A 72,089-nucleotide genomic window follows, 5' to 3' on the forward strand; every position below is an offset into this window, starting at 1 on the left:
TAGCCAGGATCTCTAGCCAGGATCTCCAGCCAAGTTCTGGTCTGGATCTCCAGCGAAGTTCTGGCTAGGATCTGCAGCCAGGGTCTGTGTCCATGTTCTCTTGCTAGGTTCTCCAGGTTCTCCAGCCAGGTTCTGTAGCCATGTTCCCTCGCTAGGTTCTCCAGCCAGGTTCTGTCCAGGTTCTCCAGCCAGGTTCAGTCACCAGGTTCTAGTCAGGTTCTCTTGCCTAGAGGGTCTTAAGTACCCTGGTGGAGTCCTATCCGTCCCGAATGTGGGGTTCTCAATGGGGGGGGAGCTTACCTAGGGGAATCCTGTTCCAGGGGTTCCCAAAGGTGTGGACGGAGTCGGCGAAGACTATCCACCCTCTTCCTATGGTGGAGTCCTATCCATCCCGAGAGTGGGGCTTACCTAGGGGTCCCTGTTCGGGCGCCAGATGCCGGGGTCCAACCCCAGCAGGTCCAGGGGTCCCCAAAGGTGTGGACGGAGTCGGCAAAGAAGGAATGACATGGAGGCAGCGTTCAGTTGATCAGCAGGCTAGCCAGGATCTCCAGCCGGGATCTCCAGCCAAGTTCTGGTCTGGATCTCCAGCGAAGTTCTGCTTAGGATCTCCAGCCAGGTTCTGTTCAGGTTCTCCAGCCAGGTTCAGTCACCAGGTTCTAGTCAGGTTCTCTTGCCTATTTCTGTAGTCAGGTTCAGTCCAGGATCTTTTGCCATGTTCTCTCCAGCGAAGTTCTTCTGTCTGTAGGTTCTGTGTAGGTTCTGTCTTCTTAGTTCTGTGTTCTAAGCTCTGTATTCTAAGTTCTGTGTCTTGCTGTTTTATTACATCTGTATTTATACCAGTTGATTCAATCCTATCAATCTCTATTACAAAGGTTAGGGCGTTTCTTATCTCCATTCCAGGGAGTAAAGATTATGTAGCTTAAGCATGATTGTTCGTAGTTAAAGTGATTAATTACCCACCTGGCACTAGTTAAGAGGTTTTATTCCCTCCCTAACTTCAGGGGAAAATCCCTACCTGGGGAAACAACCTTTCTCAGAGACCTTGGTTAAAACACATAGTGCCAAGAAGGTGAGCAAACATATTAAGAACAGTATGCCATATATGCCAGGTCCCTTGAAACAGCAAGCATGGACTGGCTCCCGGCAGATTACAAAGATCGAAAGAGGTAAAAAATCTAAAAATAGTTTGTAGAGTTCCTAGAAAAAAATGCATATATGTATATCTATCTATCTATCTATCTATCTATCTATCTATCTATCTATCATCTATCTATCTATATGATTTCTCAATGCAGTGTGCAGATCATGTTTTATTGAGTTGTACACTTGAAACCTGTATCCCAATAAATTCAATAAAAAGAAAAAATAGGTAATTTTCTAGATACACATTATTCTATCTCACTCATCAATTTTATATTTTAGATTTTCCACTTAGAGCTTTCCTCAATTTAGAATGACTTAGTCTTATTTTTTAATATAAATGTGCTTTATGTAGAGGATTTTATTGTGCTACATGATGCACAGAAATACAATATTTAATAACCACTGTAGAGAATAACATGAAAAACTCCAAGAAATATTGCACACTAGGAAGTTCAACTAAAAACTAAATTATTTTTAAAATACTTTTATAATATGAAAGTTGAATTTTAATACACACCATATTCCAGGAAACAATAATTAAGGTGTAGTGAGCTTATCTTAAATCCTTTTCAAGTAAATTTAGTTACTAACATGAAGAGAGGCTTTCTTCTGAAGACAGTTTCAGTTTCTGAAATTTGGCTTCTCCACATTCTTGCTCTGATGAGTGTCTAGCATATCCTTAATACAATGAAGACTTTAAAAGACAATCATCTGATATAATGCAATGTAAACACTTCAGATATTAATGTGCAAATAAAACTGTAAGCTGGTTTGGGGGTCTGGAATTACGTTTAGCCCTTTAATATAGTAATTTAAACACTCTCAATTTAAAATAAAACACCTTTTAAAATTAACACACATCTTAGCATATTCTAAAATTTAAATATATAATGAAAAGAGACAACCTGCACTATTGAAATGGTAATTTTTAAATCTCTCTTCAGAATACACATCATAACACAATAGCAGTGAGAGAAATTATAATACCCATTTTAAAGTACAAAGAAAGTAAAAAAAAATCAAAATTTAAATATAGCAGTTTAAAGTGTAAAATCAAAGTATTGGTATACAGAAAATCAAAAATTATTTGTGGTAATATAAAAAAATCTGTTTTTCCTTAATCTGGGATTAAGTTTCATTACAGTATGCCATTCGACCAATTGTACACAGACCCTGATAATTCCACATTATATCTTCTGTGATTGGTGAAGGTTTATGGAAAACACATGGAAAGTACAAAGAGATCAACACTGATTGGCCACTGACCACTTGCTTTATGCTTCTCACTGCTCACGATGCATGAACCCAGGCCCACAGGCCATCACAATGACTCATGTTTAAAGCCTGTTCCGGCTGTGATTGCTCACAGTGTTTGATGACTCCTATGTGACTCCTGGCTCTGACTTCAGTTCTGAGCTGGCTTCTGACCTGCTGGCAGGGATGCTGATGGCACTTGAATCCTGCAAGTGCCAATATATTTGACATGTTCAGAGCCAGTTTTTGGCTGGTAAATTTGCCATTCAAATAGCAGGCTTTTGTATACATTATGATGTTAAACACTGGACTTGACAGCAGTGTTCCTTCATTTAAAACAAAATATGAAAATAAAAAGCATATGTGAAATTTGGGTAGATCCAAGTGGGTAGAAGACCTTGTCTGAATGGTAATTTCTTCTAAGCAAATAGATATGCATTTATTTTATTTATATTCTCTATAATAAATTCTCTGGGCTCTAAGTTTAAAATATATTCATAATGAATGGCATTAACTTTCAAAACACTACTAAGAATTTTTTTTTAATTCATGTCACTAGCTTCTAAAATGTCTATGGGTAATTTGTCAAGCAATTGTTAAAAGTGATGGTCATCTTATTAATTGTGCTGGTAGAGAGATAGCAAGTGACAAAAAATAGCAAGTAGTTAAACTAACAACTATATTTGTGAAATACTTCACCATAAAATTTTTTTCTTTGAATACCATGTTCTTTAATTTTTTCATCCTTCTTAATCTGGGGTATTTTATCATATGTGCTTATTTTCAATCTTTGTGCATGTAAGATTATCCTATATAATAAAACCCTAATATGGAACAACTGGTCACTATGACGTGCACTGACCACCAGGGGGGCAGACACTCAATGCAAGAGTTGCCCCCTGGTGGTCAGTGTGCTCGCATAGGGGGAGTACTGCTCAGCCAGAAGCTGGGCTCACGATTGGCAAGCGCAGCAGCAGTGGCGGGAGGCTCTCCCACCTTCATGTCAGCGCTAAGGACCCCCTGGGGGTCCTGGATACAAGAGGGCTCAGGCCAGGCTGAGTGGACTCCTCCCTCCCCCAGTGCACAAATGTCATGCACCAGGCCTCTAGTAAATATATATATACTCTTAGTCAATTCTGATCTGTATAGTAATATGCAAATTAGACCGGGATGCCATACGGGTCAAAACGGGACAGGAGGAGATTGCACACACAGGTGAGGCCCAGAGCGGAGACAGAGAGAGAGACAGGGGGGCCTGCCCAAGCTGGCACAGCAGCTCTGGTGACCTGGAGCAGACAGGCAGGGGGGCCAGGAGGGCCTGGGGCGGAGGTCAGGCGCAGGTCCCAGTCGCCCATGGTGCCAGTCAGGCCTGACCCCCGTGGTGGCCAGTGCTGCGTGAGTCAGGTGCAGGTCCTGGCCAATCCAGCCTGACTCCCACAGTGGCCCGTGGGGTGCCTCCTCACATGGCGAGAGGCAAGGCGCCTCCTCGCGCAATTTCAATCACACACTGGCCCTGTAGTATATAATATTTACTTAAGACTTATAGGCAAATATAAATTATAACATAGTTTACCTATGTACAAAATGTGATGCTTGACTAAAATTATTTTTAAACGAAAATATTTGCCATTCTTTCCTGAACCTAAAGGTGACATTAAAACATTTACATATGTTAATAGAAAAATATAGAATAAGGTTTAAAGTGCATAGGTATTATCTAAAGTAGTTAAAAGGTTTCAAGTAAGCTTTAGAGATTACTGTATATATTTACAATTTCTTCGTTTTAAGAATAGGAACTTTATTTAATTTGGTTGAATGAACACCAGGCCTCAGGTATATCATTTTATTGTCGCTTCATGTCCATCCAATGTATTAAAACCAGTGCTCTAAATATTCTAGCCCACTCAAGCAAAAAGTGTTCACTACAGTAAAAGGCAATGTAGTTGTACTGTAGTTTCAAAGTAACAACTATCCTGTGGTTAGCCATGTGAGGATCTAGAATAAATGAAAAAGTAATGAAATGGAAACATGTAGAGAAATAGAACTCTGAATATGCTTAAATGTGTACATATAATAGTCAGTTTTAAATAGCACAGACTCATCTCAGTCAACAACAGAAATGTTAGTTGGTACAAAAAGATACTTGAGTCCTATTATAAAAATCATTTTTTTCTTTTGTTTTAAATTTCTTCCCTAGACCTGTTTTTTTTTTTTTTTTTGTGGAAAGAAGATGAGTGACTCAACTGAACATCTGTAATACCCAGCTGCACACTGGCATTTGGGTAAGATTTGATTGATGGCGTACTTGAATGTAGATTTACAAATGTGGCCCAAGGCCAGTTTCCCCTTATTTCGACAATGAAACACTGTAAGTCCTAATATTAAGTGTTTACTGGAATGGGGAAGAAGAAAACAATTTCTAGCAACATGCAGAGAATGAGAAGTGGTAAATTAATCAGTGTTACTACTCACCCAAAGCTTATAACAGATACTCCACCCATGAAATGGTAGCTATTCATTAATGTGGAAAAAATTGCCTTAACACAGCCCACTGGTGCCATTGCACTGGTGCTGCCAGTTGGATGCTCCCAAAAGCTCTGTTTTACCTATTAATGCCATGTGTGTGTATTTTCCCCTTTGGAAGTTTGGGTCCCTCTTTGTTAAATTTAAAAACACACGTTAAGGTATAAGAATATAAAATGGTATGATTAGACACTCTGAAAACAGCAAAACTTTATGGTCTGGAAAACATTTATGAGCCAAAGAAATGCTACAGAATAATAAACAGATTGTTTAACATTGCCTAAAATATGTGCATTTGTCTACATTAGAAAAGGATAGGAAATCTTGTGAATTCTATTTTTAGGCCTGTTTAGAATTAATTGTAGAGATGATAACGAATATTTTGTAGTTTTTCACAGGCCTGAAAGGATGGTTAAACTTTATGATGAGGTCTTACACACTGTAGTTGTCATGGACAGATGTGGAAAAGGGAAGCCCAAGTTAACGTCCTGGAATCACTGGAATTTGCAGAAAATTTCCTTTACTTTAGTCATGAAGAGCCTTTCTTGTCTATCTAGGCAGCAAAATCCTCATTACACAATGTTTTTTTAAAAGATCACCTTACCAGGACGGTTATTTATTTCACAGGAAAGAAAAGATTTTGTTAATTTTCAACTATACTTGCATTAAAAATGGCCCATATTTTACATCATTGTTTTGATTTGTATCCTAATAGTGTCAGGGATACCTCTTAGTCCCTCTCATAAACAAGTAACTCACTTTATTCCTGTGTGTTCTTATTACCAGTTTATTTTATTGAACGTATTTCACTATTCTTACTTTTACCTTTCTTTTTTTTCCGGTTTAATAATATAAATTACAATAATAATACATGTCATAATTACATAGTTATTTTGGTTGAACAAAGCATTTTCTTAGAGATTATTTAAAATCATCGTCGTAGTAATTATATAAAATATACAAGCTTAGAATGTGCATCCAAATTAGCTCCAAATGGATTAAGTATACCTGCTCCATAATTGGTAATAACAGAGCTGGAGTTGCTATCCTAAAGTCATAACTCCAAGCTTACATATTTTTTCATGCTCACTTTTATTATCGCTTACTTTCAGGCGTGCTTCAGTAATATTCTTTTTCCATTCGCAGTATGTTACATAGCTTCACTGAATATAGCCTGAAAATTATATTACATCATCAAATCTGAGCAGAGAAATCAAATGATGAAAACTTTGATAACATTAGAATCTGTCTAAAAACCTGTGTCCAGAAATATAAATATACATAAACTCCTAAGACCTACAACATAATTATTATTGCTGTTATTAAAAAGTGGGGAATAAGGGCCCTGGCCCATGTGGCTCAGTGGTTGAGTGTTGTCCTATGCAATGAAGGATCACACACATACCCAGGCTGTGTGTGCAGGAGGAAACCAGTTGATGTTTCTCTCTCACATTGATGTTTTTCTTTCTGTTTCCTGTCCTTTTGTTCTTAAAAATCAATAAAAACATATTTAAACAAATAGGAAGAAAGTCCGGGGTTATTAATTTATTTTCAAATTCTAATTACTAGTATGAATAACTTTCAGATTTTAAAGGGGAAGACATAAAATGCCAACAATTATTTAGGGAAATTAAAGCTAACTTGCAAAATCCCGGTATACTTTATCAAATAAAGGTACTAAACAAAGTAATAATAAATATAATATGTATTCATAAATGCAGAAAGACACTTCATAAACCATATTTCTTAGAGTCTCTAAAAGCATATAGAATAAAAGTGAACGATGCTAATGCAGGTACTATTTATTCTATTTGATAGTCCAATAAAACATTGACTTTTAAAATCAACAATAATTACTAATTAAGGTGAATAAAATCAAGTAAAATAAGTAAGCCAACTAGTATTTACTGAATTTATTATGAAGTTATTCTAACTTGTTCTCACAGAGAAAGGAAAACAGAAATTTATCTAGAATAATATAATTGTGTATGGACCTTAAATTTTAAAAAATCTGATTAATAGTAAAAACAAATTGATGTGTTAAGTAAAATATATATATAATTAAATGCTGAGATAGAATATTTTCCACTCCTGCACTTGAGAAATGCCAGGATTATTTTATTGCAATTACATTTTTGTAGGCCCATTACTTTCACATTTCAGTTGTCATGATAATGTTAGTTGTATAGCATCCATCATAAATTTAAAAGGGCAAAAACCATGGTCCATTTGAAAAGGAAAGTTTGATAATTTATAGGGTTAAAACCAATAACCAAAACTTAACATCTATGCAAGGCCTATGCAGAATTCTTAACTCTTTTAATAAAAAAACCATCTTGTTCATTCCCTCAACTTGAGAAAATAAGAATACAAAATTTTATAGTTTCCAATTAAGCTTTTAAAATTCTGAAATGCAGGTTAATTTTTTAAAAAAACATTAAGTAATGGCTAGTGCCTGAGATGTTCTACATTTGCACTATTAACTCTATATGTTTTACAATTATCTATAGTAAAATTTTACTTCTCGCTTAAAAAATGCTTCTAAAATTTTAAGCTTGAATTGTAGCCTACATCAACCAAGACAACCAGGAAAGATTATTTGTTAATTATATAAATTCATAACTTTCGTTTTCTGTTTTTATATTAACCCTCTTTAAACTGTAAAGATTTACTATTAGATTGAATAACAATGAGCCATTGACAAGTGTTTGCAGTGGTATACTGGTATTTTACATGTGCAAAGCCATAAGAATCTAAAACAAGTCAGAGGAGAAAGAGGAATAAAAGGAGAAGAAAGAATAAGAGAAAAAGAAGGAGGAAAATAACAACAGTTAAATGATGACAGAAAAAATATAGTCAAATTTGGGAAGAAAATACAACCAGTTTAATGCTATTGATTCATTCATTTATAAAAATAATTATAAAGTATGCTTAAATTTTGGCAAGAATGTAACTATAATGAACAACAAAATATTTTACCATTATTAATGAAATTTATCCAATTACCAATCTTTCAAATTTGAGTTAATTTTATTAATAAAATAAATAGCAAAACTTTTTTTGTATTTTATTAGTAGCACATAAAAGGCAAACTTAAGTGTGTTTTAAAATGTTAATCTCAACAGGAGTATTAACATTTGAATGAATGACCTGCATTCTTTTTTCTTTTTGATTTTCAATCCTTATAGAATATATCATTCAGTTTCAGTGCTGAACTATTAACTCCTCTGGTTTAGAGTTTTGGCTCCTTTCCACAGTGCACAGAAAAAAAAAAATGCTAGAGAAAATGATGCTATGAAAAAAGTCAACGAGAGTCAGCATCAAGAGATCTTTTACAATTTAAAAAAAATAAGTATCTTGGATATTTGGGTCATGTTCTAAACTTAGCTCAGAGAGGCAATGCTCTTCTAGTAGGGGCCTGTTTTGAGTTTCAGTGTAGTTTTGTTAGGGCCTCACATTCACAATTCCTAAGTCAATTACAGATATAATTTAGGTTTTCTGGAAGCATAACTATCAACCCTTTGTAACGTTTAACTTGCATCATATTCACCTAGAAAAATATGGACCTTGTCATAGAGAGCTGGTACATAGCATCATAACTTGATTTTTTTTTCTCCATGGAAAATGTCTACTCCATGGTCTTTTAACATGATAGTAATAATAGTAGTCAATAGAAACATAACTGAACTAGGTAGTTATTATTTTCTTTTGAAATGTATTATCAATAACACTCTTCCTTAAATTTCTTTTTCTTATTCTCAAAAGAATCAAGAACATAACTATTTCTAAATGTATTATCAGACATTTAAATTGAAAATATCTTGTCAAGTTCCAAATAATGTACACATTTTGTACACATTTGTTTCAATTATAATTGCCTTGGAAATGTCTCAGTTACACAAAAGCTAGTGTGTCCACATAGGGTCCAAATTACACTTGGCCATCATAGCTACCAATTACCTCTTTATTAAACTCTGAAACAAAACATCGCATACCTTTTCTTCCTTCCTCTTCTACCCTTCCCTTCCCTCTTTTATTTATTCCATTAGTTATTTCCTTATTATTTTTTTATGGTAAGTACACCATTAAAAAGTCTTTCCATCCTCCTTCTACTAAATTTTATCTGTCAAAATGACCTGAATCCATATATGACAAATATCTCATGTCTGTACATTTTAACTTACATTACGTAGATAGTGAGAGAAGGGGTGAGGAAAAACAGAAGATAGTATATCTGGATTTTTCACTCCTCACTTCCATCCTTTCACTGTCAATAGCTTCGATCAAGCACCATATTGAATTACTTTCTGTGATCCAAAGACTTTATTTTCAGGAAGAAAGTGCTTACCATCTCTATATACTTACTTCACAACTTGAAATATGTGAATTACTTTCTAAGTAGTGGTATCTTTAGTATGATCATAACTCAAAAAGAGAATCTGGGTTATACAGTATGTCTTAGGTAAAGAAATTTGGCTTTGTTTTTATATTCTAAATGGAGAAAGAAAACAAAGCCTTAAGCAAGAAATCTGTTTCATGATTGTCAGTATCTTGCAATTCAAACTGGTTAACCGCTAGCTGTTCAAAGCTTTAAGCCTATTTATTTATTTATTTATTTATTTATCTTAAACCTATTTATTAATGCCTTTCCCAAAGCTCTGGTCACCCACAATCTGCAGAATTATACTAAAAAGACTTAGTGCAGGGACTGGTCATTCACAGGCCGAAAACAGTTCCTTTTTCTGTTCTCCAATGAATGAGGAATTACAAATAGCTTAGTATGCTACAAGAAACAGAACTCCTAGGTATTAATTCAATTATGCCAGTAAATAATATATAATAGGGCACAGGTCTCTTAACTTCTCTGGCCCTCATTTTCCTCTTTTGCAAAATTGGAGATTTTTTTTTCTTGACCAAAAATGTGCAATATTGACATTTTGGAAGTGGAAAGCCCTTTTTCTTCCTCCTATAACTAAATTTGAAATGATCTGGGGCTTGTCTTTGTTAAGAAACCACTCTGTTATGTAATTTCAACCACCATCTCACCCCTTCAACCACCACTGAAGCTGCTACAAAACCTAGTTTGTATGGGTGATTTCCTTTCACTTTGGGACATTTGGATTCCTGACCACCGCTGAATGGATCATAAATGGATATACAACCCAAAAGTACACAATCCTCAGCCAAGGCAGTGGGCCAAGTGGCCTGGAAAGGAGCGACGAGCTATATAAATTGATTTTTTTCTAAGAACATAACAAGAGAATGGCACAGACATCACTGAAGTTGAAAGGATGTGAGAAGGAAACTACAAATATGAATAAAATTAGGAATCAGCAAATCTGATAGAGACACCTATGAGATGTGGAGAAAAATGGAAAGTAAATGGAAAGACAAACAGTAATAATGGAGAGTAGAAAAAAGAATAAAACTAAGAAAATGACCTCGAATAAATATCCAGGGATCCTACTGGGATCCTTCATAGAGTTCCTCTGCCTATGTCACAGTTGTTCATTCTCTGAGTTCCTCTTTGTGAATATTCAAAGTTCTGTAGTACATGAGGCTTCTAATTGAAGTTACAATCTTTCAACCCAAAGATTCAATTTTAAAAGAATCTTCACATGATGTGTAAATGATAAGAATACCATCTGAGAATACCATATTCTTAGATGGTATTCACATTTTAAAGAGAATATTATTAATTCCAAGATATTATATTTGGAGGAGTATTTAGAAGATATTTTGAAACATAGAACATTTCACATGAGTATTATCTAGTCCAGATCCCTGTTTCTCATATCCTTAATAACAACAACAAACTTGACAAGCAATCCTCTTCACAATGATGCTCACCAGCAAAAGCAAGATATTTATATTATGTTTTATTGGTTTAATTTACACATCTCTATGTACTTCTATCAATGAAATATGAATATGTACTCCATTAAACTTCATTTTCTTCAAGATGATATATATGTAAAAAATTGCATTTTTACCATGCCTAGATTTTAAATTAAATTTACCTAGATGAGAATATAAATCAAAGGAAGCCCATCAAACTTAAGAGACATTTAAAAAAATTTTAAATGTCATTTTTGCTATTCTTTAAAAAAGAAAGCCATGCTTTTTTACTACATTGCATCAGGGTATTAATGGTTAATGAAGATGTTTGACAGCATTGCATTTACTTTTCATTTTAGAAAAATGGCAACATAGTCAAGATAATATGAGAAATGGAATAAAAAAGAGCCATGTTTGATTCAAATGAAGAAAAATATATAAATGTGGACTTGTCATCATGTATACAATGGAATAAAGAGTAGAGATTGCAGTAGCGTCCAGAGTTTGCTTGGAGAAGACTCTTGTTCTTTTTTTTTTTTTTTTTTTTTTTAAATTAAATCTTTATTGTTCAGATTATTACATTTGTTCCTCTTTTTTCCCCCCCAAAACTCCCCTCCTCCCAGTTCCCGCCCCACCCTCCGCCCTCACTCCCCACCCACTGTCCTCATCCATAGGTGCACGATTTTTGTCCAGTCTCTTCCCGCATCTCCCATACCCCTTTCCCCCCCAAGAATAGTCAGTCCATTCCCTTTCTATGTCCCTGATTCTATTATAATCACTAGTTCATTCTGTTCATCAGATTATTTATTCACTTGATTCTTAGATTCACTTGTTGATAGATGCATATTTGTTGTTCATAATTTGTATCTTTACCTTTGTCTTCCTCTTCCTTTTCTTAAAGGATACCTTTCAGCATTTCATATAATCCTGGTTTGGTGGTGATGAACTCCTTTAGCTTTTCCTTGTCTGTGAAGCTCTTTATCTGACCTTCAATTCTGAATGATAGCTTTGCTGGATAAAGTAATCTTGGTTGTAGGTTCTTGGTATTCATCACTTTGAATATTTCTTGCCACTCCCTTCTGGCCTGCAAAGTTTCTGTTGAGAAATCAGCTGACAGTCGTATGGGTATTCCCTTGTAGGTAACTGAGTTTCTTTCTCTTGCTGTTTTTAAGACTCTCTCTTTATCTTTTGCTCTTGGCATTTTAATGATGATGTGTCTTGGTGTGGTCCTCTTTGGATTCCTTTTGTTTGGGGTTCTCCGCGCTTCTTGGACCTGTAAGTCCATTTCTTTCACCAGGTGGGGGAAGTTTTCTGTCATTATTTCTCCAAATAGGTTTTCAATATCTTACTCTCTCTCATCTTCTGGCACCCCTATAATTCTGATGTTGGTATGCTTGAAGCTGTCCCAGAGGCTCCTTACACTATCCTCGCATTTTTGGATTCTTTTTTTATTTTGCTTTTCCGGTTGGGTGTTTTTTGCTTCCTCGCATTTCAAATCATTGACTTGATTCTTGCGCTCCTCTGGTCTGCTGTCGGGAGTCTGTATAATATTCGTTATTTCAGTCCGTGTATGCTTAATTTCTAGTTGGTTCCCCAATATAAGATCGAGGGTCTCATTAGTTTTCTTGTAGATCTCATTAAGTTTATCGGCGGCTTCTAAACAGTTCTTGAGAGACCTTAAAAGTGTGGTTCTGAACTCTATATCTTCCATTGACAATTTTGTCCTGTTTCTTTGTCTCCGCATTTTGTTATGCTTCCTTGGTGCACCCCCTAGTGGTCTTTGTTCGCAGTCTTATAGTTAAATCTTGATTGTTGTAGCTAATTCCAGGGAGTGTTTGACCTCCAGGCCAAGTGGCTATGAGAATCAGCTGTGTCAGCAGTGAGAGAACTTCTGTCCTCTAGGGAGGTGCTAATCTAGCCTTTGCCTGAGGCTATCCGGCAAATGCCTGTGTGCAGGGCTTGGGCGGGGCGGGTCGCACAGGATCAACAGGGTGGGCCGGAGAGAGCAGTTATGGCGGCTCTCAGTCCTGTCCCCAGGGGCTCTGCCTCTCTGAGTCCCAGCACCCGCTGCAAAGCTCAGAGAGAAAGCTGCACTCGCTCTGACCGAAGCCAGACAGTCCCACTTCTCCCGTTTGAGTCTGGGTCGCTAAAGACTCGCCCGGATCTGGAGCTCAGAGTCTGCGACTCCCTCCCGATTGAAAACGCCAACCGCGCCCTCTGCCGCCAGCCCACTCCGCGCGCTCCGCACCTCAGAATTTGACTTCAGCACTTCGCCTCCTCTGAGTGTCCGTATGCGTTTCTCTTTCCTCCTAGTTGTAGGACTTCCACTCAGCCAGCGTTCCTGTGGTTCTGGGTGATGTCCGTTCCGTTTTTTGGTTTCACTTTTGAAGTAGTTGTTCAAAGCAGCAAACTCCGGCGTTAACCTATGCCGCCATCTTGGTTCTCCTCTGACAAGGCACTTTAGAGCATGACGTTAGATATTCGGGAAATGACCCACCAGGGAGCCGGGGCTCGGCAGCTTTGCGAATTCTCCGAGCAGCTTGCCTACACTCAGCCAGGCAGCAGCCCCGGCTTCACTTAGAGGTTTTCTGCCGGCGCCAGGACAGATGTTGGTGCCAGGGCTGTCTTTCCCACCTCTGAGCTGACTGGTGTCATCCTTCTAGAATGTATGCTGGAATGCCATAGGCAAATCCTGACAATACCGGCACTCACTAGTCCCTGTGTCCCAGGGTGAGGGGTGGGGTCTGATACATAGTAGGTGCTTAGTAGTGTTTGCTGAGTGAGTAACTGTGTGATGAATCGACTCTTGTTCTTGACTAGTCTCCACCAATACCCTCTGCCTCGGCCAAAATAAACAAAAACTGCATTTATGTATTCAAACATAGCATCCATATAAGGACTCCAGTTTTCACTCAACACTGTTGTTATTTTTCCTTCCTAAAGAGAAACCAGAAGTTGCCACCAAGCCCAGAGAGAAACCATGTCTAAGCATCATCCTGGACTGCTCTGCACCACACTTTGAAGTGTTGAGAAGGCTTTCATTGGTCTTCTTTTCCTTCTTTGTTCTCATCTCCCTGGTCTTCAGTACTGATGCCTCCCAGGTTCCTGTCTAAGGTGCCCCATCCTAATCCTTTCCCTCTTGTTACTGTTATAATCTTTCCTTCCTCCACCCTTTTCTCCAACACTTAGACATGTGGTTACCACACCTTCTCCTAATGAAATTACCTCTGCTATGCAGAATCAGTTACGAAAGGGTCAATGATTTGGTCACACAATGCTCTATCAAGTGATCAGTGTTCTGGAAATAAAAATCACCTTTTTAGTCAGATCCATGTATGACTCTATCATAAAGGATTGTGAAAAGTTTAAAATCATACAAAATTTTTTAAGTTATATATTCTGTTCATAAATTATTGCCAGAAAGAAGCAACCTATGGTCTGACTTTTAAAGATGGAAATACATTCCTTTAGAGAATCTTATTCCTGGACAGCTTTGTCCTCAGATCCATTTCTAAAAATGTCTATGCCTGCTGTGTTTCACAGGAAGGATAAATACTGCAGGCTGCATTTCTCAGCCACCATGTCAGCTGGCTTCCAACTGAGTTTGGTCAATAGCAGGCTTTGGCAGGAGAGTCGTCAGCGAGTGAAGGGGAGAATCCAGGATATGTGCTTCCCTCTCCATCTGTCTTTCCTAGTTGGGCTCTTCACAGGATGTGAAGTTCTAGAAATGACAATATTTGGTATTGCACATACTTTTCTAAAAGCTATGTATTTCATTAATTAACTCTCATTATTAAGTTTTTCAAATAACTGTTAGATGGACAAAGATGATGACTTAATTAGCACAATTTCTCTTCAAATTTACTTGTCTGAAGACTGCCAAATACCCATTTGTTATAATGTCAATCTGAGAAACTAAAGCAATTAAATAACTTGATAGGAAAAGTGGTGCTTTTTTTGACACCAACTTATTATTTATTATGATCAAATAGGTAAAAAGGAGCAAATGGCTAATGAAATAATTGTGTAATAAATGTGAATTTTTCTCAATGCTCAACTTGACATTATTTAAATTTAACAAGCATCTATTAAACAACTACATGCATACCTCAAAAATATTTGGTGTTTAGTACCAGATCACCATTATAAACTGAATATCACAATAATGTACGCCACATGAATTTTTTTATTTCCCATTGCATATAAAAGTTCTGTTTACACAATTAAATGTGTATTAGCATTATGTCTAAAAAACAATATATGTGCCTTAATTAAAAATATTCTATTGCTAAAATCTACTAACCATCATCTAAGCCTCCAGTGAGTCATAATCTTTTTGCTGATAAAGAATCTTGCCTCAATGTTGATGAAAATGGAGTATCTGAAAAGTGCAATAAAACAAAATGCAATAAAACTAGGCATTCCTATAATCTGTGGCCAACATGTATTATGCTAAGCCTAAGGATAGAATAAAGAATAAGACACAAAACTTGCCATACGGCATTTTATTCTAGTAAGGGAGACATGTGTGTAAGCAAAAAAATATCAAATAATTAGCAATTAGGATAAAATGGGGAAAATTGCAAGTTTCAGATATAGAACAGAGAAGGCAGTATTAACTGTTGGTGAGGGTTATATAGAGGGGTTGATCTGGAAAGATTTTCTCAAGAGGTAATGTGATAGTTAATTTCATGTGTCTACTTGATCACAGGATGCGCAGATATCTAATTAAACATTATTTCTGGGTGTATCTGTGAAGTGTTTCTGGAAGGAATTAACATTTGGATTGGTAAACTGAGCAAAGCAGATTGTGGTCCCCAGCATGGGTGGGCTTCATTCAATCCCTAGATGGCCTAAATAGAATAAAAAGGGGGAAGAGCAGAATATTCACTATTTCTCTATCTGATGTTGATCGTCTCCTAACCTCAGTGCCCCTGGTCTTCAGGCCTTCAGACTAGGATGGGGATCTGTCATGAGCTCAAATAAATAATAAAAAAGTATATAAATTAGAGGAAAGATAAAACAAGTATTAGAAACAGGAACAATAAAAGATTTTTTTTCTCTGAAGAATCCTGATACAAGAAACATCTAAGTAACATATTGAAGGACCAATATTACTCAGCCAAAAGCCATGTTAAAGAACGTGGTAAGAACAAATTAACAAAAGGGTTTTTGTACTTATATAACGAATCTTGGATTTAATATATGCTAAAGAATTTGTTCAGAGTTATAAGTATGTGATCAACATGATCAGACACATACCTTTGAGGAATATTATGAAGGAAGTATGAAAAGAGTGAAACTAGTTAAGGAATTGATATAATCTAAACATGCTTCTCTTGAATAAAGGACAAAAGAACATAAACTAAGGCAATAGGACTGGACATTGGGAAGAAACTATGTGTTAAGAAATATTTAGAAAGTAGAGTTGACATGGTATAGTGACAATTTTGATAAATTGTATTAGAGAATAAAGAAAACTAATTAGATGATATCAATTTATTCAAGTATTTCAAAATCTACCACTAGGTGGGAAAGCCAAATGGGAATTAAAAGCCTATAAAAATCTCATCATGGATGAAATTGTTTTTTAGCTTTACCAAATTGTTAATTGAGGCAGCAAAATAAATAAGATATTCTGAAACCAGAATTTCTGCCTTTGAACTGAGGATCTACCAGAAAATTTGTAATAGCAATATGTTGAATGGTAAATAAATAAATAATAAAAGTAGATAAATTGGAAGAAATATGGGTATTCAGAAACATATAGGTTTTAGGTATCTTAGTTAACAGTTCTGTAACTCAACTCCTTTATCTGTGAATGGGGATAGGAATAGGACCAACTTTTCAGGGTGAATAATACATACAAAGAGGTTGGCATGGAGCCTAACAAGGTATTATCATCATTATACCTAGAATGTTTTCACTGTAATGCATCTTATGAGATGTCATTTTCAAGAAAGTAAGAATTTTTGTCTATTTTTTTAAATTTTCCAGGCACTGTTCTGAAGTGTCCAGAACAGTGCCTAGCAAATAACAGATGCTCAATACATATTTATTGGATGAATGAGAGAATACTCTTAATAGGCACATATAATTTTTATTTCTCCTTTAACAAGCTTATACTGCTTATATATGACATGCACTGTTCTAAGCACTTGACACAATGAATTTAATCTTCATAATAGCCTTTGAGACAATATTATAGCTCACTTTTTGTAGATGAGAACAATGAGGCACAAATGGTTATAATTATCTATAGTCTTAGTTCAGAATGATATAACAAAACATTATAGACTGGCTGTCTTACAAAGAATAGAACTTTATCTCTCACATTTCTGGAGGCTGGGAAATCCAATATTAAGTCACCAGTAGATTTGATGTCTAGTGAAGGCCCATTTCCTGGTTCATAGGTGACCGACTTCTTGCTGTGTCATCACATAGCAGAAGGAGCAAAGGAGCTGGCTGGCGTCTCTCTCATAAGGGCACAAATCTAATTCATGAGGGCTCAACCCCTGTGACCTAATTCTAAAGGTCTCACCTCCAAATACCATTCCACTGAGTGTAAGGTTGTAACCTATGGATTTTAGGGGACATAGTCCGTCTACAGCACTTATCAAAGATCACACAGGATGTATCTGAACCCAGACCATATTGAGGCAGAGTATCCCAACTGTGTCTGCTAAAGGACCAAGTAAATTCAAAATGACAGACAGCAAGCCTTTTATGACCTCTAGAACTGGAGTATTTGTTTCATAACTTGAGAAAAATAGCTGTCCTGATTCTATTCAGGGGACTGCAAATATCTCAGCATCCTACTATTGCCAATCTCAAAAGCTTTTGTGGGCCCAAATACAAGTCTAAGATTCCTTGTTCCCTAATTTTGCACATATGTTACATTTTACTAGTTTCCCCTTTTATTCCATACACACCTATTCCTCCTCTTTGTAAACTCTGTTTTGTATTATATTCTACTATTTTTGTTATTTCATCTTCCTACACTCTTTCCCTTCTGTCCATTCACTCTTCTACATTCAGACTTCACCTTTACTGTCAAGTTCATGTTTTTAAATCTTGCAGTTGTTTTTATGATTTACTTTTTGTTTGATTTTTTTGTTTTCTGGTTCTATATGATTGAGAGTATTTATAAACTTTTCATGGTTTCTTCACATTGCTAACAGGTTGACAGTTTCCCCAGTTCTCTCTGTATGGTACTTCTGAATTATCTTTTAAAGAATTCCCATGCATCAGAAAAATAGAACATCAAAACTCAGAGCCACACATTAAATTAAAGCTATACCTTGATTTTTCAAGACACAATATACCATTTCTGTGTTACTATAGTACCATTGTCCAGGTCTGAAATTTCTACCACTAAGTTTGTTCCCCTAGAATCGACTAGTATAACAAACTGACATCAAAAGAAAGACATTAAAAAGTGCCTAGGTTTTAACTTTGGACATTCAGCCAGTGTTCTCCAACCCTCTCCATTATCATATTACCATGGATTAATATCAATTTCCCTTAACAGTCATATTTTATTCCCTAAAGGGAACTTATTCCTTTATAGAATAAAAAGGGTTAACCTTTGAAGTTACAGTATCTTGGCAGTATACATACATACATAAATATTCACAGTCTCTCAAACACATATATATGTAATTTCTATATTAATTTGGCAGAGTAAATATAATCAAATTATAAATATTATTTAATACATGATGTAAATATTTTCTAAATTCCACTGTAAAGCATCATTCAATGTGTTTGAATTTATATAGCTCATATGTTGGAAATCAAGTGTTTACATTTGGCTTTGTTCTTTTTCAAAGTTAACTCCAAATGAAAATTTTGTCTCACATTGTTATCCTGTGATGAGGAAGGACTAAGCTTATAAAAATCCAACCTGCATGGAGAGTTTTTTTCTGGGGTAGAAAGCATAAGGAAGAGAGAAAGCGACTCATATCTTATCCATTATGATCAACAGCCCAGGCTAATGACACTCATTAAGCTAAATGAGCAGGAGAATGAGGACTCACATTTTCTAATTGAGGCAGATGTATTTTTAGGATGTAATTCTCCCAAAATACATTTTCTTTTTTAATACATCAAATGTTATTTTAAGAAATATACCTTAATGGATCATGGGTGGAATATGCTTTAGCCCTCTGGAAGTGTGAAATTATATAAGCACCCAAATAATCATGATCACTTTTATAGTTTTATTATAACTACTAGAGGCCCGGTGCACAAAAATTTGTGCACTCGGCAGGGGGGTCCCCTCAGCTGGCCTATGCCCTCTTGCAGTCTGGGACCACTCAGAGGAAGTCCACCTGATGGCTTAGGCCGGCTCCCTGGGGGATCAGGCCCAAGCTGGCACTCAGACATCCCTCTGGCAGCCCGGCAGCTCTCGGAGGATGTCCACTTACCAGCAGGGAGCAGACCTAAGCTGCAGTCAGACATCCTTAGTGCTGCTGAGGAGGCGGGAGAGGCTCCCACCACCACTGCTGTGCTGGCAGCCTTCAGCCTGGCTTGTGGCTGAGCAGAGCTCCCCTTGTGGGAGTGCACTGACCACCAGGGGACAGCTCCTGCATTGAGCATCTGTCCCCTGGTGGTCAGTGTGTGTCATAGTGACCAGTTATTCCCAGTCGTTCTGCTGTTAGGTTCAATTTGCATATTACCCTTTTGTTATATAGGATAGAGGCCTAGTGCATGGGTGGGGGCTGGTTAGTTTGCCCTGAAGGGTGTCCTGGATCAGGGTGGGGGTCCCGCTTGGGTGCCTGGCCAGCCTGGGTGAGGGGCTGATGGCTCTTTTCAAACTGGCCATGCCCCCTTCAGGATGGGTGTCCCTGCTGGAGTGCCTGGCCAGCCTGGGTGAGGGGCTGATGGCTGTTTGCAGGCTGGACAAGCCCCCTCCAGTGGGGACCCTCACCCCATGGAGGTTTGGCCAGCCTGGGTGAGGGGCTGGTGGCTGTTTTCAGGCTGGCCACACCCCTTTTAGGGTGCGGGGTCTCCACTGGGGTGCCTGGCCAGCCTGGGTGAGGGGCTGATGGCTGTTTTAAGGCTGGCCACACCCCCTTTAGGGTGGGGGGGTCCCCACTGGGGTGCCTGGCCAGTCTGGGTGAGGGGCTGAGGGCCGTTTTCAGGCTGGCCAAGCCCCTGGGCAACAGAAGCTCCCAGCCTCTCCTTATTTTCTTTTTCTTTTTTTTATTCTGGGATTTATTTACCTTCTATAATTGAAACTTTGTAGCCTTGAGAGGAGCACAGAGCTGGCCAGGGCAGGTGGGAAGCTTGGCTTCCTCCATCGCCAGGGGCAACCCAAGCTTCCTGCTCACTCCAGCTCCGTGGCCACTGCTGGCTAAAAGTAGGTATCTGGGGTTTATTTATCTTCTATAATTGAAATTTTATTGCCTTTAGCGGAGGCCACAGCTGGCCAGGGCAGGCAGGAAGCTTGACTTCCTCCATCACTGGGCAACCAAGCCTCCTGCTCACTCCAGCTCCATGGCTGCTGGCCGCCATCTTGGTTGGGTTAATTTGTATATAGTCACTCTGATTGACTGGTGGGTGTGGCTTAAGGCATAGCAAAGGTACAGTCAATTAACATCTTTGTCTTTTATTAGTGTAGATTATATTTTAACTATTATTTATCACTTGAGTAGATAAAATATAAAAAGGAAAGAAAGAAATGCTCTTCATGAGAGTTAATGACTCATTCTAGCAATTTTGATATTGAGTTAACTAAGTTCTCTTCTGCCTTAGTGAGATTATTGGTCTCATAAATGCATATTTAAAAAATAATAACACCTTAGGATAGGATGCTTGGAAATAGATTTTATATATGTTGAGCTCTACTGTGTTTAGAAGAAATATATGTGTGTATATATGTATATGTATGTATATATATATATGTATATGTATATATATATGAACACAAACACATATATGCAGCATATGTGAATGTTAACAAGCAAAACACATATAAGGAAGATACTAATGTATTTTATACACAGTAGATTCTACATATTGAAAGTACTTTAATAAATACTTATAACACTTGAGATATAACTGAAAGATGAATAGACTTATTAAAAGATCTAAATTTAAAGATCTATATTATAGTTCTCCTAGTTATTACCGCTAAACTGTTGGTGAGTCTCTTAAAAAAAGATAATAAATTTGAACTCAAATAATAATTTTCATAATTTTGGTTCTGACTACACAATGTAACTTGTTTCAAACAAATATTCCTACCAAAAATATTTATAATTTATAAAAGCTAGACAAAATACATAAAAAATTCTCTGAAAGCATTGGAGAGGAACCAACTCAAGCAGAGTTTGAGAACATATAACCCCTGAGAGAATGGAAGCACATGAGATGATGTCCACATTCACCAGCCTTTCCCTTGAAGACGTTCCCAATGCATTGCCCAGTGGAGCAGAACCCAAACAAAAAGCCACAGTCTCACTGGACTGAAGGACAGTGGCAGGAGTTTAAAGCTGCCAAATATGATGAGACCTGAGAAGCAAAAGCCTTGAAATGAGGGAACTACAATACTGAATAAAAAATCTGCAGACAAAGGAAAGATGAAGACCTCTTCTGGGAATGGCTAAAGGACACATGTGGCGCCAATGCCAAGCAGTCCCGGGACTGCTTTGGGTGCCTTCGAGAGTGGTGTGATGCCTTCTTGTGATGCTCTCTGGGGAGCCCCCAACCCCTAACACCAGCCTTGAGTCTTCAGAGTTTGCAACTGAGTGGGGGCGATTCCCTTATCCTCTACAAAGGAAACAATTGCTGTCTACTAACCACCAATGTCCTCCGGGTCTTTGGGGGAGTTCTCTCCCCTCCCTATTTCAGCTTTTTTGGAATTCTTACTCTTGCATGCATCTCCCTTCTCTTTGCCCTGCCAGTTTCAGGTCAATAATCATCTTTTCTGAGTGGATTTCTGGCCCCTTCCTTCACCCCCACTCTCACCTCTGGTCTGTTTAATGACATTTGGCTTCTCTTTTGACAGAACAGTCAACTGTCCATATAAAGTTTTTGAATCAATAAAGTTAGAGGCCTTCCAAAAAAAAAAAATCTGCAGACAAATATCTCTCAAATTGTTGGTTGAATCAGAGTCCTTGCATGTGAAAGATAACGTTCCTCCCCCAAAACCAAATGAAACAAACAAAAAGTAAGTACGAAAAGCCCAGCCATGAGTGCTAAATTAAAGCAAAGGAACTAAGTAGAAATTCCATCAGCTACGTAGTTTTTGGGAAATAGAATTTGAGGATCAAACCCTGGAAAGTTGGAAGCATCTTAAACACATCATGTTTTCTTCAGAAAGGCCCCATCCTAGAAGTAATGCCACACCCTAGGTATAAGAAACATACTTCAAGAGCAGGAACTACAACCTTAAGTAATAGTAGAACTAACATGGAACAGTCCAACAAAGTTTTAGATCAGCACTGAACAAAGTCACCATTGGGAGAGTTCATACACATCTGCTGTCAAAGAAAATCTAACCCTCGTTAATGAAATATAGCATATTCAAGAGTCATTATAATGTTTTTAGTCAAAATGTTTAACAATGAATCAAAAATAACCAGGCATGTCAAATACCTTTTACACAGATTCACCAATTTTTAACATTTTGTCTCTTTACTTCATCATTTTTCCACATATTTCCACATCATTATTCCTCATATATTTGATATGAGGTTGCATACATCAATGCCCATTTGCCACTTAATACTTTAATATGATTTCTATAGGAACAAGAAGCCTCTCTTATATAAGCATAACAAAATGATAAAATTCATAAAATTTAACATTGGTTTAATTTAACATTTTTTACCTACATTTCACATTCCATTTTCTTGCCTTGGACCAATGTGGATAACAAGGGATTCTTTGGGAAGTAATCTCACAGGGTGATCTGATCATAAATTCCTAACTGGACAGCACATGGTGGTAGCCACTCCCGAGGCATATTAACTTCTTTAGTAAAAGTCTTACCTTTGGCCTAGGCAAGCCCTGTTTCTTGTTCCTGTGCATCTAAGTGAAAACACCTATGAAATGTCCCCTTTCAGTCACCTCCTTCTAAATCATGACCACCTCAGGAGGGCACTTCCTAGCCTATAATCAGAGCCCTGCCTGCTTTCTCCCACCTTCATGTTATCTTTATATTCCCTCCTTAATCTCAAATGCATAAAGAAACTGCAACTGTTACTATCGCAAGCATTTTTATCAGTCTGTTGAGATCTTGCTTCCAGGCATATTCTTTATTTGACTCTAGTAAACTGTTACTTGTTTAGTGCCTTCACAGCTTCATCAATAGAGCATATTGTCAACTTTCTAAATTTTTCCCTAGTTAGTATGTGAGAAATAATATCTAAATGTAGTTTTTAATTTATGTAACTTTTTTAAATTTTTTTTTTATTGATTTCAGAGAGGAAGGGAGAGGGAGGGAGAGAGAGAGAGATAGAAATATCAATGATGAGAGAGAATCATTGATTGGCTGCCTCTTTCACGTCCCCTACTGGGGATCAAGCCCGCAACCCCGGCATTTGCCCTTAACTGGGATCAAACCCAGGACCCTTCAGTTCAGGACAACAGTCTATCCACTGAGACGAACCAGCTAGGGCAATTTATATAACTTTTTTTATATGTGAAGGTAAATGTATCCCTATATTTAAGGTTATCTTTTTGCAACTTATTTGTTAATCTTTTGCCTAATTTTAATAGAATTTGGGGAAATTCCTTAATTAAAGAAAGTATTTGTATACTTGGGATACACTTTATATGAAACTAGAGGCCCAGTGCATAAATTTGTGCATGGGTGGGGTCCGGCCAGCCTGCCCCAATGGGGGCCCATCAGGCTGGCATGGGGCAGAGGCCACAGGCAGTTGGTCGGCCGGTCCTGCCCCCAATAGGATGTTGGGTGTTGTTTGGGGGCTGGGCCAGCCGGGGGTAGGAGTGCCAATGGGAGCCAGGATCAGGCTGGTTGGTTGCCATTGTGTGTGTCATAGCCATTGTTTGTTCTGGTCATTCTGCCATTCTGGTCACTGGAGTTTTATATATATAGATATGTGCTGTAAATATTTTTTTTCAATTTATCATCTTTTTTTTTAATTTGGCTTACGGAGGTTTTATTGTTGGCTTTTTTGGGTTTAGTTGGCCATGCAAAGTATCCTAAAATTATTTCTGTGTGGAACAATTATCAATTTTTTTTTGTTGCATCAGATTTTGAATTCTACTCATAAAGCCTATTTCTATATACAAGTTGTAGAAAATTTCACGAAAGTAGATCTCACAGACATTATGCTGATTGAAAAAAAAGAACAGAATAATTCTAATCACAAGCTGGAAGTGAAAAAATAATAGGGATAGAGAAAAATTAAGTGGTTATCAGGGTGTAAGAGTTAGAATGGTTGGATAGTGAGGGGTAACACAAGACAGTTCTTTGTGGTATTGGAGCATTCCTGTGTTCTCATTGTTGTGATCTTTAATCTAATAACTGTGATAAACTTTTGTAGAACTACACACACACAAATAAGTGCATGTAATACCTGATGAAATCATAATAAATCTGTATTTTAGTTAATAGTATTTCACTAATGTCAATTTCCTGTTTATGACAATGTATTATGGTTTTTTAAATCATTTCTTAAAAGGGTATCTCTGTGGAACTCTCTGCACTATTTTTACAGCTTCTTGTGAAATTAAACCATTTCAAAAGAAAAAACACACGTGTTGAATGAGTTAATGAGTACACAGAGCACACCCTTCACCTTATCTTAGTTAGAGTGTACTCATGTAAATTGGATTCTGGTGGACAGTCTTGAATTACATAGTCTTCATACATTTATTTCTTCAGCCTATCTAAATACGATTATTTTATTACTAATTATTTCCATTTTCTTTGCCTTTTCAGAAACTAATTTCAACTCTGGACCAAACCAGTTTTTTGCCTTTTTGTTGTTGTTGTTACTATTCAATGAATTTTTAATATCCAATTTTTGACTATGTCAGCTCCATTCTCATTCCTAGAAGAGCAACATACTTTCATGACTGGATTAGAGGCACTCCCAACCTTAAGTTTAAATCTGTTCTCCTTATACTCACTAATGGAAACTCAGAGGTAATGAATGAAAATTTCATTAATACACTTTATTCTGTTTTGAGCACATGGTGTCATGCTCAGCTTGGCATAGACTCTTTGGTTTTCATTATTCCACTAGAGGCCTGGTGTACAAAAATTCATGCACTAGGGGGTGGAGGGGAGCCTCAGCCTGGCCTGTGCCCTCTCACAGACCAGGAGCCCTCAGGGGATGTCTGACTGATGGCTTAGACCCGCTCCTCTGTGGGAGGCAACCCACGGGCCAATTGGGGGATGGCGCTGGCCAGTGAGTGGCCGGGACCTTCCCCTGACCGCCCCTCTGCCACAGCCAGTCGCCACTGCCCCCCAAACCCTGTCCCCTCCCTCTGCCAGCTGGCACCCACCTTGGCTGGCCTGGCGCTACCAGCTTGCCAGCCCCGCCCCCTGCCTAAAGGTCATTCCACCATTTGGTCTATTTGCTTATTAGGCTTTTATTATTTGGATACTGTGCTACTTCAAAATTTTACTTTTCATAAGACCTCTTTATGAGAGCTCAGAACCTCCAAAATTTAACAATACCATAGGGGCATCTTAAACCCACCATCTATATGATACCTTATAATTTGATACTGTTGGCTTTAGAAAAAATATGTAACAAGACAAAAGTTCACAGATTTACAAGGAGAATGAGAAAAGTAATCTTTCTTTTATTTGTTTTTGTTTTGTTTTGCTGCAGGTGAATTTAGGAATTCTAGCATAGGAAAGTCTCTAAAATTATTTTCTAAAATGTAACACAAACGTCCTTCAGATATGTTGCTAATAACAGATTATTTTATCTCACCCAAGTTAGGCCCAATAAATTAATGCCATTTCAATTGAGATGAACATTTTTATTGTTTCTTTGGAGAAAATACCCTATAATATCCTCTTTTACTACCATTTTAATTTTATCTCCTATAAAATGACAATTGCACAGTGTTATTATTTCTAGCTCTGTTTCATTTCTCTGAATAAACAATTCTGTAAAGAAAATCAAAGGATACTTTCCATAACCTTTGATTATTCATGTATTTTTTCACCTATTATATGTCCTCTGTTCTCATAAGCACCAAGAATAAAATGGGGGGAAAGGTGAATGAAGTCATCTTTCCTGTAATGTTTGCATTCCAGTTTTATTTGTTTTGTTTTTAGATGGATTGGTATTTTCATTTTAATCTTACATTCCTTAGGTATTATCAAAAGTTTCTTATATTCAAAGGAGTATTCCTTCATAAGTGGAATTTAAAGATCTCTGATGAAACTTTTCTTATATTTGAATGTGCTTTCTTCTGCAATAGGGATTTGGCACTATACCTTATCACTGAGATGCTAGAAATGTAAACTAATTTTCTAAGAGACCATAGACATTTAGGATAGATTTTTATGTACAATTTTTTAAAATTAGGGAACTATAGTTACTAAGTGCATATGATTGTTATCTAAGCAAGAGGTTAAGAATGAATATGTATTCTTTAAAAAATAAATAATTAAAATAAGCCACTGGGATTTTCAATATTAAACTATAGTTTGTGTTACTAAATATATACATTTAAACCATACATATTCTTGTTGCTGTATTTTCAACATGAATCTCTGTGACTACTATGCTGTTTGGAAGTCAAAGTTAGTATTTTTAGGCAGAATTTTATGCCTTTTTAAGTTTAATTTATAAGGAACATCTCTCTTTATATTTTCTTATTTCATGTTTTGGCCTAGTACTCTACTTAGTGTGTTGAACAGCCAAAGGCTGGAAAGTCATTTAAAAATATCTATCTCCATTCTAGAGCACAGAAATTCTTGCAGTGAAACTCAAGATTGGTCTCAGAATAAAAAATTATCCTTTAATCCCCTAAAGAAAGTTGAGTCATATTGATAGGATCTCTTGGGGGGAACTTGCATTGCTAATGTTTCCTTGCTACTTTGAACTTTCACAGAATATAATATTTTAACTACCCATAGCTGTCATGTTTAAACCTAATTGAAAAATTTCAGAGGGATCAAAAAAAATAATTCATTAACTGTGCTCTAGGGTACTAACCAAATAAACCTCCTTGGGAACGGGAAGTGTGCTTTACAATATGCTCTCAGTCTAATCCTGGACTCTACCTGCTCCAGGCCACTCATCTTCCCATATGGAAAAGTGACACCAGAATAAGATGCCAGAGAAGGTCCACATTTCCCTCATTTCTTCTTCTCTAATGTCAATTGCATAGGTTTAGTTAGAGCGTATCTGGGATTCTTTTGCCTCATACAAAAATCTCTACTAGAACATTCCTGAAAAAATGATCATACAGCAATTCCTGGGGAAATTAACTCATTTGTGAGTTTAGAAATTAAATGCAACTTATTCCAATGATGACAGTTATCCCATTTATTTATATAAGTTTTATTTGCATTTTGACAAAGGTTAACTCTAGCATTTATTGTGTTGTCTTTATTTATTCCTATTATTTAACTTCTGAAACATCTTTTAATAAATGTATGTTCTCTTAAACGTTAAAGCTTTTCAATTCTTAGATATAGTTATTATGACTCTCTAATTTTTTTTCCTCTGGGTTTTATGGACTGCATGTTTGTGTGTGCCAAAAATTTATATGCTGAAACTCTAATCTCCAGTAGTATGATATTTGAAGGTGGGGCTTTTGGAAGATAATTAGGGTGAGATGAAGTCATGAGGCTGTAGCCCCAGTGATGATATTATAAGGGAAAAAAGTCAGCCAAGTGAGATTAGAGCAAGAAAGCAGCTTTCTAGAAGCCCGGAATACATTTCTCATCAGATACTGAATATGCCAGCACTTTTGCACTTCCCAGTCACTCAGTCTAATATTTTTGTTATAGCAGCCTATACTGACTAATATGACTAATATGCCAGGTTAGGGAATAAAAGTGTTGGCTCTGGTGGTAGACAACCTGAGTATGAATTCTGCCTTTAAGTCTTATTGTTTGTGTGATGTTAGGCAACATACTCTGTGGATATCAATTTTCTTATATACTACTAATGGCCCAGTGCACGGATTCATGCACATTGAAAGGGAATTAATTAGAAGGACTGCAGCTTGACAGTAAACCAGATTCGGGGCCGACAGTGCCCCAAAAACAACATAACCCACGACTGAGGTGGAATCGCGTGGCCCCACAAGGAATTGGGCTCCCTCCTCTCTGGTTCCAGGGTGCATCACCTGAGAGCTGCTGCTGCCAAGTCACCCCAGCTGGGATGCTCCTGCGTTGAGCCTTTGCCCCCTGGTGGTCAGTGCGTGTCATATGTACCAGCTGGTCAGAAGGTCGAATGGTTGGATGGTCACTTCGCCTTTTATATATATAGATAAGATGGAGATATAATATCTACCTCAATGGGTTGTCATGGGATTAATTTAATTGATATTCTTACATGTATACATATACATATATATGTATAGTCTTTAAACAATACATGGCATACTGCATATTAAATAATTGATATATATTTTTTGTGGTTACTTATATGATGTTAACTACCAAGCAAACTCTTGTTTTATTTGTACTGTTAAATTTGCGATTCTGAATTTGTAACTTTGTATTTATTTAAGTTTAATCTTGTTATTTTATCTTAATAATATAGCCTTTTAATGTCTTTTTCAATCTGAGTCTATATTCCAGCTGGTTCCACATTTCTTTGTCTACTTCATATTTAATAAGCAGGCTATGTATATCTTCTCTTTCTTCTAGAGCAGAGATCAGTCAATTTGTCCTAAAAGATAGATGTGAATATTTTAGGTTCTGGAGGCCATACAGCCTCTAGTGCAACTTCTCTAAACTGCTGTTATAGAGCAAAGCAGCCTTAGCCTAAATATGAAGGTATGAGCATGTCTATATCACCGTCAAATCTTATTTACAAAAACCGGTAGGAAGCCAAATTTGGCCCCAGAGTCAGAGCTCACTGACACTTATTCCTGAGTCTTTCCAACCACCAAGTTGATTCAAGGAAGAGTTTTGCCAAAGAAAGGAGCCATGCTGACTCCTATATTTAGCCATTCAAATGCAAAGATGTAGCCACACCTGATTTAGTTAATTTTTTGTTTGTATTAAAATAGGTTAAATTATGACTTCCCCCAAAAAGAAAGTAAGAAATAGAAAGTTTATTTCATGCCAATTAGAAAATGTGAATCAGAAATAGTTTAAGAGATTTGTTTTAAATTGATGTGTGAAAAACCACATAGAAAACTAAATTCACAATTATGAGGGTAAACTAAACTGCTAACTCTAATTTGTGTTGGGAAGTGCCTGTTGGATTTAAAAACAATTATATGAGTATGACATATGTTCCTAAAAAGGGAAGGAAGAAGACATCCCCTTAGGGTATAAATATGGCTTTTGGTGCTCATTTATTCCTTAGTGTTTACAGAGTACAAGTAAAAGCTTACTAGACTTTACACATTAGTCTTAAAAAATACTAGTACTTATTAAATTCCCTAATCCACAAGGTTTTAAACCATTAAAAGTTAATAAATCACCTTTATTTCCCTTCCAGTATAATCTGTCTGTCACAGCAACATTATATCAAAATACATGTTAACAAAATGTATTGTTTAGTTTTTTTGACTTCTCCTAAGAAAAAAATGAACAATGTTGACTATTTTAATAGCATTCAAAATTCTATGTAAGCACACAAAAATAAATATTCTGTGTCCTAGAAAATTTTATTTTTAAGCCACTATAAGGGCATACTAATAATTTTATTATAAGTAAAACATATACTTCTGCTTTCTATCAGATTTTGTTTATCTCTTATACAAAATATGTATTGGGGCTAAAAATTCCTCTGGCAACATATTGATGAAGTAGAAAAAGGATTGACAGCTATGTAACCAACTGATATTTTTCTCTATTTTCTAACTATCCGGTTCTAATTATCTTTATAATATAACTTTAAAAATATTTTAGGGACTCCAAAAGGTACTTATGTCCTAATCTCTGGAACCTGTAAACAATTGCTTACATGGCAAAAAGAGAGAGAGAGAGAGAGAGAGAGAGAGAGAGAGAGAGAGAGAGAGAGAGAGAAAGACGTTACAGATAAGATTAAAGTAAGAAATTTGAGATGAGATTTTTCTGGATTGTCAGAATGGGACCTAAATTCAATCTCTAAATGTATCTTAGGGATGAGGGGCAGAGGGGGATTTCACTGTACAGAGAACAAGAGGGAAGAAGCAATCTTATAACAGAGGCAGGGATTTGATGATTTGACCACAACCAAGGCATGCTGGCAGCCACCAGAAGCTGGAGAGGCAAGGGATAAATCATCCTTAGAGCCCCCAGAGGAAGCTCAGACCCCCTCACTTTGCACCAGTGATACTGATATAGGACGTCTGGCTTCCAGAGAATGAGAGGACATATTTTTTGTTGTTTTAAGCCACCAAATTTATGCTGATTTGTTACTATAGCAGCCACAGGAAACTAATACGAGAACCATTGAGTAATTTCATTTAGCATTCAACACTGTAATTACTGTTGATGTCATAAGAGAAATTAAAAAACATGTTTACTGTTTTTAAGTTGTTTACCATCTTGTGGAATATTCAGGAATATTACTGGGCAACGTGATCTTTCATGGGCTTTGAGAATCTCGTATGTTCTTGCTGGATATAACAAGAATTTCAACGTCCTGACCACTCCACCCAGGCCATTGTCAGGGTGTATTTTCAACGAACAACCTTCTTCTATGCCATTAGTAAGAAGATATCTGTCTCTGACTCAGGAATCTCATATTTTCTGATAGTATCCATGAGTAACAGACTGATCTTGTAGCTTGTATATTGAGGCATATTGAGGGTCTCCAAGACCATTCCTATATGTGGATATTTGCTAGAATGACACACAGGACTCAGTAGATAGTTGTACAAATGGCTAAGGTTTATGATAGTGAAAGGACACAAGGCAGGATCAGCAAGGGGAAAGGACACAGTCTGGAGAAATCTAGGCACATGATTCCATAGACTCTCGAGCTCCTGTAAAGGAGCTACATTTGAGCATGTTTCTTTATCCAGCAATAAAACAAAAACAAACAAACAAACAAAAATATTGCATATATTATGGTTCTGTCCAGGGAAGCCCAGTAGTGACCCAGCACCAGTTTTGTATGGAGGCTGGTCCATAAATTCCAGAGTCTCAGAGAGAAAGCAGGAATGCACCATAAGTCATGATGTTTACACAAACCGTTTATACACACGAGTCTCTCTATCAGTAAGGGGATGGAACAAATGCCAAATTCCCAGATTCCAGGCAGGGGCCATACCTGAAAGCAAGTTCTGAAGACAGCTGATCTGACTGGTAATGCTAATTCATTTCTGCACAGGCAATTAAATTAAAGCTTAGACCATGCGAGGTTAATCCATGAGATAAATAATACTGCATAATAACATACGCTGAACTTCCAATCAATGCACACATTACTACTCCCAAAGGCATACAAATAAGAGAGATATAAATGTAAATGAAGGTATTTTTCATGGAGGATCTGGGAATTGATTCGGACTTTGAGTGACAGAAAAGGAGGTAGAAGGACAAAAGCTCGACTCCTTTTCATTTGATGCAGTAACAAAAATCAGTTTTGAAGTAAAATCATGTTAATTCCATAATGAGAATAAGCCAATGAAAACATTTACATGGGAAGGAAGGACTTGTCCCACTCTGCTCACAAATGAGATGTAACCTAAATCAGAGTGACTAAGAGAGTAGTGGCATGTTTCCAAAGTGGAGGAAGGCACTTGCAGTTTGGGAAGTATAATCTCCTACCCAGAAACACTTGCTGCAAGTACATATTAGATGACTAATAAGAATTATAATTGTTTTATCCTACTTCTTAAATAGAGTGTTACAGGCTATTCATAGAAAAAAAATTTATCTACTCTTAGAAAGGAAAAGAAAAGTTTCCACTTAAATTCCAGATGAGATACTAAGATGCTAGTCAGAAAAATATGTCATTAAGCTTAAGTATATTTTTACTTATCACTAGTTGGGACGGAAACCACTTCATATACACATTATACACTTTTCTCTTTTTTAGTGAATGTATTGGGATGACAATGGTTAACAAAATTACGTAGGATTCAGGTGTACAGTGCCACAGATGTACACTGTACTGTGTATTCACTGTCCCAAGTCTCTTTTTATCACTATGTATCCTTCCTATACTCTCCTCTACCACCATCCCCTCTCCCAGCAATCCCCACACTGTTGTTCCATGTCCATGAGTTTTCTCTCTCCTTTTTTCTCTCAATCCCTCCACCCACCTCCATATACCTCAAATCCCCTTCCCTAACAGCTGCCACTTTGCTCTGTCTATGGGTCTGTTTCCATTTTGCTTGTTAGTTAATTTTGTTCATTAGATTCCACATATGAGTGAAATCATATGGTACTTGGAGTTTTAGAAGCCTCCATGCAACACAAAAATATGGGTGGAAAAGCTATTATTGCTGTTGTTATTATTATTATTATTATTACAACCACATTAGTATTTAGGTTACATCTATTGTTCCAGACATTTTTTCCGTATGCATTTTTAATACTTATGATGTGCCAAACACTGAGTTAGAAAAGGAAACCCAAAGTAAAGCACAACCTGTTCCTACAGTAAGTGGGCTCATACTAGCAAAAGCTAGTGTAACACAGTGTGATCACTACTATTCTAAAAGTGGGATTTAAGAATGTAGAGAACATGTCTGCCCATCTGGGAACATATTCCCTCATGTGCACATGTACAAAATGACACATGTGCATTCACTGGAAAGGTTTAACCTCAACTCACTTTATTCTTCAGTTCTCATTTTCCTAATGAGACCCTGACTGGGACAGCATTAATACCTTTGAAATGCTAGCACATTCTGCCAACAATACACATCTAGTAATGGATATGAAGAATAAAAGTGAGATGGAAACAAAGACATATGCATTAGAAAATTTATAAAGCATTATTTACCTAGTTTCTCTCTATCTCCTTATGATAAGACCAAAGATTTTGTGTTGGTTTACTGTTTACCCCTAGTGTTTGAAAGAATGACTGGTACATGGTAGGCACAAATATATATAAATGAATGAATGATTGAGTGATCAACCGAAGGACTTGTATGCATGCATATAAGCATAACCAATGGACATAAGACGCTGGGGGGTAGGGGAGGCCAGGGGATTGTCAAGGGCGGGGGGGGGGGGGGGAGGACACATATGTAATACCCTTTGTAATACTTTAAGCAATAAAAAAAATATTTATCTTTCAAAATGTCCTCTGACTTTTTTATTTGATAAAACTCTTTTGACACCTTTCCCCTCACCTTATGTTTTTCATAATTTTTTTATAATGTATTCTCTTTGCTTTCTTTTCTATTTTTCTTGGAACTACATGCATCTATATTTGATTCTCATTGTCTTTGAAATCTGCTACCTTCATTTCTCCAAATTATTCATAACTTTTCACTAAATATTTCTCTTATCTATTCCACAGGGATCTCAACTTGTTTAAGCAAGGTTGTCCATTTTTATTCCTCATCATTCAACAAATATATATTACATATAATTAGGTACACTCACTTGGCCAGCTGTGCTTAAGTATTCAGAGGTAAACAATTATCAATCTTGTAGGAAACTTTTAACACCTAATAGTATCTTAAAGTGTTTCTGTGGTTAAAATGATAGATATTCTTTCTTAAACATCAGGGCATGATGAATAACATTGATTAAGTTGTGAGCGTAAAGTGCGATATCATTTGCCACGAATTGTAGATAGTATTGCATCCATTTTCCAAGGCTCTGTTTACCTAGTTTATTCCCAGGTAGTATGCCAACTCTTCTGTAAATGATGTGAATGTAATTTAAATAATTTATCTCAGATTGCAGAAAAATTATTTTGAGTTACTGCTACTTTTGCCTTGATAACTTTCCTTTGAAATACTTGTTACATTTGTTATTAAAATCTATGGATTTTCCTTGGTAGTTTGTTACAAAACTTTGAAATGATATGACATGCTTGAAAAGGCATTGGAAACATGAAAATAGATAAAAGAGTAGGTGATACTTAAAATTTCATGACTTACTACAAGTCTTTAACATACCAGGGCTGACTACAATGTTCAAATTCTAAAAATATTTAAAATCATAGCAGAATTTTTACTTAGGTCCTACATAAGTCAGTTAATAGTATCCCTAAAATCTATAGTATAATGTGGTTATATTAGTGAGTAATATTTTTGTAGTATAGTTGTTATATGTGACTCTTGGAATATATTAAAGCTATTTTTTAATAAAAATAATAAAATAAATTTTAAAAATTAAAATTGTAGTAGAGGACATCAGTCAAATGAGATTTTATTTAAAAGGTAATCAATCAAATTCCAATGCCCTATCAGGAATTTAAACACATAAGAAATAACATCTTCATTTTCAATAGTACTTCATTTAAATAATCACAATCCCTTTGATTCATTGAGTATTTTCATAGGTCTAGTATTTGTACTATATTATATTTCTAATGAATGGGTTGTTTGGGGGGAAGAAGAGCCATTTTAATCAAACCAATGATCTTGAGTTTAGAGCTGGAGCAAAAATATTCTCACTATAATTTGAAACAATGAATATCAAGTGGCTGATCCATGGACTGGAGAGACAGTAAACTAAAGTCCATGTGCATACCAAAACTTTGAAAGAATACATTGCAGACACGTTATAGGAGAGTACAGCTAGCCAACTGGTAGTGAGGAAGAAAAGGGAAGACAATTTTAGTGGAACAGTATAAAAAAGAAAGTTTCACAAATCCCTGTTGCTGAATCTATGAAGCATCTTTTCTTGGGATAGAACTACTAGACTCAAGCTGTAATGACAATGAGGCCCATTTCTATTACATTTCCTGTTCTTAGAATCCCATGAACTATAATGCTCTCTCTTATAGTCCTCTCTCCTGAACACCTGACTCCTTTTGAAATAACTTATATGAATTAAAATTATCTCCCATGTTGCTTTGCCTAAAAGAGGACTTCTTTCTATATGTTCATTAAGGGTTTGTCAATATAGTCAAATACATTTACAAGTCGATGGAAATAACTTGTAACTGTTTTTAAAATATAAAATTGCTGTTTTGTAAGTGATAACTTCACATCTCTAAGTAAGAAAGTGTTTTACTCATTTTCATTTTATTTTTATGGAGTTGGAAGTGTTTACATCCACCAATATTTCGCCATAAATGAAGGTATAATTCCACAAGGATATGAGTTGGTTTTTCCAGGCTGTATCATACTCCGCAATTTAAATTTACTTTCTAATTAACATCATTTTAATCCTACAAATAGAAAAACAAATGGATTCCTTTTTTTAAGAGTGATTTTACCAAATCCAGACATATTGCCTAACCTATTAATTCTTTTGTGTATGTGTGTGTGTGTGTGTATATATATATATACTTGAGGCCTGGTGCACAAAAATTTGTGCACTCGGGGGGGCGGGAGGGGGTCCCTCAGCCCGGCCTGTGCCCTCTCGCAGTCTGGGACCCCTCGGGAGATAACGACTGGCTGGCTTAGGCCTGCTCCCAGGTGGCAGAGGGCAGGCCCAATCCCTAGGTGCAGCCGCTGGTCAGGCTCAGAGCAGGGCTGATTGGGGAGTTGGGGCGCCGCCCCCTGTCATGCACAGAGCAGGGTGGATTGGGAGGTTGCAATGCCACCCTCAGTCACGCTCAGGGTAGGGTCGATCAGGGGGTTGGGGCGCCGCACCCTGTCACACACAGAGCCACAGGGCGATCAGGGGGTTTGGGCGCTGCCCCCTGTCACGCTGATCCCAGTGCCAGGAGGCCTCGCAGCTCCCCTGATCCTGGTCCTGGGAGGCATATTACCCTTTTACTATATAGGATAGAGGCCTGGTGCATGGGTGGGGCTGGCTAGTTTGCCCCGAAGGGTGTCCTGGATCAGGGTGGGGGTCCCCACTGGGGTGCCTGGCCAGCATGGGTGAGGGGATGATGGCTGTTTGCAGCTGGTCACACACCCTTCAGGGTGGGGGTCCCCACTGGGGTGCCTGGCCAGCCTGGATGAGGGGATGATGGCTGTTTGCAGCTGGTCACACACCCTTCAGGGTGGGGGCCCCACTGGTGTGCCTGGCCAGTCTGGGTGAGGGGCTGAGGGTTGTTTTCAGGCTGGGGGTGACTGACGCTCCCAACTGCTCCTTTTTTTCTTTTTTCTTTTTTTATTCTGGACCAGCTTTAGCTCTGGCTCCAGCTCTGAGGCCTCTGCTGCTGAAAGCAGGTATCTGGTTTGTTTGTGTTCTATAATCGAAACAATATATAACTCCAGCTCTGAGATCCCGGCCGGCTGAAAGCAGGTTTCTGGGGTTTTGTTTAACTTCTATATGTTACAATGTTTCAAACTGCAAGCTCAGAGGCCGGCAAGGCAGGCGGGGAACGTTGGAGTCCTCCGTCACTGAAGCAAGCAAGCCTCATGTTCTCTTCCAGCTGCCTGGCTGCCTGCCGCCATCTTGGCTGGCAGTTAATTTGCATATCTCCCTGATTAGCCAACGGGAAGGGTAGCGGTCATATGCTAATTACCATGTTTCTCTTTTATTAGATAGGATATATATACAGACACAAAGGAATTAATAGTATATATATATTAGAAGCCCGATGCATGAAATTCATGCAAGACTACACCTTCCTGCTGAAACGGGTTTGGCTCAGTGGATAGAGCGTCGGCCTGCGGACTGAAGGGTCCCAGGTTCGATTCCGGTCAAGGGCATGTACCTGGGTTGCAGGCACAACCCCAGTAGGGGATGCGCAGGAGGCAGCTGATGGATATTTCTCTCTCATCGACGTTTCTAACTCTCTATCTCTCTCCCTTCCTCTCTGTAAAAAAATCAATAAAATATATTTAAAAAAAAAAAAAAAAAAAAGACTACACCTTCCTTCCCCAGCTGCCGGCACTGGCTTCCCTCTGGCACCTGGGACCCGGACTTCCATCTGGCAGCCAGCAGGCACCCATGACCTGGGCTTCCTTTGCAGCCCCGGCCTCGTCCGGAAGGCTTTCCAGAAGGACGTCAGGTTTAATTACCATATTACGCTTTTATTATTATAGATATATGTCTAGCAACAATTCTTTAAACTTTTTTTCTCTGTGTCACTAACCTTCCTTGCTTTGCATCAGAATTCCTGCATTAGATTCCAAATTAGCTTCTTTATTTAAAGGTTCTGTAGTTAAGTGTCTATGCAGTGCTATTATTCAATGTGTGGTCTGGGGATTGGCAGTATTGGCATCATCTGGGAACTTATTGGAAAGACGATGTCTCAGGCTTTACTTGATAACTTCGTGTTTTTTTTTTAATTGTTTTATTGCTTAAAGTATTACAAAGAGTATTACATATGTCTCCTTTTTTTTTTCTCCCCTTGACCTTCCCCTAGCCTCCCATACCCCCTAGTGTCTTGTGTCCATTGGTTATACTTATATGCATGCATACAAGTCCTTCAGTTGATCTCTTACCCACCCTCCCTCCCCTCCCCGTCCTTCCCGCTGTAGTTTGACAGTCTGTTTGATGTTGCTCTGCCTCTGTATCTATTTTTGTTCATCAGTTTATAATGGTCTTAATTATCCATAAATGAGTGAGATCACGTGGTATTTTTCTTTCATTGACTGGCTTATTTCACTTAGCATAATGCTCTCCAGTTCCATCCATGCTGTTGAAAATGGTAAGAATTCCTTCTTTTTTACAGCAGCATAGTATTCCATCGTGTAGATGTACCACAGTTTTCTAATCTATACATCTGCTGATGGGCACTTAGGCTGTTTCCAGATCTTCGCTATAGTGAATTGTGCTGCTATGAACATAGGGGTGCATATATCCTTTCTGACTGGTGTTTCTGGTTTCTTGGGATATATTCCTAGAAGTGGGATCACTGGATCAAATGGGAGTTCCATTTTTAACTTTTTGAGGAAAAGCCATACTGTCTTCCATAGTGGCTGCACCAGTCTGCATTCCCACCAACAGTGCACAAGTGTTCCTTTTTCTCCACATCCTCTCCAGCACTTGTTGTTTGTTGATTTGTTGATGATAGCCATTCTGACAGGTGTGAGATGGTACCTCGTCGTTGTTTTGATTTGCATTTCTCGAATGATTAGTGACTTTGAGCATGTTTTCATAAGTCTCTTGGCTTTCTGAATGTTCTTTTTTGAAAAGTGTCTATTTAGGTCCTTTGCCCATTTTTTGATTGGATTGTTTATCTTCCTTTTTTTTAAGTTGTATGAGTTCCCTATAAATGTTGGAGATTAAACCCTTATTGGTGATAACATTGGCAAATATGTTCTCCCATGCAGTGGGCTTTCTTGTCGTTTTGTTAATGGTTTCTTTTGCTGTGCAGAAGCTTTTTAGTTTGATGTAGTCCCATTTGTTTAGTTTCTCTTTAGTTTCTAATGCCCTAGGAGCTGTATCAGTGAAGAAATTGCTTTGGCATATGTCTGAGATTTTGTTGCCTTTGGAATCCCTCTAGTATTTTTATGGTTTCCTATCTTACATTTAAGTTCTTTATCCATTTTGAGTTAATTTTTGTGTAAGGTGTAAGTTGGTGGTCTAGTTTCATTTTTTTGCATGTATCTGTCCAATTTATTTAAAAGACTGTCTTGACTCCATTGTATGTTCTTGCCTCCTTTGTCAAAAATTAATTGAGCATATCAGTTCGGGTCGATTTCTGGGCTCTCGATTCTATTCCCTTGATCTATATGTCTGTTCTTGTGCCAGTACCAGGCAGTTTTGAGAACAGTTGCTTTGTAATACAGCTTGATATCTGGTATTGAGATCCCACCTACTTTGTTCTTCTTTCTCAGGATCCCTGCAGCTATTCGGGGTCTTTTTTTATTCCAGATGAATTTTTGGAGAGTTCGTTCTAGGTCTGTGAAATATGCCATTGGTATTTTAATGGGAAGTGCGTTGAATTTATAGATTGCTTTGGGTAGTATGGACATTTTAATGATGTTGATTCTACCAATCCATGAACATGGTATGTTCTTCCATCTGTTTATGTCTCCCTCTATCTCTTTTTTAAGGTCCTGTAGTTTTCTGAGTAGAGGTCTTTTACCTCTTTAGTTAAGTTTATTCCTACGTAGCTTAATTTTTTTGGTGCGATGGTAAATGGGATTGCTTTTTTAGTCTCTCTTTCTGTAAGTTCACTATTGGTGTATAGAAATGCCATAGATTTCTTGGCATTAATTTTGTATCCTGCTACATTGCTGAATTCATTTATTAGGTCTAGTAGTTTTTTGATGGAGTCTTTAGGATTTTTTTATGTATAATATCATGTCATCTGCAAATAATGACAGTTTTACTTCTTCTTTTCCAATTTGGATGCCTTTTATTTCTTCTTCTTGTCTAATTACAATGGCTAATACTTGCAGTACTATGTCGAACAGGAGTGGTGAGAGTGGGCATCCCTGTCTTGTTCCTGTTCTTAGGGGAAATGGTTTTAGTTTTTGTCCATTGAGTATAATGTTGTCTGTGGTTTTGTCATATATGGCTTTTATTATGTTGAGGTATGATCCTTCTATTCCCACCTTCCTGAGAGTTTTTATCAAAAATGGGTGTTGGATTTTGTCAAATGCTTCTTCTGCATCAATTGATATGACTATGTGGTTTTTATCTCTCAATTTGTTTATGTGATTTATCATGTTTACTGATTTGGGGCTATTGTACCATCCTTGCATCCCTGGGATAAATCCTACTTGGTCATGGTGTATGATCTTTCTGATGTACTGCTGGATCCGGTTTGCTAAGATTTTGTTGAGGATTTTGGCATCTATGTTCATGAGGGATATTGGCCTGTAATTCTCTTTCATTGTGTTGTCTTTACCTGGTTTTGGTATTAGAGTGATGCTGGCTTCATAGAATGAGCTTGGAAGTGTTCCTTCCTCTTGAATTTTTTGGAATAGTCTGAGGAGGATAGGTTTTAGTTTTTCCTTCAATGTTTGGTAAAACTCCCCTTTGAAGCCATCAGGCCCTGGGCTTTTGTTTGCTGGAAGCTTTTTGATGACTGCTTCAATTTCTTCCATAGTTATTGTCCTATTTAGATTTTTAGATTCTTCCTGATTGAGTTTTGGAATGTTGTATTTTTCTAGGAATATGTTAATTTCCTCCAGGTTGTCTAGTTTGTTGGAGTAGAGTTGTTCATAGTATTTTTTAACAATCATTTGTATTTCTGTGGGGTCTGTTGTTATTTCGCCTCTATCATTTCTGATTTTGTTTATTTGGGTCCTCTCTCTTTGTTTCTTGGTGAGCCTGGCTAGAGGTTCATCAATCTTGTTTATCCTTTCAAAGAACCAGCTCTTGGTTTCATTGATTTTCTGTATTGTGGTTTTTTTTGGTCTCTATGTCGTTTATTTCTGCTCTAATGTTTATTATCTCCTTCCTTCTGTTCACTCTGGGCTTTTCTTGTTGCTCTCTTTCTAATTCTTTGAGATGTAGAGTTAGATGATTTACTACCATTTTTTCTTGTTTTTTTGAGGTATAAACTTCTCTCTCAGGACTGCTTTCATTGTGTCCCATAGGTTTTGGATTGTTGTGTTTTCATTGTCATTAGTTTCCAGGATGTTTTTAATTTCTTCTTTGATCTCATTGGTAACCCAATCAATATTTAATAACATGCTATTCAGTTTCCAAGTGTTTGAGTATTTTGGGTTGTTTTTATTGTAGTTTATTTCTGATATTATGCCATTGTGGTCTGAGAAGATGCTTGGTATGATTTCAATCTTCTTTAATTTGGGGAGACTTTGCTTGTGACCCAATATGTGGTCTATTTTTGAAAATGTACCATGTGCACTTGAGAAGAACGTATATTCTGTGGCTTTGGGGTGAAATGTTCTGAAGATGTCAATTAAGTCCATCTGATCTAGAGAGTCATTTAGGATTGCTGTTTCTTTGCTGATTTTTTGTCTAGAGGATTCATCCAGTGATGTCAGTGGTGTATTAAAGTACCCTACTATGATTGTATTGTTGTCGATCTCTCCCTTGGTCTCTTCCAGGAGTTTTTTATATATTTGGGTGCTCTTGCATTGGGTGCATATATGTTTATCAGGGTTATATCCTCTTGTTGTATGATCCCTTTAGTATTATGAAGTGGCCTTCTTTATCTCTTGTTATGGCCTTCGTTTGAGGGTCTATTTTGTCTGATATAAGTATTGCTACCCTAGTTTTTTTTTCATTTCCATTTGCCTGAAAGATATTTTTCCATCCCTTCACTTTCAGTCTCTGTGAGTCCCTTATTCTGACGTGGGTCTCTTGTAGACAGCAAATGAATGGGTCATGTTTTTTTATCCATTCAGCCACTCGATGTCTTTTGATTGAAGCATTTAGTCCATTTACGTTTAAGTTATTATTGAAAGGTACTTGTTTGTAGCCATTTCTATTTTTTGTGCCTGTTTTCTTTCTTACCTTTTTATTTCTTCTTTTTACACCAGTCCCTTTAGCATTTCTTGCATTGCTGGCTTGGTGGTGATAAACTCCCTTAGCCTTTTTTTTGTCTGTGAAGCTTCTTATTTCTCCTTCAATTTTGAATGATAGCCTTGCTGGATAGAGTATTCTTGGATTCAGTCCCTTGCTTTGCATCACTTTGTAAATTTCCGTCCATTCTTTTCTGGCCTGATGTGTTTCTTTTGAGAAATCATTTGATAATCTAATGGGAGATCCCTTGTATGTAACTTTCCGTCTCTCTCTTGCAGCCTTTAAGATTCTCTCTTTATCCTGAACATTTGCCATGGTAATTATGATGTGCCTTGGTGTGGGTCTTTTCAAGTTCATCTTGTTTGGGACTCTCTGTGCTTGTGTGACTTTTTTCTTTCCCACCCCAGGGAAGTTTTCTCACATATTTCTTCAAATAGGTTTTCTAACCCTTGTTCCTCTTTCTGTTGTTCTGGCACCACTATTATTCGTATGTTGCTTCGTTTCATGTTGTCCCATAGCTCCCTTAAGCTCTCCTCTTGTATTTTAATTTTTTTCTCCAATTTCAGTTCAGTTTGGGTGTGTTTTGCTTCCCTCTCTTCTAATTTGCTTATTCAGTCCTCTGCTTCTCCTAGTCTACTGTTGAAACTTTTCATGGTGTTCTTTCATTGCAGCTATATCACTCTTCGTTTCTTCTTGACTCTTTCATAAGTTATTGATTTTTTTCATCCATTTCTTCTTGATTCTTACATAAGCTGTTGATTTTTTCATCCATTTCTTCTTGATTCTTGCATAAGTTGTTGATTTTTTCCTCCATCCGTTTTATGCACTCTAGGACCCTTATTCTGAATTCTTTTTCTGACATGTTGCATGCCTCTATTTCACTTAGCTGCTTTTCTGGCGATTTCTCTTTTTCTTTTCTTTGGGGGTTTCTTTGTCTACCCATGTTTGATCTCACTGACAGATCTAGATGTTGAGTCGTTCAGGTGCTGCTCCTTGGGTGGCAGAGGCTCCTTGGGCTGTGGTTGCTCCTCGGGCAGTTGTGGTAGCAGCTGCTCCTCAGTTGGCAGCAGCTCCTCTGGTGGGTGCTGTTCACAGCCGTGGTGGCTCCTCTGGCTGGTGAGGGGAGGCTTCTCACACAGCTGCTGTTCCTCAGACAGAGGGTGTGCTGATCACGAGGCTGCTGTCCCTTGGATGGGGGCGGGCTACACACGCAGCTGCTACTCCTTGAACTGGGGTGGACTGCTCATGTGGCTGCTGTTCCTTGGATCGGGGCTGGCTGCACGCTGCTGTTGTTCCTCTGATGTGGTGGGCTCCTTGTGGGGCTACTGCTCCTTGGACATGGACAGGTTGATTGCAAGGCTGCTGCTCATCAGACAGGTGCAGGCTGTGTGTGGCTCTGCTCCTTGGACTGGTGCATGCTGCCCAAGGCTGCTGCTCCTCAGTCGGGGGCGGTCTGCTAGTGTGGTTGCTGTTCCTCGAACCTGGGTGGGCTGCTGCTGCTCCTCAAATGGGGATGAGCTGCTTGCAGAACTGCTGCTCCTCGGATTGGGCAGGCTGCTCATGTGGCTGCTGCTGCTTGGACAAGGGCAAGATGCTTGCGCAGCTGCTGCTCCTTGGACTGGTGCAGGGTGAGGACTGTGCGCAGCTGCTGCTCCTCGGATGGGGACGGGCTGTGCAGGGCTGTTGCTCCTCAGACATAGGCAGACTGCTCATGCGGCTGCTGCTCCTCAGACGGGCCTGGCTGCTAGCGTGGTTGCTGTTCCTCGGACAGGGCACTGGGCCGCTCACACAGCTGCTGCTCCTTGGACAGGGGCAGGCCACATGAGGCTGCTGCTCTTAGGCCTGGGGCAGGATGCTCATGGGGCTGATGCTCCTTGGACAGAAGCATGCTGCTCATGTGTCTACTGCTCACGTGGTTGCAGTGTCCTGGACTTTCCGGGGGAACTCTGCCCTTCCCGGCTGCAAACTGTCTCACCAGCTGAGTCTCCTTTGCCAATTTGGGGTGGATGTTATTCGTTTCAGCTGCTCATTCTATTTGCTCTGGGACAAGCCTTGGGACATGTCCGCCTATTCTGCTGCCATCTTATCTCCCCTACTTGACAACATCTGAATCAGGATTTGTGTTTCAGCAGGATCCCCAAATGATTGGTGTCACATTAAACTTTGAGAAGCTGTATTGAGCATGACCATGTTATTTCCCTGCTTGCAAAGCCTTAAAAAAATCATTGAAGGATAGCATTCATTAAATTTAAAAGTCTTAACATTCTATAAAAAGGTAGTTCCCACTAATCACCTATACAAATCTTATATCATACTTGATTTTCTCACTATTCCTTGAACCACTCTGTACATTCCAATCCTTGTGTTAGGCTCATGTGATGTACTTGCTAAAAATGCCCACTACTCACTTATTTATTTACACTAATCTAATCTACTTTGAAGGCCAATTCAAGATACATTTTTTAAAACATATTTTATAGTACCTATTATACTACTACTACTTAAAATAATGATATTAATCGTGTCTACCAAAATGCATTTTGTATTATTTATACTCCCTTTAAATGTATAACCCATATATCAATTAGATGGCGAGCCTTTTATAAGCTTGTATTCTGGAATGTAGAGGAGACTCTTGCACACCATTGGGATCAGATGATTTTTAACAATAGGTCTTTCTAGATGTGCTTAAAAATAAAATATCACCTATATTTAAAATAATGTTGTATAATACAATAGTTGTTTGGATATATAGGGTGTTACAAAAAATGTATACACATACTTTGAATAATTATAAAGGCAGTGTTTATTAAATTACATTTCATTTTCAAAATAGAGCTATCAACTATTAAAGTGTATGTACATTTTTTGTATTGTGACATTTCAAATAGAAATAATATTCTTTTTAAATATATATATATATATATATATATATATATATATATATATATATTTCAGTAAGAAAAGGAGATGGAGAAAGAGGTAGAAACATCAATGATGAGAGAGAATCATGGATCGGCTGCCTCTGGAAAGCCCACACTGGGGATCAAGCTCACAACCCAAGAATGTGCCCTGCCCAGGAATCTAAATGTGACCTCCTGGTTCATAGATCAATGCTCAACCACTGAGCCATGCCTATGCCTGCTGGGCTGAAAATAATATTATTAATGAATCTACAAAAAATTAATACTTAATATAGGAGAGGATCAATCATAGAAAGTATAAAAATATACTTTGTACATATAATTAGTTTGAAACTGGAAAAATTATAGATAACTTTATAATATTTGACTAAATAACTATTTGAAACAAATAAAATATTGAGAGCTATTACAATGAAGAATCCTTTTATGAGAAAGAAGTGTATTAAGTTTTGCTGTTTCCTTTTGATATTAAAAAAATAAGGATGAATTTCACTTTTTATTTATAGGAGTTCTTTATTCCAAATACTAAATAGACTTTTGTTTCAAATACTAGTTACATATTTTACTTATTACTAATATAAATTATTGAACCAATATGGGAAGAAGTTAATCCAAAATGAGAAAAAATTAAAAAGTTTATATCTCTTTACATTGGAATAGGGATGAAGTGGTGGCAAAGAGGCAAGAATTACTATTTTTTTATACTTTTTGCCATACTATATGGGTGTATAAAATATCATTATTTTGATCAAAATAAATATTAATAGAAAAAGTGTACCAGCAAAATTATTTTTAAGACAAGACTTCTGTTTCATGATACGCTGAAAATTTTAAAGATGCCTAAAGCAGAAAACAGTGGCAAATTTATTTTTATAAGCTTATATTATTCTTTAAGAGAATTGCCAAACAATCAATCTAAATAATCAATGTAAATTCAAAGCCTTTCAAATCTATCTTAATACATATTTATGTGTGTTGGTTAAAACTTCACTTATATACTTGCTCTTGAGAATAGAATTAGTAATGGAATATTCTGTCCATTCTGTCAGTGTTCATGTTCTTCATGAAACAGTTTTCTTTATTTGATTGTAATTATTATACAAGTTTCATGTCTTTAAAGATTTTTTTTTCTGTTTAAATTTCAAATGGCAATTTTAAAGTTGTAAGACAAGAACTCGTTCCATACTGCTCCACACACCCTAGGGCCTAGGCGGTATTTGAATATAACTCCCCACACTTGTTTTTTTGTCTCTGGGATACTGATACAACATATTCTATTACAATACAAAGTTTTGCAATTTTCTTTTTCTTTTTTTGATAATACATAACAGATTTTTACAGAATGTTTATTCACTATTTCTAATATACGCTATGGTCATTGTTAACTTACTGGCAATAAAAAACAATATATATTTTTAAAAACTAAATTAGTTAGCATGCTCAATTTTGATTAGTCTCCAAACATTTGCTTGTTATAGCATACTAGGCTTACGGGAAAGGTGTTTTGCAACTGAATGTTTATTATTCAGAAGAATAGAAGGGAAAGCCTGTTTTATTAACACCTTTATCCAAACACTAACCTCAAGATGTTAGAATAAAGTAACAATGTGTGAATTTAAATGTTGAAAACTGTACTGGGTTGCTGGGGAAAAAATATATTTGACAAAATATCTCTTCTTTGATATATTATTTTCCCCCAGGAAACCAGCTGGTGAGCAAAGCAATACTCTTCTATTACAGAATTCATTTATGTCCTCTAGGCAAATGTAAAAACATAGTAATCACAGCTCAAAATCTTCTTTCTCAAGAAATGCTCACCATGTGCCTTAATGATGTCTTGTTTATCTTGATGGTTTATTTTTCTCTGACGCATCTGCAATGTTACCATTCAGCTGATTCTGGCAGATTCCAGGCATATTCCCAATATCTGGAAGGTGAACTTGCCTGGCCTTCTACCCAGCTGGTTGGCAAAGGTGGTGTCCTGGCCTGTGGCCAGGGGTTTCTCTCTGGTGTAGTCCCTGCATTTCTTATTAGACTAGTGAACACTGGGAACTGCAAACCCAAAAGCAAATTAGATTGCAAAACTATCATTCAGGTGAATGCTATTCTAGCATAAGGAAATACACTTTCAATTTTTTTAAAGCCATGGTTGGAAGGAAAATACATATGTGCATCAAAGCACAATTTATGCTACAATGCAATGGGTATATATGAAAATATAAAGCTTTAGCCGAACTGGTTTGGCTTAGTGGATAGAGCGTCGGCCTGCGGACTCAAGGGTCCCGGGTTCGATTCCGGTCAGGGGCATGCACCTTGGTTGCGGGCACGTCCCCACTGGGGGACATGCAGGAGGAGGCTGATCGATCTCTCTCATCGATGTTTCTGACTTTCTATCCCTCTCCCTTCTTCTCTGTAAAAAATCAATAAAATATATTTTAAAAAATATATATAAAGCTTTAAACTGAAGATTCATTAAAAAGTAATAAATGAAATATTATGAGAAAGTCATTTTGATTAGTAAAGAGGTAGATAACTATGAAAACATAGCCCTCCCCAATTTATAAACTTAGCTTAAAATGTAAGACATTTAACTTGTGAAAAGATAAGTGGAGAAATATTTAATTTTTGAAGACTTTATTTGAGCAAATATCTATTCAATTAGATAGCTCCAAACCAGAGGTATTAGAATGTACCCCCAATAGGAACCAGGGGAAGACTTACATAGGAAAGTGTGAAAACAGAGTAAGAAATTATTGACTGGCTACAACTTAAGGCCTGTTGGCTATTTGTGACTGCTTGTCCTTTGCATTCTGCTTTCATAACTGTGAGGCATTTACAGGCTAGATTTTTGTTTCTTTACATAGGCCACCAGGGCAATAGAGCCAGTTCAGTCTAATGGCTTTCTTGTTTAATTAATTGAAAATGTTAAAATAAAGTCTGTGTTTATCAAATAATAGTTGTCTCTTCTCTTTGTCTGGCTGTCAGTGCTCTAATAAGATTTGCTGAAGATCAAAATCCTTTGTAAAATTAAAAGTATTTCTAGGTGCCGAAACCGGTTTGGCTCAGTGGATAGAGCGTCGGCCTGCGGACTGAGGGGTCCCAGGTTCGATTCCGGTCAAGGGCATGTACCTGGGTTGCGAGCACATCCCCAGTGGGAGATGTGCAGGAGGCAGCTGATTGATGTTTCTCTCCTATCGATGTTTCTAACTCTCTATCTCTCTCCCTTCCTCTCTGTAAAAAATCAATAAAATATATTAAAAAAATTTTTGAAAAAAAAAGTATTTCTAGGTATTAGAAGTCTTTTTAATAAATTATTCTTGGTATAACATAAGAGAAAAAATAGTTTTTTAAAATTATTTTAGATATTTTTCTCGGAAAGTATTAAAAAAATAAATTAAATCTAGAATTGTAACAGAGAGTGATGGAATAGAATGATAATTGTTCACGTCTGAAATAATAATTACCTCAAAAATATCAAGACAGAAGGCTTCATTATGTTCTCTAATAAAACATTGTTTCAAACTATAGTCAGAAAAGAAATTAAATGTAAGTCTAATATACAACAATATTTCTTTTATTACTATGCAATATAAATATGAATTGGAAAATGTAACCATATGCTTTGATAAGTCATACTCATGATGCTATGTGTCATGAACAAAGATTAAGCAGTAAATTTAATAACTAGTACATTTACTATATATAAAAACTCAAGGTTTAATACTACCCAACTTTTCCAAAGAATGCATAAGATATTACAAATCACTTCTATAATTTTGAAGAACAATCATTGAAGTATATTTTATTACCACGTTTGAAATGGGTTTTCTCTCATTAAATGAGATATTGAGTAGAGATCTGGCTTTATTATCTAAATGATTCATAATTGTCTGAGGTTAAAATTTTATCCAAGCACTGAATCCCAAAAAATTTAATGTTGACATGAATTAATAGTTATATCTATTTTAGTAAATGAGGTAAATGAAAGAATAGAAACACATGGTAACTTTTCACAGTTATAAGTTTTCAAATGGAAACTAATTTTATTTTATTGCATGCCGCTCAACCATGAAATACTTGGTCAGCCACTGTTCTAAGTGATTTTTAGATATCTTTCTGGTATTCTAAGCATATCTAATTCACAATGAATTGCCTAAAATACTTAAATGTCATAATTTTCCAACAAGTAGACCTTCATTGTTAAAAATATAAACATATTAAAGTCTAATATATAACAATATTTCTTTCTTTAAATTTTTTTATCTTTATTGTTGAAGTATTACGAATGTCCTCTTTTTCCACCATTGACCCTTCCTCCCTGCCAGGCCCTCACTGCACTATTGTCTACGTCCATGGGTTATGCATATATGCATATATGTTCTTTGGTTAGTCTATACCTGCCTCCCGCTCCCCCTTCCCCTCTGAGATTTGTCAGTCTCTTTCATGCTTCCATGTCTCTGGATCTATTTTGTTCATCAATTTATTAGTGACAGAATAAAGAAAAGTCAAATAGAGCATTAAGGAATATGACTTATAACTTATCCATATTTGATTTTCAAAGTAAATGAAAATTTTAAGTGTAGCTTCTGGATCAAAATTCTGAACATATCCTATGAGAATTTTGATTTTGCAAGAATAAAATAATGTATTCACAGACATAGAAAATAATTTGTAAGAAAGAAAATAGTCTTGTTGATTAATTTTTAAGACTAAATGTGCATATGATATCATTTAAATTGTTGGTTGAAAGGAGTTCATGGGCAGCAACTTTAACTGAGGAGGAAATTCTGTTTGTATGTGTTATCGGTGGTGAGAAATTAGATTCTTGAGAGCCATGTGTTCAGACAGTCTGCTTCTCTCTTTGCCTGTCTCAAAGACAGACAATTTATAGTATGCCATCTGGAAGGGGTACAGACAACCATCAAAACAAAACCCAGTTCAAAACTCTACAAGCTATATATCCAGTTGGTAAAAAAAAAAAACACACACACACACACACACAACAGTGCTGCCTGAGGTGTTTTTAAGACTTTATCTAATTCTGCTCTTTTGATTCATTGATGTAAATCTTTGTATTTTGGTTGCCTCTTTTTTGGAAATCATGTTTATGATAAGTGTCTAATCTCTCAGATAATCTTTCTGCAAAGTAACACAAGTTTTGGAGTCTATCCATGAGCGATCTATCTGCCTTCTACAGAAAGGATTAAATGGCTCTACTGAGAGAGTTCCTCTTCAAATAGTACAAAATAATCTTCTAAAACAGATCCCACCAAAAAATATGTATGTATACATGGCAGATAAGCACATGAAAATATGTCTTCATTATTAATTATCAGGAAAATTACAATTAAGTTAACATTGTACACCCATTAAAAGAGCTAACAGTACAGGCTGAGAATTTCATGTGTTTTGAGGATATGGAGCAGCTGGGACTCTCATGCTCTGCTGGGGGGAATGTAAAATGGTACAACCATTTTGGAAAACTATTTCATAAAACATCTGAACATACATCTATCAAATAACCCAGCTATTCTATTATAGCTATATACTGGAGATAACTGATGATATATATCCACACAAAGGACTTACATGCAAATATGCATAGAATTTTTATACAAGATAACCAAAACCTTCAAACAACTCCGTTGTCCATCAGGGGATACATGGGTAAACAAAATGTGATATCTCTTTACAACTGAATACTGCCCAACAATCAAAATGAATAGACTGCTGATATACACATTAATATATATGTAGCTCTAAGTCACTGTGCTAAGAGAAACTCTGTTATAAAATAGTTCATACCATTTGAATCCATGTGCCTGGAGCAGGGTACAGAGGGAAAAAAGAACTCTAATGGGGATTTAAAAACATTTTTGGAGGTGATTGATGTGTGTATCTTGATTTGGGCATTGGTTTTAGTGTATAAATCTATCAGAATTAATTAAATTGTACACTTTAGATGGATACAATTTCTTATATATAAACTACAGGCCCTGTGCATGAATTCATGCACCAAGGGGGTCCCTCAGCCTGGCCTGCAGGATTGGGCCAAAACCGGCTCTCTGACATCCCCCAAGGGGTCCCGGATTGTGGGAGGGTGCAGACCAGGCCGAGGGATCCCACCACCAGTGCCAGGGAGGGACGCCGGAGGTTGGCCAGCTGGGAAGGGACTGCGGGAAGGCTCCAGGGCATGTCTGGCCCATCTTACTCAGTCCCAATCAGCCAGACCTCAGAAGCAAGCTAACCTACCAGTTGGTATTAGTGCACATCATAGTGACTGGTTGACTGGTCGACTCTCTGTTCCCTGGTGGTCAGTGCATGTCATTGTGAGCAGGACACCTGTACGCTTAGCATATGAGCTTTTTATTATATAGGATAGACCTCAGTAGGGCATGAATCCGCTAACGACACTGATAAACATAAAAGAATTTTGTCAATAGAACTGTAATATATGCCATGCTTTTACTTCCCTTTTCAGAAAGTCTTCAAATAAATACTGTAATAATAATCTTACAGAAAGATCATTTTTATTGTATATGTATATGTCAATTATGCATTAATTTGTAATGTCCAGAATCAGTAATGGTTTTGGCTTTTTGCATCTTTTATGGCATGTTAACTTTACCAAGTATAAAATCAATTAAGAAAATAAAAGACAAATTTCCCAGAGAAGTGTGAGAAAATTAAAGGTAAAACTGTTAAAACAAAAGTGGCATATTTTATAATGTCTCTCTCTCACTGCACTCTTAAGTTTATGTAAATATATCTATCTTTGTGAACCTAAGGCTAACTGATATAGTTTTCTGTTTAATTTTTGTGTGTATTTATTTTAATGACTCATAGTTTATCTTCATCTCAATATAGATTAATATCTAAAAAATGAGCATCATATCTTAACTGTAAGCTAAAAGTATTAATGTTGTCAGTTATATAAATAGACTTGAATGATGGAAACCCAGCTCTAAACTTCTCTCTCCTTTTCTAAGAAGCCATTTCGTATTTATTTATTTAAAAAAAATTTTTATTTCAGAGATGAAGGGAGAGGAAGAGGGAGATAGAAAGATCAATGATGAGAATCATTGATTGGCTGCCCCCTGTACGCCCCCCCACTGATGATCAAGCCCCCAACCCGGGCATGTGCCCTTGACCAGAATCAAACACAGGACCCTTCAGTCCACAGGCTGACACTCTATCCGCTGAGTCAAACCAGCTAGGGTAGAAGGCATTTCTTAATTTATACCTTAAAAATCAGAAATTGCCTGGCAGGTGGCCCAGTTGGTCGGAGTACACTGGTTCTAATACACTGAAAAGGTTGCAGGTTCAATCCCCAGTTATGATACGACAGGAACGGGAGGCAACTCAACCATGTTTCCCTTTCACATGGATTCACCTCTCTCTCTCTCTCTCTCTCTCTCTCTCTCTCTCTCTCTCTCTCTCATTCTCCCTTCCTCCCTCTGTCTAATCAATAGAAACATATCCTCGGATGAGGATAAAAACAAGCCAGAAACATGTTGAGTCCTCTCCCCATTTAAACTATGAGTTTTCTTTTTCTTTTAAAAGTCAGCAACATGTTTCCTTTTCTTTGCTATAGTATGTTTTTGAACTTCTTAGTAGAAAAAAAAAGGTTTTATAAAGCTGAATTTAAAAAGAAAAAATATATACATATATATACTGTGGGGTTAGTTCAAATGTATTACATCCATGATCTTCTGACCTGGGTTCAAAGGTCAGCTCCAGTGACTGCATCTCTATGAAATGAAAACAATTCCTAACTCACAGTGTTGCTTTAAGGGATGCAAAACCTAAAGAAATCATAGGATGCATGTTAAGGTGCAAAGACCTTGATTTTTAAACCAGATGTGCCTAGAGTTAAAACTTGTTTTCTCAATTTAGTATTGGTACAACGTCGTAGGGCAAGGTACTTAGTCTCCCTATTGGTTTTCATTAATTAATTAGGACTCATACCTTCATAGTGTTGAGGTGAGATTTAGGGATTATGTCATTTGAAACCTAAGCAAAATGGTGGGAACATAATAGGCATGAATTTTTATAGCTATTATAAGTAGTGAGTTAAGATACTGACAACTGGCTGTACCTTATTAGCTTTTCCCAAACCGATTTTAAACGGCCATACAACCAGACAGAAAGGGAATTCCAGCTGGCACAAGAAACTACGGAGCTGTGCTTTCAAGGTATGCATATGTTGCTCCAAACGAAGAACTGTCCCCGCCTGCCACTCCCATTGCTGCTCAGAAACACTGTCTACAACCGCCAGTCATCATTCCTCGTCCCAAACAACGAACACTTCTATGGACAAATCTATTCACATTTTCCACTATGTCTCCAGCCCCACTCCTGGTGTACAAAAAACTCAGGAGACAGGGGGAAATAACCTTAGAGCATGGAACACTTGCTGAGAGACAGTTTGAATGAATTTCACTCTGCAGTTTTGCTGGTCAATTTCTTAGATCTAAAGCTTTGGGGAAGGGAAGGGATCTGCAGTGTGCCTATTGGTGCAGTTAATAAGCCAAACCTCTACTCCACTGTCTGTTCCCTAGAATAGGTCCACTAAGTGCAACTTGGCAGTGTTTCTGTAGAATTTTCTCCTGACCTCTGCTGACTATTCTTTTTGAGAAAATAATGTGGTCCTGAAAGGTCTGAGGAAATTTGTATTTTCCCTTTCTTACCAGGTAAGTATAATATCCTGTCTCTTGAGTTATATGATAGTTACAGAGGTGGGCTTTACATGTATGACATATGCAGAATGCTGTATGCAAATTATACCTCAATAAAAAATATACATGTATTAATAGTAAGAAGAATAGTAATGCAATCATATTTCTCTGTGGTTCATGACACATAAATTATATGACCTTCTCTGGATAAGAAAACGGATAGTAAATTGTGAAAATTAAGAATGATTACAACTCGAAGCAATATTTCACAGTTTATGCCATGTAGAAAAGTGGTTTTTTTTTTTTTTTTTTTTTTTAATATATTTTATTGATTTTTTACAGAGAGGAAGGGAGAGAGAGATAGAGAGTTAGAAACATCGATGAGAGAGAAACATCGATCAGCTGCCTCTTGCACATCTCCCACTGGGGATATGCCCGCAACCCAGGTACATGCCCTTGACCGGAATCGAACCCGGGACCCTTCAGTCCGCAAGCCGACGCTCCATCCACTGAGCCAAACCGGCTTCGGCAGAAAAGTGGTTCTTACATAAAGAAACTTGGGACATGGTCCATATACTAGACCCCAACTTGAGGATGCCTGATTCAAGGTAGCAAATAAAAAGCCCTGAAAAGGGTTACCATAAACATACCTGTTGAGCTTTATTTAAGATAGTCTTCACAAAACTTAGATGTGTTCTATCAAACATGAATTCTTCTGCATAATATGTGATGTAGAAAAGGTAAAAAAATCTGTGGTCAAATACATTGAAGTAGTAATGGATTAAATATAATTTAACCATTTTCTTAACTCCAGCATTTCCTAAATTGAAATTTACTATCTTTCCCAGGGTGCTATCCTTCTGTACATGAATGAACACTATATTAACTGTTTTAGAGACATATGGTTTTCTCTGCCATCATCTATGGAAAAGCTATGTTACAAAGTGAAGGTGCAACTACCAAGTTAAGCTGTGTCAAAGGGAGCGAGCCTTCACCATGCTCCCAGAGTTTCATCGCAGACATTTGTAGCCACTCTGAATTATGCAGCAGAACTTTTCAGGATGAGGGTTTCTTGGGAGACATTATTTTCAGAGTATCTGACCCTTCACATAAAACAGCTCTAAAAAATGGCATATCCAGCATCTCGGGCATCACCCATTGTCACAGGAGAGTAATACATCCAGTAGGTTCTGCTTTCTATAAATCTGCACTACACTGATAGGGTCAAAATAGGACATAACAAAAAATGATTTTTTAAATGTGTTAGATGAACTCAGACATTGTGCAAAGAACTGTGTTGAAATGATCTAAAGTTAAGGACTGGCATCTGAAAAACTATAGAAATTTTACTAAAATTAGAGTACCAAAACAGACACCAGAAGTGACCAGTTTATGTAAACTAGCATAGCAGGTCAAGAGCCATTTCTGAAAAACAGTACCTGTGAATACAAAGATAAGGAAACTTATCTTTAGAATTTACCAGCAGAAGCAAGTTCCACATATTTTGCTCTGGTTTTAAGTAAAATGATAATGTAATGTTGGTGGAATTTGTATATTTTCCAAAGATGAACTATTTCTTTTACTAGTTACAATAACTTTTAAATGTCTTTTTAAAAGATAAAATCAAGAGGACACTTTGTGCAAATCATATTGCTTGAGTATTTTCTACTTTATCCATCTTCAGGGAATTCAGCTGACATTGGTATTGATCCATTAAGGACACAGCTCACTTGACATATTACATTAGTTTAGAGAATCATTTCATATTAAAGAAAATGCATGAAATTAATAAAAAACACACATTACAAGTAGCTTTGAAATGCTTATCTCCTTTATTCCTATTCTGGAATGACCTTCTGTCTCCTTTTCACCCATTTAAATCTTTTCTTCTAGGCAAGTCTAATTTCAGTTTCTCTATGAAACATTACAACACTAAAACAAAACTTTATTGGCTTAATTGTCTATTCTGTTCATTCAGCACACATATAACTATCCAACCATGTATTTATTTTTCTCTCATGATTCTTAAGATGTACATGTCTTATTATATTTTACAATATACTTCCATTTAATTTTCTGTCTCCCCTGCCTTTCCTGTCTCCTTCCCCATTTCCTATGGCTTTGGTTATTTATAAAAGGATTAGTGACCCATTGCACAAAATTCGTGCAGTTGGGATGGGGGGGGGAGGCATCCCTCAGCCCAGTCTGCACCCTCTCATAGTCCGGGAGCCCTCAAGGGATGTCTGACTGACTGCTTAGGCCCACTTCCCCGTGGACATCCTTAGTGCTGCCATAGAGGCGAGAGAGGCTCCCACCACCGTTGCTGTGCTCACCAGCCATGATACCGGCTTCTAGCTGAGCGGCACTCCCCCTGTGGGAGTGCACTGACCGCCAGGGGGCAGCTCCTGCAATGAGCCTCTGCCCCCTGGTGGTCATTGCACATAATAGCAACCAGTCATTCCGCTGTTCGTTTGATTTGCATATTAGCCTTTTATTATATAGGATTATATAGAATAGGATAGTACTATGCTCTATACCAAGTTTTATAGTTATATTTTCCAGTATATCTTTTTGATGTTAGAAAACAAGTGCTTTTGATGAATAAATTAATGTAATAGCTTTATTCTAAGACTAAGATCTAAAGTAAAGGCAATAGATGTTAAAAGTTATCACTTACCATTAATTAATTTGAAATGCAGAATGATTTTGAAGTAAGAGACAATAAAACCACAGCAAGAACATGGTACTTTAGACATACTTTTAGAGAATGAAAGAGTATAAAAGAAAGAGAGGAAGTGAATGTATCAGGTGTTCTTTTTGTAGAAAGGAACTGTTTTGAGAAGCACGTGTGTGTGTGTGTGTGTGTGTGTGTGTGTGTGATAACAGCCTGTTATGTGGTCAGTATTCCTTTCCTCACTACCCATAGATGTAAACACGGAGTCACAAAGTTGCCAAGTGGGAGAGCTGAGATTTTAACCAGGTTGTTTTAATAAACAATATTTTCTTTTTCACTCCACCATACCTTGAACATTTTCAGTATGAAGTAATCAAAACTCTTAAAAAAGCATGAACATTGGGCACAGCATTGCAAAAGATCCTGCATAAAGCATGTTCATCATGGAAAGCAGCTATTTAAACTCAAAATAATCTGCATATTAAAAATTTTCAATAATTTATGACATAAATATATTATTTTGGTTAAAAAAATCCCAAAATTATAACCAACTTTAGAACTTATCAACATATGGAAGTGTATTTTGAAAACCTAGAAAAAGAAAATTAAGAGGGAAACCAAAGGCCACTCTTTGATAATTTAGACATCTAGATATCATGAAGTATATAAAGACTTGTGAACAACCCTAAAGCAACAGATTGACATGAGCAAAATTCAACTCAATTCAATATTCTATTTTCTAAAACACTGAATTTATTAGTCATTTGTTTTTTGCTTGTGATTTTCCTTTGTTTTGAAATTTATTTTAATCAGATCAATTGTACCTACATGAAAACAGCTAAGTGAGCTAAATAGAGAGCTAGCCGTCTCCTAGGCCTTGGATATAGATGTTAAACAAAATAGAAGCCCTAGTCTCATGAATATTATCTGCTCGTGATGGCAAAGTTAGAGAGAAATAGAATGTTACAGAAATAAACATATTTTGCATTGTTGATAATTATTGTAAAGGAAAACAAAGCAGAGAAAGGGCCAAGAGGTGATCAGGAGAGTCCTCTCTTCAAAAGTGCCCTTTTAGCAGGGATATGTATCAAGTAAAAGAAAAACACACTAATGTTCAGGAAAAGAGTGCAATAGGTTGAGAGAATAGTATGTGCAAAGGTCCTGTGGAAGGCTGGGCCCAAAATTATAGGTGAAAAATGATGGTGCCTCTAGTCCTTTTCTTTGTCCAACATTGATCTATGATCTAGGAACAAGGAGAACTAAATTTTAAAAAAAAGTTAAATAGAACAGAAATATCCTGCATTCTCATCACAGATTTTGCCTTAAAAGTTTTTTTCTTAATTAAACTTATGTGTGTTTGAGACCATTTTATTTATATCTAGAAAACAGCTACAGTGATCATTATAATTTCCTCAGAAATTATTTAATCACTCAACTGTTAGCATAAATTGAATTAATTCTAAACTAATGGACTGTAGAAATAACAGTAAAATTGTACGATGTTACACATCACTAAACTATGCTGAATTAATTTATGCTGAAAGCTTTGCTTAATTAAAAAAACGCTTCAAATAAATATATATTTTTTAAAGTATCATTCAAAACAAGTAATGGTCTCTAAATATAGTAGACTGAGACATCCTTGTATAAGCTCATAAAAAAATAATAGGAATGACTTATTTTTAAATGGTTACTATCTTTCAAATTCCTTGTATTTGTGTCTTAACCTAAAACCCATAGTAATTTCAACAGCTTTATAATCAAGTTGTACAAACAAAATCATGTTTTTAGATAATACTCTATGAACATATAATATTACTTTCCCTTATTACCCAATTTCTCTCAGCTTTTAAGTAATCAATCATATCTCTGCTTTTTATTTGTTTCATGGTTAATTAGAGGTAACTAACCAATGTGTTTGTCTCTTTCCATGTTTCTATGGCATTTATCATTAAGTAAATGAAAAATTCTATGTTTTAATTTAAAGATTTTTAAAAGCTAAACCTCAAAAATCAGAATTCCTTAATATTGTACTCTATTTTGGGAGTTTCTAAAAATAATCAGAAATTAATAACAGGGAAATTAGAATTAATTCATGTTTTTTTTCTAAAACATTTGCAAAAATGATAAATCCTGTAAGTAGCATAAAAATTTTTCATATTTTATCACATTTATTAGTATATACTTGACAAAAAAAAGATGTTACAAAAATCTTATTTGTTCATTTATTACATATCAGATTCTATGCTCATTAGCTTTTTTAATGTTATCTCATCCCATGAAAGGAAAGATGGGTTAACTTCAAAAATAAAAGTGGTTGATCTCTTCCCCTCCCCCCCACCCTCCCCTACCTTCCCTCTGAGGTTTGATGGTCTGATTGGTGCTTCTCTGGATCTGTTTCTCTTCATCAGTTTATGTTGTTCATTATATTCCACAAATGAGTGAGATCATGTTATATTTATCTTTCTTTGACTGGCTTATTTCACTTAGCATCATGCTCAACCAAAGGGCTTGTATGCATGCATATAAGCCTAACCAATGGACACAGACACCAGGGGGGTGAGGGCATGAGTGGGGCAGTGGGGGGCAATGGAAAGATAAGGACACATATGTAATACTTTCATCAATAAAGAAATATAAATAAATAAACAAATAAATAAAATGTATTACAGTAAAAAATTCATCAATAAGATTTTATACTTCTGTTAAATTTTGATGAGAAATACATTTTAACAAGTGCCATTTTGAGCCATTGGCAATTTTTCCTTTTACTTACAAAATCTAACTTTTACAGAATTAACTTACATAGTTCTTAATAATACCATCTATTTGTATATTATCAGTTACTATTACTCATAATAAATTTTATCTGTGAGACTTTAAAAAAATAACAAAGAAATAAATAAAAGTGGCTAAAAGGCTTTATATTGTCCAGAATGGAACCAACTTTAGCTAACAGAATTTTTTATGATTCTTTACCTAATATTATTTATTTTATATTAAAAGTTAAATTTAAATAAATAAATGAATTATTATTATTTTCAATTCTGTTAATAAAGCTTAACCTACCTTTGGGGGAAATATATAAAAAATATTACTGCATGCACATACTTTTAATATGTCTCTTAGCAAATTGTCTGGTATTGGGTTATCAACGTGTTTACGTTCTTCTCTAAACTGCCCTAGATCTTCCTGAGGATAGAACAAAAACTTTTTCATTCTTTGTGATTCCAATCCCTAGAAAAATGCCTAAAACAAAAATACTCTTGAGTTGAACACTAAATTTTTGAGTCTAAGAATTTAACATTAAGAGTCACTCCTAGGAACACAGCAGGTTCTTCTTCAGGTCACCTGACTGGAGACAGACTTTTCTGATCATTCCATTTAAAGTAGGAATTCTTCCCAATCCCAAGTACCCATTCCCTTCCCTGTTTCTTTGCGTTTTAGCACTTGTTATCATATTTTTACTCTGTTGTGTCTATGATCCTCCACATCTAGAATAATAACTGATACTTATGGGGCTCAGTGAATAGTTGTGGAAGCAATGAATAGATGAGTGAGGAAGCAGATGGAAATCCTTGTAGTGTAAGGGCCAATTTCATCATGTGAGAGATTTTTTCAAAGGTGGCTTCTTCTCGTTTTTTCTTCTTCCTGGATTCTGATGTTTTCCTAATTTTATAGTTCTTTGGCCACTTCTATTCAGAGAGTTCTGGTGCTATTTTTAAAAGGGACTAAAATTGGAAAAAATTATTATCCTATATAATAAAGAGGTAATGTGCAAATTAACCCTTACACCGTAATGCTGTCACATGATGGTGGAACGCACAGCGGGGGCAGGGCAGCTGGAGCGGGGCTGGCAGCCACTCCGCATGGTTTCCGCCCGGGTTCTTGCTGCCCTGTGGGGGCACGGGGGTCCCCTCAGCCCCATGTTCGTGCTGCAGGGGCGGGGCCCAGTGGCCTCTGGGCACAGCCCAGAGGCAGGGCATTGGGGTGGCACTCCAGGACTTAGGGCCATCCTTGCGGTACACTGGCCACATGGGGTGGGGCTCCTGGACTCGGGGCGGTCCCATGATGCAGGGAGTATGGGGGGTCCCAAGTCTCACATGATTTCACACATGGGTCATTAGTTTCTAATATAAAGCCAAACAATCTGACTAATTTAATCTCTAGAAAACTTAATATGAACTACTAAGTATTTAAAATATACATCAATGTTTTACAAGAAACAATTAACATATTCTACTTTTGCCATACTCTAAACCAGCAATATCCAATAGAACATTTTGCAATGATGGAAATGTTTCATATCTGTGTTGTCCCACAGTAGACACTAGATGCAAGTGGTTATTGAGCACTTGGAATGTTGTTAGTGAGAATAAAGAATGGGGTTTTTAATTTAATGTAATTTAATTTAAATTTAAAAAGCTATCTGGAGATAGTGTCTATCATATCGGGTAAGCACAGCTTTAACAACCGAGTCTGTGCCACTGCTTGCAAAACAGGCAGAAATGGTAGCAACCCGCCAAGAATGTCTCTCAGCACAAGTAGAGGCACAGACTTGGTTGTCAAAGATGTTTGTATAGCAAACAAACTCAGGAGAGAGAGATAGTGTCTCCCTGTGGGACAAAGTTCAGGCAGGATCCTTGGCACTGGAAAAGACTTCGGTTCTTTAAGTCCAGGATTTCTGCTGTATGTGTAGTACCATCTGGGCCACTCCACATCACCCTTGGGACTTGAGAGTCAAGGAGAATTGACATGAAAATGATGCTTTTGCTTACTGCTATGCCAAGAAAAATAAATTCCTTTTCTCATCCAGAGTCTTGTGTCTTCTACAATCATCCATGAAAAGGTAATAAATAGTGTAACTTCTTGGCTTGCACGAGGGTAAAATATTAGATTCTTTCCAGTTACTGACAGTGAATACAACTCAATTTAGGGACAGCAAATGTTACAGAGTAGGTAATTGTAAGGGTAGCTACCTCTCTAGATGGGGGTTCCCAGCTCATATAATTCTAAGCTTCTGACTTACACTGTAGCACATGTCTCAAAAAGAGACATCTTAACCCTCCATCAACCAGGGTAAGTTTATTAAAGCCATTTAAAAATGTTAACCCGAAGACTTTTAATATCCACAATATTATCCCTACAAAGTAGCATTTTAGCATGCTAATGTTAATACATAGTACAAAATCCTACTACAAAAAACCTCAGCACTTCCACCCATATAATACCATTCAGTGGTTGGTGTTAGCCAATCTCCCAGCATTTGCATTCAAAATTGTTGTGCAAAAAAACTTGTAGAATGTATTCAAAGCTAGAAAAACCTTTAAAATGATATATCTGGCCCTTTAAGCATAAGGAAGATGTGAACTCATATCCAGCTGATTGAGTCTTAATGGTAAAAAGAACAATAGTAATAAGATACTTTATAAAACAAATAAATTTGCAGTAGAGATATTAAGAGAAAAAGTGACCTTGTGCGATTTTTTTGCTGCAGCAGGTGTTTCCTGTGATAAATGATACTTGTAAATCAGGGCTAATGTGGTACAGTCCCAATTGACACATGAAATATAACTGCTTCTGATGAACTTTATAAAGGCCAAACAGCAGATGCATGTGTTGGCTATTAACATTCATGGATTTCTACCTTATTAAAAAGAAAGATAGAAGTTAAATATAATTTAATTGCTGGCCACATAATGAAATTTCACAAAGATGTTCCATGCTTTCAGAATAAAAGGGAAAAAATAACTTTAAAAATGTACATATAAACTGAAGATGTGGTTCTATCTACATAAGCTACAATGAAAGTTTCCAGACACCTTAAAATGTTTCTTTTGTGTGTTTTTTGTTTGTTTTGTTTTGTTTGTTGGTTGGTTACCATGACAAAACAAAAATGCCCATGAAAACTTTGTTTCTAAGTACTTGAAAAATAACATATAACGTCAAGGTGATATCTGAAGGAATAAGTTTGCCCAATGATTCCAATAAGCAAGCTTGAACATACATGGTGTTTCAATGTATATCTAATTTTGCCAAAATGTTAAAAAATTAGAATATCTGATTTCTGATAAAGGCTAACACATCAAAAATTCAAAATTCTTTCAGAGAAAGTATAGTGCATCTTTCTTCCTTCTTTAAATAATACATTTACCTAAAATGTACTATTATATACACATAACTTAAACAAATGGTTATTATTCTTGGCACTTGGAATATATCAGTGAACAAAACAAATAAACCTGCTTTCTTAGGGCTTACAGTATAATTTGCAAAATAATTTTTAAACTTAATGTAAAATGGAAAAGACTCATTCTCAACTGTAGCCCAAACATGATTAATAAGATAAATTTTTGTAAAATGACTAAAAGATATAAATTAAAAGAGTGCCTTAGCTCAAATGGTAAATAATAAAGACTGCTTTCCTGATATACTAAAGATTAATACATTTACTAAGTGGCCCTCGTTAGGTACTTAAAGAGAGCCACTTAGTAAAGAGCCTAGTTGTGTCATAGGCTCGCATTCAATGTACTTACAGTATTAAAGTAATAAAAGTAATGAAAATAGAATTGTTCAGGTCACTCTCAGACAGATAGAATTACCAGTCATTGATTGACAGAATAGCGTTAACAAATTCTTGGCTTCTGTCCTATTCTGGATTTGGAAGGCTTACCCTACCTGAGATGCTTAGATCTTCATGACTGTATTAAATGCTGACTTTCAATAAGTTTCCTATCTTGGACTAAAAATATGGTATAAGTCTTTCTTCACAATAGGTGATGTTTTACAAAATGGGGATTTGGAGCTGAAATGCTATGCTTCAAATAAATTATCTTAAAATTAACAATTTAATAACAGAGTCAAAGTAAGTATATTTTATTTAAAATAAATATTTATGGTGGCCACGGCTACTTTTAAACTTCAAAAATGGCCTAAAGTTTGCCATCAATGTTCCATGCAAAGATACAAAGGAAATTGTATGCAACAAACAATGAATATATGGTATAATTAAACATACTTAAAATATTTTAATTTTGAGTCAGATTTCATAGAGTATAGATAATATAATAGATAACACATACCATGTGCTATTTTTAAAAGTATTAGAAATATTTATATAAATTAATATAATTTACTATATTTTAAAGTATGAAATACTTAATAAAGGAAGCACTATATTGTTAAATTGTATTACTGTCTGTCAAAATTAAATACATTTAACTTCGAATTTTGATTTGAAATTTGAGACTCCAGTTTTCTTCCATGTTTCATCATATTCAAAAGTTAATATTTGACTATTCTTCAATCTATTTTTACATTGAAAATACAGCACTAAAACTATATAATATAGTAAATATAATAATACACCAATACCTTAAAAGTATAAAAATCATAAACTTAAAAAAATGAATCAATATGCTTGCCTAAGATATAAAATTACTAACTCATATTCCTACAAAATAAATGTGCAATACTTTTTCCCTAAAGTATGCTGGTACTTGTTATTTAAAAGTTTGCTAGTTCAGAATATTGAAAGTTAATTTCATTCACCCCTGCTTCAAATAAATATCAACATCATTAAAATAAAATACTCTGAAATACGAAGCATGTCACCCTAACTGAATAGTTCTCTTGTATAAAGTGTTAGGGGAAATTGCTTTACTTGAATACTTATCAGAAGTGCACACAACCCTTATCTCTGTTATTACAAGGAGCAAAATAACTTTGAAATGGCTTGGTTTCCTGCCATTTGCTATCTTTGTGTTGTTTTTTTCTTAGAAGTATAATGCTAATAAATAAATGGCACTCTTTAAAATATAAATAGTAGATGATATTATCTAATTTGCATGACCTTTTTTGCATTGATTTTTATCAAGTTGCCTATATAATAATATGATGAAAACCTTACTAAGAGAACAAATACAATAAAAATTCCTTGGCAACATTACTCAGTAAGTGAAGTAAATGTTATAGATACCTCAGGAATAAAGAATCTATATGCTTCTACACTTTAGGTCAACTTAGCCAGATTAATTTGGGTTAATTATTCAGTAAGTACCCATTATATTATTTCCTAAATTTTTTGTTTTAGAAAAACAAAAATAGAAAATTTTAGAAAAATAAATAGAAAATTTGTCCTCCTTAAAAAATAAAAAATGAAATAATAAGGGAAATGGAGTGGGAAAGAAGACAGATTAGAATGTGCAGTATATACAAGTAAATAATTAATAAATGCCTATAAGAAAAGTATTCTAAAGATATCAAAGGTTAAAGGTGTACAGTAGTCTCCTCTTATCTGCAGTTTTACTTTTCATGGTTTTAGTTGCCCGTGGTCCACCATTATTTGAAAATATTAAATAGAAGATTCCAGAAATGAAGCATTCATAACTTTTTAATTGTGTACCTTTCTGAGTAGCATGATGAAATCTCAAGCTGTTTTTGCTCTGATCCACCCAGGATGTGAATCATTCTTTTGTTCAGCATATACACAGGATACATCCTCCCTAGTCACTGAGTAGCCATCTTAGTTATCAGATCAACAGTTAAGGTATCATAGTGCTCATCTATGAGTAACCTAATTTTACTTAATAATGGTCCCATAGTGCAAAAGTAATGATGTTGCCAATTCGGATATGTCAAAGAGAAGTCCGAAAGTATTTTCTTTAATTGAAGAGGTGAAAGTTCTCGACTTAATAAGAGAGATATTCACATAACTTTGATTACAGTATATTGTTATACTAATTTTATCATTAAGAATTAAACATTATTACAGATATACATATATATCTATGAAAAAATATATATTTTTCATATACATATGAAAAAATACAGGGTTTGGTACTATCTGTGGTTTCAGGCATCCACTGAGGGCTTGAAACATATCCCTCATGAATAAGGGAGTGCTACTGCAATCAGAAAAAAGAGAAAATATTTAGCAATAAAAACAGAAAGGATGGTGATTAGTTACCAATGATTCGATTTAAAAAATAAGAATCTCATAAAATGAATCTAAAAAAAAATTAGAAGAGCCTGGCTGATGTGGCTCAGTGGTTGAGCATTGACCCATGAACCAGGAGGTCAAGGTCAGGGCTCCACCCCCAGTAGGCAGCCAGTCAATGATTGTCTTTCATCATTGATATTTCTATCTCCTTCTCCCTCTCTCTAAAATTAATAAAAACATAGTAAAAGAAAGAAATTAGAAGAAAATAAAAGAAAATAAAACAGTTAACATAAGAAAAAAAAATAAAGGAGATGATCAACAAAAATAAAATAAAAGTTTTTTGGGAAAAACAATAAAATAAACCATCTGGCAAGATTGATTTCAATATAAAAAAAGAGAGAAAAGTTGTGTAAATACCCAAGTAAGAAAAGGAGGGGCATAACAGCACATAACATACATACTAAAATCCTCACGAGATATGACCATTATTTAATTTATATCACTAAATTGTATACAGACATACACACTAAAATAGATGAAAGGTAGGATGTTGTAAGAATATAAACAGGACCACAAAATGGTTCAAGAAAAAAAATAGGATATACCAAAACCCTGCAGTATAACATAATTTTCTTCCATCTCCCCAGCTCTGCAAAAAATAAGGGGAAGACAGAAGTAAGTGTGAAGTATAAATGGCATCACTAGTCATTCTTTTTATTAATTCAAGTCAAAAAAATAAAAACCCTATCTAATCTGATTTGTTCTAGAGAATAGAAAGAGAGGGAGAATTGCCCAAATTATTTTGAGGCTGATAGAACCTTTATATCAAAACTGGGCATGGGAATGTTAAGACATTTAGCAGTTTTTCTATTATGAAACATTTATTTTAAAAAACTGGTTTAAGTAACTCTTCACTACTTCAAGATCAGCAATGTATTTTGCTATATTTCCGTTCCTTTTAATGATTTTAGAAGATTTATATTTGTATTTAATTTTTATATATTATCTTTAACTCATCTGGAATTTATTTTGGAGGATGATAAGAAGTAAGGATTTATCTTCAAATTTCTCTTCTATTAAATTGATGGGTAATTGTATCAACACTATTCATATTAAGACTTGGCAGATTTCATTAATCATAAAATAAGTATGAGACCACAGCAGTGAACCAATGCAGGCATTTATCCAGCAAGTTAAACTTGATTTTAAATCTGACTTTCTTAAATATCTTATGTAGATCAAATAACTCTTTTTAAAAAGATCTCCATTATATTGAACAATGAATAAAATTTTTAACTCTAAAAACCTAAGATGCACAGCTGTAGGTATCAATACATATGATTTAAAGTTATTTTAGAACACATAAAAACAAGCTGTAAAATACAGCAGTACTGATTCTAGTAGCTAAACGATTGTTGGAACCAAATTGTCACTTAACATGTCACCAATGTTGCCATTGCAACCTTGATAACAAAGTGTTTAGAAGAATAACAACACAGGTCTATCTCTAGTCAAAGAGATTCTGTGCATAGTTATGAATAAGCAGTAGAGTAGAATAAATAAATCAGTGCAATGCTTTGTTTAAATTAATTTGATACGTATGTCTGCCCATCTCCCTCCTTTAGAAGATCCTCAGGGCAGGCACCCTCAAAGCGAGGATACAGAGATGGGTTTCTCACTCACAATGATCTCTAAATGGCATGTGCTCTACCAGTTTTGCTATCACCCTGATATAAAAAGGATGAAATTCGTTCCTTTATCCCTCATACTAGAGGCCCGGTGCACGAAATTCATGTATGAGGGGGGAGGGGGGCCCCTCAGTCTGGCCTGCACCCTCTCCAATCCAGGACCCCTCGGGGAATGTCTGACTGCCTATTTGTGCCTGAACTTTTAACAGATGGCAGCTTCATTGTTGTTTCTTTCTCTTCGTGCTTAAACCCATTGGAATTATTAGGTATTCAAAGTGTGTATGCATTTTGGGGGGACACCCCATATATCTCTAGTCAGTGGTGAAAGGAACCAATGGTGGATTTGGAATGCCCAGACAGGGAACCTCATTCACTTCCCGCATGTCACCCCACTGCACTCCCCCCATGTCTCCCTCGGCAGCCGGCCCAGGTGTGTGGGAGGCTTGGCTTTTGTCACTCCAGGAGGTTTGGCTTGGGTGGTGGCCATGGAGCCAGGTGGAGAGGGCAGGAGGCTTGCCTTTCTTTGTCACCCACTCCGCCAACTCCATGGCTCTGGCCAGTGCTGCCATCTTTGTGGCTATAGGCGGCACCGTCTTTTGTCGTGGAGTGATGGTTAATTTGCATGTTACCCTTTTATTGGTATAGATTGTATATGCATTGTGATCTAATGTTTTTCCCAATCTTCATGTGAAAGCTGAGAATCTTGGTAAAGCATCAATAGAATTTTTGTTTTGTTTATTTGTTTTGGTTTTTAATGTTCTAAAACTTAAAAATGTATAAAAGTCTCATTTTATGAATTAAAAAATAAGTGATTATCGAATTACAAGTGTAATACCTAATTGCACTTCTCTGAAATACTTGTTTAAAATACAACCTCTGAGAGCTGGGATAGGTCTTCTTTATTTTATGCATTATCTGTAAAAATTTTGGCCACTAAAATTAAAAAGAACAAATTTGTATTAAAAATGACATAAATATTGCAGGAAATTACGTGTTATTAAGCATTTTTCTCACCAGCAGGTAGCATTAATATTGAGTGTGTTTGGTCTTGAGATACATAATTCTTTATAGAGTAGTTATGAAGGTAGGAGTGGGTGGGTAAGTGGAAAGAGATAAATCAAAGAACTTGTATGCATGTATGCATAACCCATGGACACACAATAGAGTGGTGAATGCCTGTGGTTGGGTGTGGAAGCAGGCTAGAAGGGGTCAATGGGGGAAAAGGGGAATATATGTAATCCTTTCAACAATAAAATTTTTTAAAAAAGTAGTTGTATGATGGAAAAATGAAATCAGATAAACAAAATAAAACTTTAGAAGATTTAAAATTAATTCATTGGTACACATATGAATAAAAACTATTTTTTTAAAAAATTAAAATCTGCAATTTTCAAACCTGAAAAAATCTCAACCCTTTACTTGTAATGGGGTAAAGATTCATTCTGTTTTAACATATGCATCAGATTAATATGTAATGCCAAGAGTCACATGTTGATTCTGAGGTGAATATGCATGAGTAAGTACATGTATGTTAAGCAGTCAAAAGCAAAAAATCAACAGGGCATTGGCCACAGACCTTACAGAATCCCTTGTCTAACCACAGTCATTGAAGTCATTTGCTGTTACACAACACACAATAACTATTGGAACAACGGGCATAATGCGGTTGGATCTAATCCCTTGAAAACATTATTTCAGCATTTCCTCTGAAAGTCTTTTGTTAATCATGGAATGTTTTGTAAGTGCTTAATGAATCCACTTAAGTATTGCATAAAAATTATACTGTGGCATAGTATTGATCACAAACCAAGTAATTCTTTCTTTCTGCTGTAATAATGTCCATTTATCTTATTCAGTAAGTATACATGTTCTAGAAATTATGATAATCTCTTATCTAATGACTAGTGGCCCGGTGCATAAAATTCATACACTGGGGGGGTGGGGGGGGGGAGATGTCCCTCAGCCAGGCCTGCACCCTCTTGTAATCTGGGACCACTGGCTCCTAACCGCTCACCTGCCTGCCTGCTTGATCACCCCTAACCACTTTGCATGCTGGCCTGCTTGCCCCCAACAGCCCCCCCATCAGCCTGATTGCCCCCAACTGGCCCCCTGCTGGCCTGCTCACCCCCAACTTCCCTCCCCTCCTGTCCTGATCACCCCTAACCGCCTCTGCCTCGGCCCCACCACCATGGCTTTTTCCAGGAAGGTCTCCCAGTCTAATTAGCATATTACCCTTTTGTTAGTATAGATAATCTCATTATTTAAAGACAAATTAATACACTTGTCAAAAGGCATTTATTATTAGAATGATGGAAAATACCAAATCCATAAATCACTAAATGTGTATCCATAAATACATTATGGTATTTATACACAATACATAAATCGTTGAAATGTATAATTTTTCATGTTACATAATAGTAGTTTAAAATATTTGTTTATATAAGTTATACTCCCAATGAGCCATTACTGATTCTTTCTATTAATAAATTCCTAAAATTATTACCATTTTGATTGAAAAGTTATGAAAGTGCATGTGCTGTTTCAAAAGCAGAAAACAGTGGTAAAAGCAGATCTATGGAAAAGTAAATTTGATAAGAACACTTCTATGACCATATTTTTCTTTTAATAAGAAAAAAAATACCTAAAACTTTTAGATGTAGCTTCAAATATTTCACTTAAATAAAATATATCAGCAAACACTGTTGTTCTTTCCTGACATTTAAAATTTTGGAGCAAAGCATATGCCTTGACTTAATGCCTTTTCAACTCTCAATTATAATTATTTTCTATTATAAAATTTAATTTTCTAACGTTCAAGATGTCAAAAAAGAATGATACTTGCTGACAAAAAAAATGTTTTCTTAGGCAGACAGTCTGTACATGAGGATCAATTCAAGACACTAAAAGAAGTCACAAGCCGTGATGAATAGGTTACACTCACTTTTATCATGTATAATGCATGTTATAAGGTGTTTTGTTTTGTTTTTGTCAATGTGGACATTTAATTTCCTGTTCATTCATTCATCATTCAATTCATACATTTATGCACCTATCTTCCCTGCCATTAGTCTACACTCTCATTAAGCAATTTTTATTGAGTGACTATAATCCATATAATTCAGTCCAGACTCCATGCATTATTTCAGTAATTGTCTGACCTGTACCCTCAATACTCTTGTCCCTTTGTTCCGTCACCCTAACCAGCTAAATCAGATCTACCTAACTATGGATCCACTTTCTAGAGCCAGGCTGCCAAACACTGCTCATTACAAGAGGACATCTCTCCATAATGCAGAGGGACACTATAATATCGGAATCTCAGTTGGGTGCTCAATGGTGCCTTATAATGCTCCAGTTCTTCAGGGGCACCATCCCTTCCCTATGGACATTTGAAGCCAAACCATTCTTTGTGGTGGAGCATTTTTTTAAATATATTTTATTGATTTTTTACAGAGAGGAAGGGAGAGAGATAGAGAGTTAGAAACATTGATGAGAGAGAAACATCAATCAGCTGCCTCCGGCACACCTCCTTTGGGGATGTGCCCGCAACCAAGGTACATGCCCTTGACCAGAATCGAATCTGGGACCCTTCAGTCCACAGGCTGACACTCTATCCACTGAGCCAAACCAGTCAGGGCATGGTGGAGCATTTTTGTGCATTGTGGGGAGCTTAGCACCATTCTTGGCCTCAACCCACCAAGTAACAGTAGCTCCTCCTCATCTAGTTGTGAAAAATCAGATGCTCACTAGAATCTTTTCTTAAAATCATCACAAATTAACTTTACTCATTAGGTATTAAATAAGTAGCTGACATTTATAGAAAACACACTGTGCCTGGCAGCTGATTATGCATATTAAAGGCATAGTCTCATTTTGTTACCCTGTACGAGGGTGTTACTATCATTCTCTCATTTTACAGACAAAGAAATTACAGTTTAGAAATTAACTGCTCCCAAATCTCAAAGCCAGGGAGTGGAAGAAACGAGTACACATCTGGTCCCTTCCAAACATTTCACAGAAAACTCTTCAAACGTAGACTCATTGACCAGTGTGTCCCCATGATTTCAAAATATGCAGTGGACTTAATAAAAGGGTTGTAGTTAGAATTCTACTTAGTATTGTTTATCAGAAAGAAAATGGTTTGGCTTAATAACTTTTCATTTTTAACTTTTTAAAACTTTTATATTTATATATGTGCAAACATAATTTGAAAAATATTCTATTGCCCAATCAAATTATAACACTGCTAATATTCTTAAATGTTTACTGTGGACAATAAGGGGTCACGTGCTAACCTGACTAACTCAGGGAAGGCCTGCATTGCAGCCTTGCAAACTCAGAGACCTAAACTAACCACAAAGAATGTTCTGAAATTAAAACTTTTTAAACTACAGTTTATGGTGCGTAGTTATGTCCAAGGCTGCATCTTCCCTGACAAAAGTAAATCTTTACCTTAATTGAGCCTGTCTATTGTCTTTTTGCATCTACAGTAACATATCCTTGGAATGTCAAAGTAATTTTCCTATTTTTGGACCCCTCAAAGCATTGCTCTGTGGAGACCACAAATCCCCTCATTGTTATCGAGTTAACTAGTGGTCTGGTGCACGGATTCATGCACATTGAAAGGAAATTAATTAGAAGAAAGATTTGTGTGGTAATTACATTACTGCAAAAAATTACATGTCAAAATAGTATATATAATATAGTATTATAAAATTAAAATATAAAATGTTTTAATATAGCTATTCACCCTTTCTCTATAATAGAAGTATCAGAAATGAAAGAAAATTAGTAAAATGTATATGAAAATAATATAGAGCTTTATGTGTATCACGCATGCACGAGTCAACCTTTATTTTTAAATTGCCAGTGCGTGTCATATGTACCGGCTGTTACTTAGCCTTTTATATATATAGAAGATTGTTGACTGTTAACTATCCTGTGCCCACCTATGTAAAAGAAGTATGTATCTATCATTTTACTTTTTAGTAAAATCCCAGAGGTTTCTCCACATTGCATTCTCCTGCCTCCCTAATCTAGCACCAATGGATTTCTTGTAACCCACATAAGTCTCCTCTTTTGATTGTAATATATAAAATAAGGTGCAAAACTGCCATTCTCAGGAGCATTATCTCAATTCGTTAAAATTTTGCTTCCTGGCAATTGTTAACAGTTTGGCTCAAATAAACTCACAAAAATTATCTTTAGGTCTGACTATTTCTTACATTGACATTATAATTAATGAAAAATTACCTGATAGCTACTTTGTAAAAAAAATAGGTTTAATTACTTATTCAAAGAAAACATTTTAAATTGAGTATTTAAACTGGATTGTATTAAAAATGTTTCTTCAGCTGTACGAAGGGCTATGAATGAGTGGGAGAAGGCGTGGAGTGTGACAAAGCTATGACAAAGGAGTTAGGAAAAACATTTTAGGCACAAAGATAACTAATTAACTCAAACACATGGTTCATCGCATTCTGATAAAGCCTAATTGCCTTTTGTGTACTCCAACTGTTAAAAGTACTACAGTATGGTCTCAGGTGAACATAAATTTTAAAAAGTGTTAGAAAACATTGACATTCATAATGCTTATGATATATTTTACATCATAAGAACTCTTCCCTTTCTAACTTACTATTCCAGTATGTTTAATTTTCTGGTTAATTAAAATGTTGTTTAAGTCTTTCTAATGTAAATTTTTTTTTATTGCACATCACTCCTTTATTGTATTGATCTGAAAAAGATTTCGATGTGCTTACTGGGTCCAGGTGGCAGGGCCAAGCAACTGGAGCATGGCTCAGAACTCACGCAGCGAAAGACACACCCGGACATGACCGAGAGGGGAGGGATTCTAAAACCCAGCAGGACAACGCCGACAA

Source organism: Myotis myotis, unplaced genomic scaffold, assembly GCF_014108235.1.
Source record: "Myotis myotis isolate mMyoMyo1 unplaced genomic scaffold, mMyoMyo1.p scaffold_m19_p_11, whole genome shotgun sequence".
NCBI classification, from domain to species: domain Eukaryota; kingdom Metazoa; phylum Chordata; class Mammalia; order Chiroptera; family Vespertilionidae; genus Myotis; species Myotis myotis.